Raw genomic sequence first — 65,643 nt, 5'->3', positions numbered from 1 at the left:
AAAAGGTGGATCTTTGAAAAACAAAAAGGTTCGTATTGAAAAAGGCATGATTTTTAACTCGAAAAGTCATTGCAAAGGAAATTTTCAGTAAGATTTATTGCATCCGGGGGATGAGGGAGTTCAAGTTGACGATTCCACTCGAAAACTTTTGGCGATTGGTGCCGCAGAGTGAAAAAATCAAGGTTGCCCGATGGATGCTCGTGGTAAGAGGCTATTTGAAAAAAGATGTAGACTATTTCAAAAAGTTCTACGATAGGAGCACGCTTGTGATATGGGTGACCTCCCAGATGATCGTTGCAATCTAGATACCAATATGATTGTTGTTGTGTTAGTTAGCAACATTGTAAAAAGCCCAGGGTATCCCTTTCGCTTAATTTTATTTTAATTTTGATGTTAACACGATGTTTCTCGTTGCTATATGCTGATATTTCAACTTATCCAGGTACCCTATTAAAGATTGTATTCTGAAAGTATATCACAAAACCGTTAGTAGGCGGAAGGCGTATCTTGGGCGTAGGCTTGCACATGAGATAGTCTACGACAATTGGGAGGGCTCTTTCAAGGAAGACATTCTTCGGAGATACATGACGGCTACACAACACTTCAATCCCGGGTACCGTTGTTGAATGGAAGCTCGAATCGAAGCACTCGGGAGTACCCCGATAATATTTTTGAGTTTGTGTTTTGGGCATTCAAACCATGTATTGATGGTTTTGCTCGTCGTCGGCCAAGAATATCAATAGATGGAACACATTTGTACGGGTATACGACATAAAGTTTGTTAATTGCGGTTGGAATGGATGCAAATGGAGCTATATTCCCCTCTAGTTTTTGCAGATTGCGGCCTAATGAGAGCACTAATACGTGGGAGTCATTTTTTGAACTACTTCGAGGCAACACGTTATTAAGGATCATATGGGCATATGTGTTATATCGTAGAGAAATCGGCATATTGAGCAATATGTTTAATTTTGCATGGTGGCGGTAGCCACTTTGCCTACCATTGTTATTGTTTAAGGTGTATTTGAAGGCAAACTTCCAAAAGGCATATTAAGCCTAGCACTTTGCAATTGGATGTGGGTGGTACACACGGAAGTACATCGAGAAAGAGAGAAGTTTCACTTGCACATGGAAATTATTAGGCGGGCGGATGAGGAAACCTTCCACTGGTTGAATATGTTCGTGGTTTTGTACATTGAGATTTGTCGAGATAATAGTCAAAATACCCCCCAACGTTTGACCAAAATGCCAACTACACACCTAGCTTTTGAGTTGGACCTATTACCCCCACGAAATTTTTTTTTCGGTATTAAAATGCCCCTTTTTTGCGATGTGGACAAGAGCGTGAATACACGCTCGGTGGCGCGTTATAGCCTTTTAAAGAAGCACGCGACGTGTTTTGGAGCGCAACTGGATCGCCACGTAGATGCCATGTAGATTAATTTGAACTCCTCCATTTTTACACCCAAAACGGCTCCTTCATCATCTTCTTAGCACCTATTTAATACCCATCTCCATTTTTTTGTCAAAAAAAAAGCAAACGACTCCATAACTTCAACCACTCCAATCGTTATACCTCTAAAAATCAACACCTTAATCGCTCCAATCGTTGGAAAGAGGTTCGTTAGCTAGGTTTATTTCTCATTTATTTCTCTTTAAATTTTCGTTCATGTGAAATTTATTGTTTTAAATTTCTTGAGTGATTCTTGCTCATATTTAGTCATTTTTCATTTCTTAGGGTTTGTTATGGAAAAAATTGACCTTGGTCGATTGTGTATGGATGAGAGTGATCATGCGTTTAGAACCGCGGTCCAATGTCAACACGGAATTTGTTGCAAATGCAAACTTCTTGGTCTAAAAACAACCCTGGAAGAATCTTGGTCTTGTCCCTATTATGGTGTATGGTCTTGCTCCCATTTTTTTTGATTTATTGAAAAATTAAATTTGTAAAATTATGCTCTCGTTTTGCTATTTTTCGGCTCAAAAATGCAAGTTTTTTTTTTATTTTGGAGGGACGGGGATGAAGTTGATCCAAGATCAAAATTTATCCTCCCAAAATTGGTTAACAAAATTAGAGATTTAGAGAAGGAATTGGTGCAATATCGGAGTTTGAAGATGGAATTGGATGAGATCACTACTAACGATAATAATTCGGTTAGTGTTGACATGGGTTTGGTCGAGGGTTGATGGACCAAAAAAAAAGAAGACACAAGGAAGACTAAAGGGGTAGGTTCCATAGGAATTTCATTTTTTGTTTTGTTGTTTGTGTTGTTGTTGTGTTCATAAGTTTTGTATTCCGTAGTGGCAATTCAAACAATGGAAAAATCAAATTGCCATAGATAGTGGTAGTGGTGGTAGTGTCTCGGCTATGTTATGTTTTGTTTGCCTTTTGTTATGGCAAATTTTCTAACATATACATCTATTTTATCATGTATGAATGAAGAAGTTTGATGTTAAGGTGTTTTGAAGTATTTATCCGAAATTAAAATTAAAATCAAAATCACATCCACATAACATTAATCATTGTCTTAATCAAAATAGTAGCATACATGGACATGTTAAACATAGACAATTGAATAATAGAGATCTACTAATCAATATTTATGATCTCTATCTCTTTTTTAAATACATGAAATCCTATGCCATCTCCACGCTCACATTTACACACCCGAATCTCTAGTGTGTCTCCCTCTTTCAAACCTTTTGAATCTATAAATGCCTTCCACCCCTTGGCATAAACGAGCATTTTTCCCAATTCGGAACGTCATGCTCTTTTTGTGAACTGTCATCTTGATACTTTAACACGGCATGCGTTGTTGTCGTTGGAAAAATGTCATGATGTTCGTATGGAAGTATCTTGATGAACAAAAAAGAAAGTTTACATCGTCGGTTTTCACGTAAATCAAATAATAATAACAAATATAAAAAAACTTACAAAATCATCGACTTGCGCGTAAGTTAACTCAAGTTAACTTTTTCACAAAGAAAGCTAGATCTTCTTTTGGTATGATGTAGATGTTATATGTTGTTGTGTTTGTTGTGCTTTCCTTTCTTGGTGCACTAGTTGTTGTTTGTTGTGTTATATAGATGGTTTCAACATTTTTTTGCACGGATTGCCCTTTCGTTTGGGGTGGTCTTTAAATTTTGCCACTCAAATTTGTGGTCTTTAAATTTTGCCCTTCATATTTGTGGTCTTTAAATTTTGCCCTTTGCTTGGAAAGATGAGCGAATACATGAAATTAAGGGTTCGAACCACCGGCTCGAAGCATAAAATAAAAAAATAATTTCGCAAGGCAGGGTAGGGGAGTGTATGCGGATCCAAGATACAATCTTTAAGAAAAAGTTAAAGTTATGCCGGATCCGGCATAACTAAAGTACGCCCTCAAGGCAAAGTCGCCTCCGGCGTACTTTTAGTTATGTTTAACTAAAAATCTCGTGAGGCGGCATATAAAATTTAAACTTTGCCTTATAAGGCAAACTTTTTTTCGTTGAAGTCTATCAACGGTTGCTAATCTGTATTGCCAGCCAAAGTGTGAATTTGTATCTGGGATGGACATTTGGTTGTAGCATAATACTTTTCCATGTAACTTCGCTATGCCCCCATCGGCATACAGTTGTGAAGGAATTAGCAAAGTTATGCCGGACCCGGCATACTTATGCCTTATGGGCAGACTTGACAGAAGTATGCCGGTTCCGGCATAACTTTGATAATTTCTTCATAAGTTTATGCCGGATCCGAGCATAAAAGTTTGCCATTAAAAAGTATGCCCCCATCGGCATAAACTTGTTAAGGATTTACCAAACTTATGCGATGGGGCATACTTATGCCTTATGGGCAAACTTTGCCTTTAAGCATATATATGTATTTTTTCAAGCATATATACCAAAGTTACATGGAAAAGTATTATGCTAAGCAACCAAATGTCCATCCCGTATACAAATTCACACTTTGGCCGGCAATACAAGGTAGATTAGCAAATCGTTGATGTACTTCAACCAAAAAAGTTTGCCTCATAAGGCAAAGTTTAAATTTTATAGCAAGCGCTCCCAAGCAGACTTTTAGTTATGTTTAACTAAAAGTCTCCGGGAGGGGGCAACACTTTGCCTTGAGGGGCAGATTTTTAGTTATGCCGATCCGCATAACTTTAACTTTTTCTTAAAGATCAGAGGCCGGATCCGCATACACTTAGTCCTCGCTTGCAAAATTTAAAGATCACAAATATGAAGTGGCAAAATTTAAAGACCACAAATTTGAGTGGCAAAATTTAAATACCACCCCAAACGAAGGGCAATCCGTGCAAAAAAATGCATTTAATGGTCCTTGACCATGTTGGATTTAGTGCCATTTAATGGTCCTTGACCATGTCGTATTTAGTGCCTTTAATCGTCTTTGTTGACCATATTAAATTCATGCCCGTTGCTGAATTTGTACCTTTTTAACTATGTCAGGTGAAATGGAATTGGAACACGTTAAAAAACTATGTACCGTAGTGTTGTTTGATTAAACGAACAAGACAAAATACTAAAATGTTGTTTTGATTAAACGAACAAGACAAAGTACTAATATGTTGTTTTGATTAAACGAACAAGACAAAATACTAAAATGTCAATCCATAAATGTGTACATCAAGAAGCTGGGGACATTTTCATCATAATTATATTTTCCATGTTTGCTTGGACCGTGAACATGTGCTTTCTTGGCTTGGGTTTCTTGATTTACCTCTACCTTTTGTCATTTTCTCCGTATCTCTTGTAGTTTTTCTCGGTTGTGATTGCTTAAATTTGCCTCTCCATTTCGGCCTACTATTTGCACTTCTGGCTTGTAGCCAATGTCACCGATGTGCTAACATCCGGTCACCTTTGCTTTACTAGTTGACACAATCCTGTGCTTGACATGCCGGTCGTTCCCACGCAAATAATAACAAGGAGTTAGTAATGGAAACAACACATAAAATAACACTTAGTAATGGAAACAACACATAAAAGAACACTTGTGCGTATTAAGGCACTCACATTAACAAGCTTTGAACCCATTTTCTGCCTGGAAAACACTCATTCCCATTACTCTAGGCCTTTATATGGCGCACCAGCGCCACTTCCTCTTCCTCTTTTAGCAAAGGTCGCGCATCAGCTTGTCACAGGACGAACATGAAGCATGAACTTCGGTACAACTGCAGATTATTTTCTCTTGCTTAGGCGATTTCCCAGGTCTTCCTCTTGGCCTCTTTTTCAACAAAGTACTAGTTTTGTTGGTGGTTTCTTTGGTCTCCCCATGACCTTGCTTGAAGATGGTGGTTGTGATGTGTCGGCCACTTCCACGCTGCTGCAGAGCTTCTTTGGATTCCGTCCATGCCGCCGAGTCTTTTTTTGGACACCTTCTCTTGTCGTGGCCTCTATTATGGCAACATAAGTCATGGCCATTCCGGTTCTTGGCATCTTCCCGTACTTTGGAATTTCACCCGCCTCCTTCCTTTCCGGTCTTTTGAGGCTTACTGTGCATGCTTTTTATGTCCGGTGGAGCCACGCTAGGCGGGCAGAGACGGAGCCACATTTCCGTGTTTGTGGATCGGTCGAAGAACATGCTCATATGTTCTTATGTAAGTCTCTTGCTATAGCAACGGTCATGTAGCCAAGTGGATCATACCTTTTGAACCGAATTGTGGCTAAAGCATGTGCACATGGGATGCCTTTTAGCCGCCACACCCTACCAGTAACCGGCCTTTTAGAAATATCCACGGTGTGTGATATAGTCCTTCCCTAATTTCAAAACCAAAGCAACTCCGTTAAACTCAATGTTACATTGCATTGAAAGTGTAGCATTTTCCTCTCTAACACCTTCGTACACGTTGAGAGTAGTTACATTTCCAAGTGTTTACAAACTCCGCTTAATGTTCCAATCCTTGCCATCATTTTCACCCTAATCTCCTCAAGCATTGTTATTATAGTTTTGTGCCTACCGCTTAGCCAATAAACAAACGAATCATATTGTTATCTACAAACGGTTTACCAAAACGGAGCAACGACAAAGGTAAATATGCATTACTCATACACAGCACCATGATCCAAGCATTAAAACACTCGGCATATTGTTATCTAATCTACTTTTACATTAGTGTTGAAGTAGACCTTACACCAATAATTTATGTTGTAATACATAGGTTTGTCCATCATTTTCGTTGGACCAAGCAACTTCATCTTTCAATATTTCTCCTTAGCCGAGACTCAAAGGTGCTTTTGGCAATTCTCCAAAACTAGTGCTTCTTTGTAGCCCTCTCCGCCTTTGCTAAAGTTAGCTAAGATGTGCCTAGCACACTTTCTCGTGTTCAACAAGAGTAAAAGATCTTGAATAGCAACAAATAGTCCCCGAAATAGTAAAGGTAGTATAGATGAAAACACATGACTTTTCATGAAAAAAAATTGCAACAAATCTCTAGTGTACATACCTTGCATATCCGTTATCAATGTTAAACGTGTCCCATCTCCAAGTGCCAAATCTTCCTTCAAAATTCGATAAACCAAGTCCAAGTGCTCTTGTTTTCATACTCCACCACGCCCCATGCCGGAGGGCAACATTTGGTTATTACCATCTCTACACACACGACTACCAACAATCTCCCTCTAAAACCCCTTTCGTAAAAACAACCATCTAAACCAATACATTTTCTACGGTCTTTGAAATGCTTTCTTCAAAGCATCAAAAACGGATATAAAAGCTCGAAAAACGTGCCTACTATCGCATTTGGTTCAAATAAGTTTAACTACACAAGTGGAACCAGGATTAGTCCTTAACAATTCATCCCCGTAGTCAAGGATTTTTCCAAACTCCCGAATATGATCTCCCATGATTTCTTTCGGTTTTTTGCTCTTGCTCTTCTAATCGTGGTCTTACCAACATGAAGATTAAACTTTGTCCTAATTAGCTCTTGCAACCGAACAACTTTAATGTTTGTCGCTTCGGTTATTCTCTTTCTATAAGTCTCGACAATAAACTTGGCATTACACAAGTAGTTTCTCTTTGGAGGCAAGTATGCTTTGGAATGTAAGTTTTAATTTGGAAATCATCTCGTGGTTTTATCAAGCCTAGCATACAATAACCATGGACAACCATCCTTGCACCTCACCCTAACCCTTGTAGGCTCATTCACCCACTTTTCTACTTTAACCCTTTTCTAACAAAGATATTTTGTTACTGCTCTCCTAAACTCATCAACATCTTTAAAGACCATACCCAATCGCCATACAACTTTCTTGGCAAAAACAAGTCATGAATGATTTTGTTCTTATCATTCTTCCTTCGTAAACCTTTGTCTTCTTGCGCATTTACCCCACGCATTCAATGTCCTCTTCATCATCCCAACCCTCATCCTCATCTATTTCAAAGCTATCATCACAGAACTATCAATGTAAGGTTCATCACCTCCTAACCTACCCTCAAGACTAACCTTACCTATTCTAGTTTCATCAAATCCTAGATCCACACCAGCTTGACCTGCTGGAACCTCTTCACTGTCAGGTTTTGCCCTCTCACTTCTTTTTCTCCTCTCGAAATTCAATCCTCCTTTCACCCCTCAACTCTCTTACCTCATCTGCCCTCATCACTTGCATATTCATCCTCACCTTCCCCTTCTATGTCATCTACAGATTGTTCACTATCATCAGTTGAGAAATCAGAACCCTCATCTAAGGAATCAGATCCAACTGGACCTACATCTTTAAGATCTTCATGAACAGCAGGTGTAGAAGAGGAAGGTCCTTTTCGTATTTTTAAGAAAGTATCGGACAAGGAAAAGAGGAATGGGTGTTGTTTCTTCGGGAGCAACAAGCGTGTGTAGGATAGGTAGGAGGTGTTTTTACCGGAACGAGAAAAATTTGAAGTAAAAGAGGAATGGGGTGGTGTGTTTTTCGATAAGCAGACGGGTGTATAGGAGGTAGGAGGAGGTGTTTTTTCACAAGTTTGAGTAGAAAAGGACAAAGGTGCATTAGGACAATTTAAGGGCTCCTCAACAACCCTTTCATTACTACATCTTTCATCGCCCCCTATGTCATCACGCTTTATTAAAAGGGAACAAGATTCCTCCCTATCCTCGTGACTAACATATTCTAATAAAGGTGGGTCAACAAGCTCGCCATCAACCATGTGCTTGACAAAAACCTCCACGGTGTCACCATCATTCAAACCGACAATATATTTAAAATAACCTCATCACTATCAACATCTACCAAAATGCCACAACGAGGTGGCTTAATGCGAATGTGCGAAGTAGTTGTGTATCCTAATTCTTTAATAAAGTCTCTCAACTCAAAAAAGACAACATATCAACATCGACATTGAATATATCGAGAACTTCCCACCTTCATATATTGGCTCCCCATTATTTAAGTGTAACACACCTCCATGGTACCATCTTAAGGTTACATACACAAAATCGGCCATGTACTACCTAAATACAAAATAAAAAAACAAAGAATACCAAGTAATTCAACTTAATGTCAAACGGAATCAAAAAATGATAATAATATGCACAAAAGAATCGAAAACCCTAGACTACATCGTTTTTTGAAAAAAAAATCAAACAATATGCACAATATGATAATAAATGTCGATTACGATTAGGAACTATGAAAATTTGTTTTTTATAGTCCGGATTTCAAACAATATCACAAAATCCTAGTATCATTTTTTGAAAGAAAAAAAAATGTAAGGAAACTAACCTTTCCTAGATGAACAAATGAATGAAGAATGAGAATGAAAGAACGAAAATATGTACGCGAGAAAATGAAAACAAAGATTGGGGTTGAAAATGGTGTTTATCGTGAAATTTGGGATGGTCGCTACAAGCTACGTTTTGTGAAGAAGAGAATTGGGATGGTGTTTAATTTAGGGCTACGGTCGGGTTGCGGGTCAAAAAAGGGGTAAATTAAATATGTGACACGTGGGCCGCGCGCGTGTAGACAAGCGCCATTTAATAATTGGGGGTTGGCATATTGACCGCCACATCGGCAAAAAAGGGCATTTTAATAATGCGAAAAAAAAATTTCAGGGGGGTAATAGGTCCAACGCAAAGGTTAGGTGTGTAGTTGGCATTTTGGTCAAACGTTGGGGGGTATTTTGACTATTATCTCGAGATTTGTCTTGTGTTAGTGGTTCTAGTCTTGGACACCGGGTTTATCAAGGTTAAATGAGATTAGACAAGTTTATCTTATAGTTATAAGGGGTTAAGTTCCTGTTTAGCAGGTATTGGAAGGATTAGAGGCTCAATGAATCGACGAGAATACGTTTCGGCAAAAGTTGAGATTTACGGACCGTATATGTTATACGGACCGTAAATTTTATGGACTCCACCGTAAAATTGAATCAGTGGATGGTGGTTTTCCAATATACGGACCGTAAATAACACAATGTTAAAGCTTATGATTCTTGAGGTCCATATGATATTGTTGATAATTGTCCCATAATTATTGATCTTCCCATATGATTATTGATCTTGCTCATTGTTGTTGATCTCATCTTATGATAATTATTCCTTCGAGGTGAGATATAGAGACGATGATGATTTCCATAATGATAATCAAAGGTTTACCGACCTTACGTCACTCCGATACAGTTGTAACATATTATTTAGGCTCTCATACATGCTTTATATATATGTAGCTATTTTTCTCCCACCGAGCTGCGCTATAGTCGGCCGGGTACGGCACGTAGATGTGCACACCACTGCAGTGGGCAGGTTATGATGTTACCCCAGACGCGGGATGATATGATATATGGATTGGGTTGCACGTTCCGCAACACTAACACTTTTTCAAAAATGTTTTTTTGAAAAAGGCTAAGCATGCATGATATCCGCCTTAAGAGGCAATCAGATGTACAGGTTATTTCTCCTATCTCAAGTTTCTTCCATATTTTCATTGTGTTGTTGTTCATGCCTTACATACTCAGTGTCCTTTTTGTTTGTGAACGTTGCGTTCATGCGCGCAGGTAGACACGGAGATGAACCAGACCCCTAGGTACTATTCTTTTGTGTATATATGGGCATGGCGGGTCCTGTCCGGTCTTTATGATGTTATGCACTCTATGTAGAGGCTCGTAGACATATGTATATAGTTAGATTTCCCATAACCTCATCGGTTCATATTTTTGTATATCATTTTTGGCAGCCTTGTCGGCTTGCGCATATGGGCATAGTTGATGATGATTATATAGATGTGCATTTATCTTTTGGACTCATGCCCTTACAGATTATGATAGTTATGAGTTATCTCTATGGTCCACCTAGATATGATTATGAGATATATATATAAGAGGTGCTCAGGAGGTCAGCTCCGAGTGCCCGTCACGGCTCTTCGGTTGGGTCATGACAGAATATAATTGATAAAGACAAATGGACATTACACCAGGATGAAGGTAGGCGATGGGGGATACTGACAACAAACAGCTCTGAGTCATTCAATGGCTCGTTGAAATACGCACGGGGACTACTCGTCACCGCAATGGTGAGAATGACTTTTAAGCAAGTTGTGGAGCGGTTCGTCACTAGATCAAAAGAGGCCAAAGGACTTGCGACAGACAGTCTAAAATGGATGCCAAAACCGTCACAATTGTTCGAGTATCACAAATTTAAGGTTCAGCAACACGACTGGATGGAGTACAGCTATGCAGAGCGCATATTTGAACTCACAACAAGTGTGCACCAAGGTAAAGGAGGTAACGTCCACACAATTTGTGAGATTCCAAGAACATGCACATGTGGCAAGTGGCAATCGGCAATCATATCACATGCCATGTTCTCATACCTTCAAGTGCTTTATCACAATGGGAAAGAACGCCTCTCCGTACGTGGCTAAGGAATATACAGTTCAATATTATGCAAAAACGTATGCTGGAAGGTTCTACCCACTTGGTAGTGAGAGTTATTGGCCGCCGGATCCATTTTCCATGGTTGCAAATAAAGCATTTATCCGTAAATTCAAATGGAAAGCATACTTCCGTATTCCTAATGAAATGGATGTTTCACCAGGGAGATACACTCGAAAATGCTCATTTTGCAATTATGTTGATCATGATAAGCGCAAGTGTCCCTTACGGCATGGTGGTCAAAATACATCTCGCGGTGGAAGTACCTCTCGTGGCAGAGGAAACTTCACGGTGGTGGCACATCTCGTCGTGGTGGCGGACGATCAACTCAAGGGCATGTGTAGGCTCATGTATTTAAAGTTTTTTCTTTCTTTGATGACTGTATTTTAACAAGTTTGGGTTTCAAATTAATGAACAAGTTTAAGTGTTTTCATATTGTTAAGAATGATGCAATTTAATTATTTTGAGATTGGTGTGAAGAAAGCAATTTTGACTAAAAAATAACACGCTTAAATCGAAACCCTACAACATAAATAACTTAAAGCTAAACAAAAATGGACTTCGAGCACTTTTCAACCACTAAAACAACAATCCGAAGTTTTGCTTATCCTTGATGTATTGAGCCTCCCTTATTAATCGCACAAAAATAAGTAGGGTTCTATATAAAATATTGAACTTTCGGAGTCCCGAAGCATGATTAATCTATGACTAAAGTACGTAAAAAAGTGTAAAGAAAGAGGCGTTTAACCAAAAAAAAATATAAAAAAAAATGGGGGACTCCTTTAACGCAGTAAAAGGACTTAACCGTGTCGTTATGGTTAAGTCCTTTAACGCAGTAAATTACTGCGTTAAAGGTACTTTAGTAACATTTTTTTTTTTTATTGGGTACTTTGGTTCAAAATGTTTTTTTTGGGGTCATTTTGGTTCCGGACTCTTATTGTTGTAACCCCACTCATTAGTACATTACAATTCCAATTAGTCTGGAAAATAATTTTTTTAACGATAAAGGTAAAATGTTGAAAAATGATTAATTCTCACTTGATTTGCTAAAAGTGACAAGTAAATTGGAATGAATTATTAACATGGAAACCAAAATTAACTAAATACGCTTAGAATATAAACTTCCTTGGGCGCATCTTTATGGCTACGACGTTTTCATTAATATGAATTAGTAAAAACTAAATGGATCTTTTTTCGTTCCCATCTATGGACAAGTTATTGAAAAAAAAAAATATTGGCGCTTTTAAACAAAAAAATTCATGAAAAAGGTTTAAAGAAATTAATTTTGATTTATTGACTCAATTCTTTGAAATGAACTGAACTTTCCTATCCAGCCAAAAATCATAATTTTGGAGCGTTTTATTGAGAAGATAGTTTTAGAGCATTCTGATACAAACAATATAGTGATATACAGCATAACAGTTTACATAAGTAACCACATGAAAACATATCCTATGCTGCTGATAATATTAATAATAATAATCATGGCTGAAGAATCAGAATCAACTCCAAGGCTCCATAGGCTCTAGAAATACCAGATATATTCTTACTAAAACAAAAAGAAAAAAAATTACCTGAAGTGCAGAGGAGAGTTTAAGGTACCTTGATATATGACTTAGTACACTCTGCCTGCATCCAAAATTGGACCATGTTGTCTAGATTTCCATTTCTTGAGTTCCTTCCAAATTCAGAGCGTGTTGTGTAGATTTCGATGTTTTGAGTTCCACTTCAATTAGGAAATAACATTTGTTTTCCTCTCTAATATAGCGGACGTGTCCGTTCATCATATTGACAAGTTTCCGGGAAGCATTTAACGCGATTCCTTCTTGTGCTGTCCATCTATTTCTTTCTCCAGACATGTCATCGATTAGAGCAGCAGGTAGTCCTTGGCCAGGGTGAGCCATTCTAGAAAATAAAGAGTGTTAACTTTACATGAGCATTTATCAACAGCAGTCATTACAATACAATACATATAGTTATTGTAAGGCTATGCAAGGTGGTTTCGGGGATTATGACAAAGATGTTTACAGTTACAAAGGAAGACAATGAGAAAGTTCTTCCTGATTTTCTACTCTTCTCATTTGAGAGATTCAAAGTGAGTATTTGATATCAAAAAACAAATTCAGATAAGTGAATAAAGCTCCATAAATATTTCCACTGATTACATTAAACCCAGCAAAGTACTTCTATGGGTTAGGCGTTATACGTTGCAGGAAAGGACAGACATACGTTGCAGGAAAGGACAGACACAAGATAAAATAAGTTCATGTTCTTATGTAACAAACCATCAATATTCAAAAGATAAATAGCTCTCAAGTTACCTGAACAGGAGATGGATAAAGTCATTTCCATCTTGTGCAAGTTTCAAACCAGGTAGCACCTTGATTTCAACCCAACCATCCGGAGAAGGTGCATGATGCACTACACTAAGCAAGAAATCTGACAGAACACGCTGAAGCTTAATTTGATCACCATATAGAGGGAGTGTTTTGATCTGGTCAGGGATATCGTGCAGCAGCTGTAAGTTCTTTTCTTTCAGCAAAATCATTACTTGACTCACAATAGCATCCACAACATTTCCTAGAACGAATTCCTCCATGTTTAGCTCCACTTTGCTGCTAGAACCAGGAGAAAGTAATGTGCATTAAGCAGACCTTTCAGCCTTAGGGAAACAACACAAAGAGAAACAAAGAAGCAAGTATCAACATACATATACTATGGTGGCTTATTGTTGCACTAGCAAAGGTTCGTTATAGTAGATTTTTGAATAAAAAATATAAACTTTTTACGTGTTTACAGTCTTTTGGGTACTTCTCTCTCTTTTCCTTTGGCGCTCCTGTAAACTGATTGCACTCCTTCGGAAAGCCATTTCTAGTGAATTTAACAGTTAATGAGTACCAGCTACTCAAGACAGGGACACTGTGCCCAAAAATAGCTTATCAAAGGAATAACTATCAGTAGAGGCCAAGCAAATAGGAAATAGAAGTTGCGTAGCCTAGTAAACTTGAAGCAAATTACTTTATAGTTGAAACTACACAAATTAATATAAGCCGTGATAAGGGAAGAGTTGCTGTAGAGGAAAGAAGAGTGGTAACCACTGGATGAAAAATCCATTCAGAAGGTCTTACAGATCATATATGGGATTTCCTCTATCATAAAGTGACAATCAGTTGAGGTGGAACATAAACAAACATAAGAAAGAGATAGAGTAATTTTAATCAGGGTCATATAGAAGAAGCATTACCCGTCCTTTATACCTCCAAAATCCATATTGTCAATAACAGACAGTATCTGTTTCTCACAGGCTTCACTAGTCTCCAGAAGCTGTTTCTGATTATCTGAAACACAGGTTGCATCAAGGAGTTTATGGGTAAACTGGATCCCATACAGTGGATTTCTCATCTGCTGTCGGACATAAGCAAATTCTTTAAGTTTTGAAAGGGATTCTTTATTGTCTTCTTGTCTCTCATCTGATGCCTCTAGCGTAGGCTGCAGGAAGCAGAAACACCCAATTACGTTCCCATGCTCATCAGTTCTCTTGCTTGCTGTTAGGAATACTTCCACCAACTCTCCTGTCCTATTAAAAAATCCAAATGGAAGCTTTTTGGTGCCATGGCCACTAAGTGCTTGGTAGAAAAGAATAATAAATTTGGTAAGGGCATCTTGTCCCCTAAGACGACAAAGACCACCAAAAACCTCACCAGGAAGTGTCCGCCCGATGATCTCATATCTTGTCCAACCAGTCAACCTTTCCATTGCTGCATTCCACTCCGAACAAGAAGCATTTTCATCAGAAGCAAATATTGGTGGAATCAATGGATTAAGACTTTGTACAATAGCCTCATAATCTCCTCGCAACTGAACAAATTTATCCATGACAGCTTTCTCAGGAGTAACATCTTGAGCCACAAAGCACACACCAACAACATCATTTTTGTGGTCCCTGCTTGTGCAGGTATTCGTCACAAGGTATATAACCGATTCTGGTGGATCCTTCCCAAACCTTCGCAATTTTATTTCCACATTTTTGTCCTCCTCACCTGAATCATAAGTTATCACAAGTTACAAAGAGAGGGGGAGGGGCAGAACAAGCTTAGAAATGTTAGCGGAAGCTTCTATGTTATGCTAGCTTCAGTCTTCAGTCAATTTTGACTTACCCAGAAGAGAAAAAGACAGTCCTTTTCATGTTACCTTCTCAAAAAAAAAAAAAAAAAAAAGACAGTCCTTTTCAACTAAAAGAGTGACTGAAAGAGTAAGCTAAGTTTCACTATGCAACGGAGATGACTGATTAGTCAATGCTGAAAGCATAATATTGCCCCAAATAATGCAGGTAACTAGGCATATATATTACAAAACACAAGAAAGCATGATGGCAGCTTAAGGTTTTGCATCGATTATAGAGCGCTGAACAAATGACAGGCCAATTCAGTTTGTACGTAGCCAATTCTCTTACAGTAGGCATGAATTTCAAATCTAAGAAGGCTATCAAGTGTGGACTACAATGCATAAAGAATGAAGATAAAAAAACAAAATGAACACATATGTAGAATTATAGCCATCTAATGTTAAGCATGTTTCCGAATTATAATGACTATTAAGGCTAAAAGAGAAATACCTGACAGAGCTCTATGTAGAACATTTTCTACAGTTCCATGTGAATCTTCATGAGCAATATCATTAAGGAGAGACTTTCCAATAGCTTCACTAGCATGCAACCCTGTCAAGTCAGCAATCTTCTCATTCCATCCATTTATTAAGCCAGATGGATCAACTCCAAAAATTGGAGCAGTGGCTGTCTCAATCAACCTAACCATTTCCATTGCCACAGAACTAAGTTCATCCATGCTTGGCCCATCAGCATCATTCTGTTGAGAAGAGGTCAGAGTTTTTAGATAACTGTTCTCATTCTCTTGAACTGATTCTCTCATTATGATTTGAAGAGAATGAATGGCATTAATCTCCGGAACCTCCCATGGCAAACTTCTGCTTTTAACCACTTCAAGAAAGGCATTAAATGAAGACCGCGGGTGCATTTTGCCTCCATCATCTTTATCATCTGGCTGATGCTTAGCACCTCCCCACTTGACTTCCTTTGCTGTGTGAGACCTGAACCAGAATAGAAAATCCTTGGAAGTAATTCTCGCAGTAGCCATACCACAAACTGCATCTCCCAGTAAAGTCGCACCAGGATAACCAGCATCTGCAAGACTGTCCGTACTTAAACCTGTGGAGTCCGTATGAGCTCTTAGTAACCACTCTGCAATATCTTTAACTTGTGCTTTAGTTGGTGTCACCCCAAGCAACCAACATTTTCCACCATAATAAAGTGCAGCTCCATCACACTTGACAAGATCCATAATACTAGGGGATTGTGTTACAATACCAAATGGAACGTCTCGAAGAAGCATGTCACATAGTAAGGTCTGCATTTGGAGAGTTTTCTTCTCTGCCAACTGTGATGCCAATTGGAGCTCCATATTAAGCTGCAGGCCAAATGCTTGTATGAAGAATTCACACGCATATCGAAGTGGGAAAGGCACATAGCGGGAAGAAGCGTGATGACAAACAACCAAACCCCAAAGCTTCATTGAATCACCGCTATTGATAACAACTGCCATCACCAACGACGAAATAGATCCCATGTTGGCCATATACTGGCTATGGCAGTCATGAGGTGATCTAAGAGTCGAATTTACCAAGCAGAGAGGCTTCTTTAGTTCTTCACTCTGAACAACCTTAACAGGATTTGCATTACAATCACATATCATTCTAACTCTGTTCTGTTTGAACAAGAACCGAGCAGCTTGTGGGATATCTGTTGCAGGATAATGCAAACCCAGATAGGGCTCCAAGTCTGATCTCCTAATCTCAGACACAACTTCACCATGATTATCATCATGGAACTTATACACCATTACCCTATCATATCCAGTAAGCTTTTGCACATCTTCCACAGCTGTATCACACAAAACCCCTATATCTCCACCAGGGAGTGATTGCAACCTAGATATCGACCGCACCGCCAGTTTCTGTGACTGCACTGCCCCAGCAAGAAGCAATGCAGGATCACTAGAATTAGCAGGCTCTAAATCAATCACAATGCCCACATCAATCCTATGAAGTATAGCATAAAAAGGCTTGTGGGTACTTCTAGAATGAACCCATATAGGGTTCAACAAAGAAATCTCCCTAGAAGCCATAGCTTTAGCTAATGAATCCCCTGAAGAAGGGGTAAAAAGGGTTCTAGCATCAACACCAATCAAACTAACAGAATTTCCAGGCTTCACAATCTTAAAATCCAACATATCAAAGCAATTCTCACTATAACCTATAATCTTGAAAGTTGGTTCTTCAATAGCAACCATACAACCAAATGGTTGAACAAGTCCACCCCTCTGAATTTTTGAAAGATAAGAACTTATTTCTTCTTCCTTAGCATCTTGTGGTGCAAAAGGAACTGATTTTGAATAATTAAAGGACTTACCAGACACACTAGACTGTTCAAACTCAGCCATTAGCTTTGCATCAGCATTATACTGAGCAAGTGTGACCTTGCTGGCATGATTCTTCATGTTACTAGCAGCTGAGGAAATGGAATCTTTGTTGGAATTCTTGTTGTCTTGTTGATTCTGGCTGGTGGGACTTTCTGTTTTCCTGGTTTTACTGCTCTGAAACTCCATTTGATGGGTTCTTGAAAATGGATTATTCTTGGGAAAAAATGAAGGTGGTTCAGTAGAAAGAGAAGCTGGAAATGTAACATGACTATACTTGACAGATTCTCCTTACTTGAGCCCTTCTTGTAAGCTCCACGCGTCTCCTTCCCCTCTCTCTCTTTTTTTCTCTAGTACGGACTGTGGTTATTTTTTTTCTTAATTATGTCATTAGAGCTTTCCAATCACTGTCCTAATTTCCTATTTGCACGGAAAGTGATCATGATTCATGAATAGCTTTATTTATAGCAGCTTTCTAATCACAATGGACTTATCTTCTTGTAATTATGTCATTATAGCTTCCATATTTAACTAAAGGTATCGGGTTACGTTTGATTGTAGGTTATGGAGTCGAACGGGAAAAAAGAACTCGCTTTTCTAATCGGACTGATAAGAGAAGAGGCTCTAACTATTTAAAGATAAAGGAAAGGACGACAGGTGAAATCACCGTCTTTGTTAGGGAAAAATTTAACCCTTTAATGTGAGACTTCATCGAGCCAATCTGAATTTAATCGAATTTCAATACGAATATCGAACTAGAACAAAAAAAGACACTTATGAACTATAGTAATGGATGATACAACCTCCAATCCCATATCTATTTCTCTTTTGGGAGGAAGAATGAGTAAATTAAAATGAGTAAATTAAAATTTGAATAGAGGAAAATAATTTTATCAAAATTTCATTTATTTTTTTGTCGATCTCTTGTGAAAATGATTTGTCGAAGGCGGTCATTGTAAGCCTTCTCATTCCCAGGGTGGCTGGTAAAATCTTATGCATACACTTTACCCTCCCCGATCCCACCCGTGAGATTATACTGAGTATATTGTTGTTGTTTCTCGTGAAAATGGTCATATTTAACTAAAAAGCATCCGGAATAGAACATTTATCCACTTTAGCTATAAGTGAGAATAACAAAGAGCTAAAATAATAAATATGAAATGCGAGCTCTTTTAGATGAATTTTTATGAACCACAAATTTAAGGCATTAAAGTTGAGAGAGAGTTGTCACGCATGTAACCCATAGAAGCAGGGAAAGAAGAATGACTTATGAGAAATTTGTAGGGCCGTTCAAAGGTTCCTTAAAAACGATGGTGGAGAAGGGGACATCAAATCGTTTGGAAGTGTGCAAAAAGACATTTTAAAATTAACGTCAAATTAAATATTATAGTAGTACGAGATTTATTACATTAAAACAGTGCCAAATCTTGCTGTACATACGTGATTTTCAAGATAGTTTACTCTGCATATTGGTCTAAATTCAAGCTCCATGGAAACTTAAAAAACAAGAGGCGCAGCAGTTGACCGGATATATATATTTAGAGGTATACCACTGTTTCGGTGTGGGCCGTAAGAGCGGCACCAAATTAAGGCAAACTCTGAATACTAGATATGATCTCAAAATAATAGGGTCAAGACTCAAGATCGGCTAGTAAAATGATGGAGATAAGCGAGCGAAACAATTCAGATTACCAGTTAAACCCTTAAACAAACTACTGAACACGTTTTGGTTTTCAACTACTTAATTTAAACAAATATTTGGAAGACGGAAAAGGAAAACTAGTTATGCAATTAATTATTGAAATTAGTAAAAGCCGGAAATTATTCTCCCTTCCTCAAAATGCTTGTCCTTAATTCTTAGTGAATCGTCCAGGAATATAATGCTATTCACTTTCCTTCAATAGGTCAGATGTTCATCATGTGTACTGCTTTATGCCTAGACTGTTTATTTTGTACGTCCACATGTATGTGCATGCTAATGCCTTTGTTAATTTGGTGATTTAGAGTATCACAATTAAAATAAGCATATTATTCTATAAGTTTTCATATTGTAATTATAATAGTATTGATGAAACTTACGTACACCTCTTGCATGCCTCTGGGCATACGTCCGAATGATAAGGCGACATTACGTCCATATATAGTATTGAGACTCTTCTGTGGATGTATATTAGTATATAGTCAACAATACGAGCTTCGACAGTGACGCAAACAAGCATATTCTTTTTCTTAAGACGGCATGCATGCACTTTGAATATCACAACGAATATCATATACGAGTTTCAAAGTGTCATCTAATTTAATTTTAACATATTGTTTGATATGGAAATGAAGAACGTGCATGTTTCTCCTAGAATGCTCATCTGTTAAATAATAAGTTGATGTTTGATCGAAGACGAGACTGATTCAAGATTTATATTTTATGAGTTTAAAGTTTAATATTGAACTTATTATATTCTCACTTTAAACCTCCGCGGATTGCACTTTAAACCTCCGCAAATTACCTATTTTGTAGTGACTATTTATTATAATTCTAGTAAATTTTTACACATAAATTTATAATACGTATCGAGAATATTGAATTCTGAAGAAACCCTAAGTCTTTAACAATGCATCCGTCTTTGTGTTTGATGCACTACTGAAAAATTACTATTTTCCCACTAAAATGTTCAATAGCTATTCCCATTGAATGTTGGTGAGAAAATCTTAAATAATCGCGTTTTGAACATTAAAAATTAGGAAGTTTAGAGGCGTTTGATTTAACTTGTTTCTCGCTTTTCACGTTTTTTTAATTGAGCATTTAATTGGGAATAAAAAATCATGTTTATAACAAAATTTCTCATTTGAATGTCATGAAAAACCTTTATTTGTAATAGTGATGGGAGTATTTGAAGAAAGAAGTTTGTCATGTATTAGTAAATTAGAAGAAGGTAAAGATATTTTTAAATACTTCTTTGTCTTATTGGGTTCAAAATAATTAAAAGAAGTTCGGGAGTAAAATCAAAGTTTGGCTATATTATTACATGGTCAAATATGTATATGGTCACTCGGGGTAGTAGCTCAAAATTAAAGTTAAAACATTTGGCCGCTCTCCAAGAATAACTATAAGCGCTAGCCATATAAACAAAAAAATATACACTAGTTATGTATATTATATATACATTTATATACAAAAATATTTGCTGGGTATTATCATGGTGAGTGGCTTGCTGTATGTACAGTGTAAAACTCCCATTATAAATACCCGTTGCTTCTCCAAAAAAATGAAACATCTCAAAATTCCATCTCTTTTTCTCCTATCGCTCACAGCCAAATTACGAATTTTGTTCTTGTGGGAGATTTCAGCTAATTATTAATTGAAACTCGAATTTTGTTGGTTTGATAAACGCCTGAAGTAATTCTGTCACCGTCCTTACAACAACATAAGTGGGAAGCTTAAATTTCTTAAGTACAATAATTACACTATCAAAATCGATTTATTTCTTCCCGTCTCTGAAATTTATTTTCTAACTTTATCCTTCTCCAGTAAGACAGAAGCCAATTCCTAAATTTGACATAATGATATAGAAACTTCTTTTTATTGTTTCGAAAGTATATTAATACAATTACCGGTCAAGCTATTGATTTGGCAACTAGCTCGCTGTTGGCTTAAAAATGAGAAAATAAATTAAAGAAGCAACGTTGATAGGAGGCAAAATCGTAATTGATGATGTTTTGAAATGATATTTATTAGGAGAAGAGATAAATTAGGTCAACTGGAAGTCTTAATTCTCTTCCCTTTGCATAAATAGAAAATTTAACTATGTATTGACCACTTAATAGAACAGAAGTACTTCACAATAGTTCTATATGCCATCGAAATCAAATCTTAAAGTAAAGGATCGAAATTAGAAACATGCGTTTAAATAATACTTGAATAATAAAAAACTTATCTATTCTTAAATACAATATTAACATGGTTTATCGAATCAGTCAGCAACCAAACAAATAACTTGACTTTATAGCTTGGTGTAGTACTATCTAACTAAAATATGACTGCAACGTGTAACATTTCCCACTTCTTAAAGACCACAAGAGATATCAACATCAACATAAAATGTAGAAGTCTTCATTAATGTGAATGTCCATTTCTTTGAAATTATTGGGTCACTATGAAGTAATGGGGCACACAAGAAAAATACATATCTGCATTATACATTCACGTCAAATTATTTTTATTTATTATACTAGCTAAATAAAAAGTCAAGATAAATATACATATTAATAAACTAGATTAACCCGGCAAATTATACTATATGAAAGAATCTACTTATTTATTAATTTGATGTAAACATCAAATATAAATAATCTTTTGTTACCAGAAAGCAAAAACTGCTCCATCACATGCGAGGAAATTTCATTTCAATTTGGAGCACATTTTAGGAGCGTGTTATACACGTGCTTAAAAGGCACGTAGGGCAGCCATTTCTTCTGTGACTGCTTTCTTTCTGAGAAAGCACACGTGTCAACATGTCATTGTGACTTGGTTAGCCATCGACGTGGCAAATATCTACCAGCCCAAGCTCATTCCAATGACTCAATCTCAGCCGTTCATTCTAGTAAAAGTATATATCGAATAGCCAATTTTCGGACCACTTATTTATTAATTAATGGGTAAAGGTGCGAATATACTCCTCAACTTTAGATTTAGAGCAGATATACCCCTCATTATAAAAGTGGTGTATATATATCCCTATCATTACAAAATGGTGCAAATATACCCCTATTGTTACAAAATAGTGGATATATACCCTTTTAGCTGACGAATTTTTTTTAAAAATTACTTAGGTTATTTTTTAATTAAGAAAAATGCCACGTGACTTTAACAAAAAAGCCTACCCCTTTCTTTGAGTAGACATATTTTTCTAAGGCCACATAATAATTTTTTTTGGTGATCGGGTCTGGTTCGTTTAAAAAAATATCTTCGTGACTTTAAAAAAATAAGTCTATCAATTTTTTTAAATGAACCAAACCCGATCGCTAGAAAAAAAAAAGTTACTATATGGCTTTAGAAAAGTATGTCTACTCAAAGAAATGGGTAGGCTTTTTTTAAAGTCATGTGGCATTTTTCTTATTAAAAAAATAACCTAAATGATTTTTTTTTTTTAAAAGTCAGCTAAAAGGGTATATATGCACCGTTTTGTGACGGTAGGGGTATATTTGCACCTTTTTGTAACGGCAAGGGTGTATATATACAACTTTTGTAATGAGGGGTATATCTGCCCTAAATTTCAAAGTTGAGGGGTATATTTGCACCTTTGCCCTTAATTAATTGATTTATTGCGAAATAGTAGTCATTTTTAAGTCAGAGAAAATATTTTGATAAAAATATTCTTTGGTAAGACACGGGACAACTCTAGCATGGGGTGACGGTCCGGGCGGAATAAATAGAATTTTAATTCAGTGTGCTAAAGTTTAAAAATTTGTTAAACACTTTAAATTTCATAGACGATTTGTTGAGTTCAAGATTTTTCTAACTTTTGATTTTATGAATGATATATGGGTTCAAATTTTCGCATCTTATTGCAATTTCGAGTTAGATGAATATTCACGAAGTTTAAAACTTAATTAGCTCAATCTCCATGAATTGAAGATTCGTGGAGTTCAGACTTCATACTTTGACAATTATAAGTTTGGAAAACTATTGTTTCAAACTACATGAAAGACCAAGGACGGTTCATGTAGGTTAAATTTTCACAATCCGAATGCAAAAGTCTGCCGGAGTTTCAAACTCCATCAGCAGTTCATAGAGTTCAAATCATTAAAAATTCAAACTCTACCAAATGGTTCATGGAGTTTAGACTTTTACAATATGAGTGTGACAAATTGATGGAGTGCAAACTTCATGAATGATTCATGTAGTTTAAACTTTTATCACTTCAAACTTCATGAACAATTAATGAAAATCAAACAGATAAATATTCAGACTCCAGTGAAAGTTTATTAAAGTTTTTCATATTTTAACTAAAGATATTTTTGTCAAAACGTTATTTTCGTATTAAAAATGACCAAACACTAATTGTTTTGAAATACTAACTAAACTTAATAAGCGGTCCAAAAAATATTTGTTTGTCAATTTTACCCCTTCATTCTATCTTAGAGAACCATCTTAATTATGGGCCCACGATAATTTTCACAATCGTTTTTATTTTTAGGAATAACTTTTTAGATAATGCTAAAATACGAATTCCTAATTATGTTAGCTAATAATAACATTCCATTTTCAAAACATAACAATAATTTCTTTATGAAATATATACAACCTCCAATAAATTTCACAACATTAGAAATTTAATTAGAGATTTTCCTTTCTTTTCTTTCTCCCTCCAATTCATGTCTCTCTTGCAAAACAATTCTAGACTCAAACTACTAGTAGAAAAATATTACACACAGAAGATTGTCCCTCTATTCTGAAAAATATAAAGAAGAAGAAAAGCTCATACGAAACTTTTTTTAATTAAAATTCACTTCAATCGCCTCTAAAACTAAAATTAACAAAAAAAAAAAAAAAACAGTTTTTTTTTAAAATAGAAAAAAGAGTTCAGGAATAACTAAATTTCTCTGGAAAAAAAAAAGGAAAAAGGGAAGAATCGATATTCCAAGAGAAAAAGGAAAAAAGAAAAAGCGAGATCTCAAGAAAGTCATTTGATATAGCATAATGGTGGTGATGTTGTCAACACGCCCTATTTGGATCGTTCACATTTTTGCCATTCTCAAACCCAACTTTTTTTTCTTTCTTTGCTTCGCGTTTCTCCTTTTCTCTACTTCACATTGAAAAATGAATTAACGATATTCCAAGAGAAATTCCTCCTGAGAGAAAAAGGAAAAAAGAAGAAACGAGATCTCAAGAAAGTCATATGATATAGCATAATGTCAACACGCCTTATTTGGATCGTTCACGTTTTTGCCATTCTCAAACCCAACTTTTTTTCTTCTCTTTTTCTCTACTTCACGTTGATCTTTCTAGAAACTTCTGCTCTATGAACATGAATGAAATTCACAATAACATATTGAACATACACATGACATACAAAATGTATACTTCCTTCCCTCCAAAATAATTGATGTTTTAGGCTTGAGCACATGTATTAAGCAATTCACTTACTTCTAAAAATTAAGAAAGATTTTGACTAAAATACGCTTAGTTATAATTAGTTTTCTTTTAAGGTTGACATAATTATCATGGGGATTAGAAATGTGTTAACAGCAATGTTGAAACAAAAAAGAAAATTAAATACCTTCTTGATTTTGTGTAACGTCAATTATTTTTAACCACCTTTTAAAGGCTAAACATCAATTCTTTTGATCTGAAGGAGGGATCATTGTATGTCGTATGTATGCTATGTATATAATATCTATATAAGTTACACTGGGCATAAACACAGAATACAGTCACTCCACCACTAAAAATCATCACTCATTTCACTACTGGACATACACTTGCATATCATTGTATGTCGTATCATGTATGTATGCAAATATTGATACATATGACATCTATACATTTAAAATACCCACACGATATATACATGAAGTATTTCACCGCCACTAAACCACCATAAAAAGCCACCACAACCACCACTCATCCGACCATTAGAATGCGAATCATTTTCATACAACAAAAAAAAAGAACAATATAAAAAGAAGAAGAACGTTTCAAAAAATTATTTATTGTTTGCCCACCATGGAAATCAAAATCATATGTGAAAATTATTGCTCTAAAGCATTTGGTATGCTGAAAAATAAAGAAACTATGCGCGAGAGAGAAGTTGAAATTGGGAGGAATTAATTTTTTCAAATTGGAGCCTAAAATCAAGATATATATATATTCACTTAAGTTGCTATGTTTCGAAAAGTCTTATTATATTCGGTAATTAGTTAAAAGTGTTTACATAAGTGCAATTAGGGGTTCTATTTAGTTATATGGCGTAAAATTCTCTATTTAAAAAAAAAGTATCATTTTTTTGTTTAATAAGTTATATATAATCATATACAGATTTTTTAAATCAGGTACTTAAAAAAATATTAAAAATAAATAAATAAAATTAAAATTTAGTAAGAATTGACCGGTTGAAATATAACTCATTCTAGTCCAATTCATATAAAATCCTTCCGTGTAGGGATACTAAACTTTCACTTTCATTTGCATGGCATATGAATTTCCTTCCCATACCCCTATGTAATTAAAATAAAAAATAAAAAAATTCTTCCATTTATTAATTCAATTCATTTTAACCCGTTCCTAATCCGCCCATTTGACACTCTAGTCTAAAAAACAGTAGTTCACATCCCTAAGGTACAAGTGGTTAGAGAATGTAAGTAGGAAAATACTTCACTAGTGTCAACCGCAGAGAATAAAAACCCCTTCCTTCATATCTACTCTTTCTACATATATATAAGCACGAGAAAGGTGCCAAAGAGAGAGAAAAACGCGCGTTTAGAGAGAGAGCGCTCGGTGTCTCTTAGCAGGTAATAATAATATAGACGGACCTATACATATACAAAATTTGTATCTATACATGTCATCTCTCTATGTTGACTCTCTCTTGTCTACTTATCTGAAAATTACCCTTTCACTGTTTCTATATATAGTACTACTATTCATGTTCTTGTTCAAGTTTTTTGTTTAAAGTTGGAAATTTTGAGCTTTGAATTTTGAGGTATGGTTGAACTTTTAGGGTTTGTGATCTGTTGATTGTTTGTGGTTTTGATTGTTGGATTGTGTGTGGTTACTTGATTGAATTGGTGAAAATTGATTGAAGTTGACTTTGTGATCTTTTGGGTTTACTTTGAATTATTTTGGGGTTTTGGGTTTTCTTTTGTTGTCAATTTTTTAGACTTTGTTTATGGATATATGGAGCTTCATTACTAGTAAAGTTTCATTTTTTTTAAAAAAAAAAAATTACGAATACAATTTTGAATTTTTGTGATGTTGTTAAAGTTGGTAATTTGAGCTGTTTTGGACTTTGAATTTTGAGGTATGGTTGAAATTCTAGGGGGTTTGTGATCTGTTGATTATTTGGGGTTTTGATTGTTGGATTATGTGTTATACAGTGTGTGCTAACTTGATTGAATTGATGAAAGTTGATTGTTCACTTTGTGATCTTTTGGGGTTTTGGGTTTTCTCTTGTTGTCAATTTTTTAGGTTTTGCTTATGGATATATAAGAACTTCATTACTGGTAATTTTTCATTTTTTTTTTTTTAATATACGAATATAATTTTGATTTGAAGTCACCTTATGGAAATATTGTGGACATATGGAATATTCCTGTGCGGTATAAAATTAGCTTACTGGTATATATATATATATATATATATATATATATATATATATATATATATTTAAAATTTGGGTAGAAGTTTAATTTTTACTTTTAAATTCTGAAAATGAGCTTGTGTTCATGTAGATCTTAACTAAAGATGGTTTTTTGGAGTATATGGGTGGTTTATGGGTTTCTTGATAGGTCAGAATTAGGTTAATTTGATGGAAAGTTTGGGTTTATATTAGCTGGGGAGGAAAGTCAAAGGAAAAAGAACTTTTTTCACTGTTGTAATCCGTCTTTACAGGGTTCTGATTAAAAAATGGGTCTTTACGGGAACTTCGAAGGTGGGCAGGTGTAGCATCTTATCTTTGTTTTTTTCATGGGAAAAAGCTTTCATTTTTCTTTCAATTTTTTTAATGTTCACTGAAATTTAGCTTTTATTGGCAGATATCAACCGATAATCAGGTTTGTGGAGTAAATAGTAATGTAGGAAGTAAAAAGGAAAAAAGATGACTAGAAGAATTATGTGAAACAAGTAGTTTATCCAGTCGAGGCATTGTTGATTGATTGGGACTAAAAGATTCCCTCAAAACAACTTAACTCCGTCAAGCCTGTGCAGAAGAAGGTTTATGTTTTATGTGAATTGGGTCTTTTCTGTTGGCAGGTCCAATCTTGATGATTATGTGGAAACCCCCAAATAAAAAGAGTAAACAAAAAAAGTGGTCTTATCATCCATTACAGAAAACTGATTAGAAGGCGTGATTTCACCACCTTTATAATTTTTGGTAAAACTTGGTGGTTCAACATTAGTAAATTGTGTTTAAAAAGGTTGTTATTCATGCTTGGGTAGGGGAGAGAGTTATTCAGTGCAGAAAAGTATCCGTAAAGATGTTATTGATTTTTTTTCCCAATAATCGAGTTTTAGGTGTGGTTTATGATAGCAGGAGTTTTCTCTTTTCCTTTATATCAAAGTGATTTTGGTTTTTGGTTTCTTAGAGTTCATTTTGAGTGTGATTTCTGTTGATTATTTCACTGCATTCAGTTGCTGACTACAAAATTTTTTCTATCTATTCTACTTATTCTATATGCTAACCTTTAGGCATAGCCATGAATTCTAAAGCCTTTTCAATTTTCTTTGACAACAGTCTCTTGTGGCTGATAATATTTGTCTGAAGTGGTTTTGAATCCCTACTGATGCTTTCAAATCAAGATTGTGCCAGATATCCCACGTACGAATCAAATGCCATCACTAAAAATGAAGACAAAGCTAGCCACATCCAGTTCGAAAGAAAAAAATGGTCTCCATGTCAGTCCAAATTCAAGTGTCATATCCAAGAGTTCTCTCTCTAGAACCAGAAGTGTGCAGAATGCAGAGGAAGTTGCAGATCTGATTCACAATACTCCTGATGGTAGGTTTGGTTCTGTCTTATGGTTCTTAAGAATAACAATTCTTTTGTTGTTATTGTGATGGTGTGAGAATTATTCTTTTCTCCTCACCCACAAGTTTCACAATGGAAGTCTCTGCACTACGCTGACATTGCCATTTCTTCGTACTGCACATGATTCATCAATTGCTTTAATTCTTGCAGTTCCTATCTATCACAAAGTATGTCCACACCAAGTCGGAAGAAATGGAGATCATGCTAATGATTTGGTTGATGAACTGCTTGAAAAGCAACAGCAACCTGTGACTGATTCTGCAAAGCTTGATACAATGGTAAACACGGTCTGGAGTGTTAACTATCAGTAGCTGACGTTTTAAGTTTCGTGTACAGTAGTCTTAATTTATTTATTCATCTCTTTCAACTATCTGGTGTCCAGTGGGTAAGGATTCTTCCACATATACACATATTGCGTGCGTCTTCTGGTTGCTGATAATAATCATATAATGTTCAAAAATATGTTTTGCATAGACATATGGAGACAGAAACTGAAGATAGAAATTCTAGGAGCAACCAAGGAACCAAAGTTAAGCTGTCTGCTCTCTCCATATCTCTTCTGTAGTGGCTGTGTGAAGTTGGCAGTATGTGAGAGGGCTGAGACACGAGCTCAGGAAAAATATGAATGTATTCCCTGTCCCGAAAATGACTTGCTTTGTTTTATGAGGGTCAAATCTAGTAATCTTCATGTTGATATTTGACATTAATCTGTTTTCTCAAACAACACATATATGTTAAGAAAAAATATTTCTTGAACAGGTAGTGTACGATACAGATATATAAGAACCTTTAAACATAGATTTCATAATTGGATAAACTTGATTTGGGAAATTATGGTAAAACAAATTTCATTCTGCAAAGAGTGAGTGGGTCGGAACAAGATCCCAGTGCAAAGGCCGCTGTAATGAGAGCCCAGATATATCCCAATAAATAGAAATCATACCCGTGGCGTGACAAGCATTACGGTCAAGTCTTCTGGCTAAAATATAATAATTTATCTCAGAAGTACATAATGCTTGTTAAATACCTAATACAAATAATTTAACCAGTTGCCAAAGTGTTGGACAAATTGGCAGCCTTCCTCACCCAGAAAATAAAGGTCATTGAAAGACTCCTCAATCTATAGACTACTGTGTTTCATGCTTTATCTTGTACATTTTCCTTTATTATCCATTTGTTTCTAGCTGCTTTTGCTGCACTCAACTGGTGCATTTTTTTTCCTCAAGAAAAAGAATAATGCACAAGTTGAGTACAATAAAAGCCGATCCTAACTAGCTTGAGATTGAGGCTTAGTAGTTGTTGAGTACTGTAAAAGCAGCTAGAATGAAATAGATAATTCACATAATATAACTCACACGTTATTACTTTATTAATTCATATAATATAGGGCTTGTAGACACTAGGATTGTGCTCCCATCTCCTGTCAATTTTACATTTTAGCTTTCTATGCCATACTTGTGCCTGCATGCCAAAAGTAGACAATTTGATTTTTGATGTTGGTACTGTCCTGTCATCTTTTGAAATCACTGCAGGAGTCTACAGTAGTAACCTGCAACTCAAGTTCAGTGACCATCTTTTCACCTAGTCTGAACCCTGCTGGTGCGCAGAGTGAGTCGGATATACCCAGTGATGGAGGTATGCCTCCATTTCTGTTGGATTCTTTTATCGATTGTGAAATTTATACTATATGTTTTTTCTTCTTCTCTTCGTCCTGAAAAAGATGTTAGGCAAACCAACAATCCACCCACCCTTAAATCTTATTTTGCTTTATTTTCCTGATCTTGCAAAGGATGTTATCGAACAACCAAAAGCCCCTCGGGCCATAGACGATAAGAGCTGAGAAGCATAACTCTCTCTCTCTCTCTCTCTCTCTTCTAATTCTTGCAAAAAAATGATCATTCTTACATAAACTTCTCGTATTTTTGGTTGCTTACAGCAAACAATGATTTTTATGTACCCCAATTGGAGACTGAAGATAGTGATAGCAGCAGAAGTTCGTGTGAACATCAGACATGCAATGTTTCAGATTTTTACATCTCTGATATGATTGTTTCTTGTTTGGCGGTCGAGGGAGATACCATCTATGATGACAGTTTGACTGACAGATTCTTGTCTGATTACAAGTGTGAAGAGCCAAATATCTTTACTAATGTTGATGAGGAATACTTGCTGTTGCCTTTTCTTGAAGACACTGCAGCAGCTAGCTATAGTCAAGATTGCAGAACATCTGGAGAAACTGCCGTTCAGTCAGATGATTCGAGCTTATACATGGCGATCCACCAGCTCAGATCATCTGAACAATCTGATGCTTTCACATATTTAGAATCTGATCAAGCAGAATGCTTTGACCCACATATTTTCATAAGAAATTGGCCAGACATATTAGAGAGGCCGAATTTTTTGCCAAAAGAATCACAAAGAAGCAAGTCGATCACCCTAGTACTTGACCTAGATGGTGAGATTCACTACTCGCATATTCCAATTTTATTTATCATTATAGTCGTGCTGCAATTTAATGATGCAATGTGTATCTTTGCTTAAAAAACAATCTTTGGTATACCTGAGGGTCAGTTACTAAGATTCTTTTTACGGCTGGGAGTACCCTGGTACATTTGTGTATAACACGTATATAGCTCTAGTTGCTGGATTGTGATGCAATTTTACTTTCAGTAAATATAATATTTTACAGAGTATGACATGATTTCCACAAGATGAGCTAATATCTTGTGTATTCATTCCATGTCTTCAGAGACACTTGTTCATTCTACACTGGAGCACTGTGATGATGCAGACTTCACATTTCCGGTTTTCTTCAACATGAAAGAACACGTTGTCTATGTGAAGCAAAGGCCTCACCTTCACACATTCTTGGAGAGAGTTGCAGAGATGTTTGAAATTGTAATTTTTACCGCTAGTCAGAGCATATATGCGAAGCAACTGCTGGATATTCTGGATCCAGATGGAAAGCTTATTTCAAGGCGCGCGTATCGTGAATCATGCATCTTCTCTGATGGAAGTTATACTAAGGATTTAACGGTATTAGGTGTTGATCTGGCAAAAGTTGTAATTGTAGATAATTCTCCACAGGTAATCTACTTGCATCTTGTATTTGATGATAAACCGATTATTATACGCTTATCGTGTTAGCTGGGAATATGCTTTAGTCATGTTAATACGTTTGCTTTAGGTCCTGTGCTTTCTAGGAGTCATTTAGCCCATTAGAGTTTCTTAAGCTAGTAAAAATATAGAAAACGTCTAGTACTTTTTATTTTTATTTTTTATAATGTTGGCCTGAGAAGATCATAAATGGCGAAACATGGTCAGTGAGGACTCATATAGCCATCCCAATCTCGGGAGTGAGGTGTAGTAGCAGTTGTTTTATATGTTTATCCTGTTGGGGAGACGGATGGACACAAATCTCGATGTGCTGCTGCTGCTGATGTAGTAGTAGATTCCTCCTTTTTTTTTTTTTTTTTTTTTTTTTTTTGGTTTCTTTTTTCATTTGGTTGTGGGTGGTAAGGGGGAGTGGAGCAGTGAGATTAAGTCACTAAAATTCTCGCGCAATTTGTAAAATAGATGTAGCACCTTTGTCAGGTATTTCACTGTGCTACTTTAGTTCTCTATATGAAGAAGATTCAAAATTGTCTGTTAAATAATAGAGAGTCTAGATGTTTGTGAGTCTTTTTTAAGTTTGATGTGCTTAGTTGGAAATTGGAGAAAAACTTTAAGAGACACGTACAACAAGATAGGAATAGCAGACTGCTTAATTGAGCATGAAGTAAGGCTATTGTTTTATGTAACTGAATATTAATTTCCCATCTTAATTTCAGGTTTTCAGATTGCAAGTGAATAATGGAATTCCTATTAAGAGTTGGTTTGATGACCCTTCAGACTCTGCACTAATTTCTTTACTTCCATTCCTAGAGACACTGGTTGATGCTGATGATGTCCGACCTGTCATTGCTAAGAAATTTGGTAACAAGGAATAAGAGGCCCTTGTTTCTTCCTAGTAGTTCCTCTAACAATCCCTCCTCTCTTCTCATTTAAACAGGATTATCCTTCATTTACACGCTCCTTGTTCTATCCTCATTGAGCCTTGATATAATTGGGTGTGCAATAAGATTTCTAGCCCTCTTCTGGTTGAGTCAGCTTTTTGTGCGCATTCCTTTCTTGTTTCCACCCTGTTCAGTCCATTGCTTATCTAATTTGTTGTTGCATATAGTTGCAAGAGGTTCTCCTTGTGTGAAATGTACAGTTATATTTGCCTAGTTTTATACGAGCTCGTGTATATGAATTGATCTATTGTGAAATAAATTTTGTGATTTCATGTTTCGTTATTATAGCATAAAGCTGTCTGTTTGATTAAATTACCTGTTCATTGTACAGCTAATGCACAGTTGTCAATTTTGCAAAAACATAAGCTTCCAATCAAGTGCTAATTGGCCAAAAACATTGAGGTCAAATGTAGAAATAGGTTCAGATGCTATTTGGATTATGATCAGATGATGCTTTAAAGACTACCAACTTTGAGAAGTAAAAAATAGAATAGCATGGACATGAAAAGCACTTGCTTGTTTCTTCATGTAGACTTGTACAGGTTGTTTCACGCTCTTTTTATTTCAGAACATTATTGATTATATGAGCTAAACATAGTCGAATCTGTCAAACTCATCTCAAAGCCTATGTATAGAGCCTTAGGTCTGGACGTTACTACCTAATCTCTCTTTTTTTTTTTTTTTTTTTTTGTGGTGGAGGGGGGGGGGGGGGGAGATAAAGGTAGGTTGCTACCTAATCATTTTGCATGAAAGATTCCACTTGTAAGATTAACTGCCTAAAATTTATTAGGAAAAGAGAACAGTTGTCTGAAGTTATAGTCATTAAGTTAAGAAATTGATCAGTTAAAATGTTCTTCTGGCTAACATTTCACCTAGAGAATTGATTGCTTTGGAGTTAAAAATAATAGTGGTATAGTTCCCAGTTATTTACCAAAGGGAGCCCAATTTTAGCAGTTCATACTACTAAGGGCTAATTAGAGCTGTATCACCAGAATGCTTTGAATACTGGTAGGTTGCCTTTCTTGGTTGCTGATACCTGCTGAAAAGCATTAGATTGACGGCCCTTTCTTGGTCGCTCATACCTGCTGAACAGCATTAGAGTGACGGCTAACTGTAAATTGTACCAAAGTAGAGACTGGATGTATGTTCAAGGGCCATGTAATTCCATCTTCGAACAGGTTAATTTCTTTCTGTAACTTCTTGCATGGTGTAATAACTGTCGGTCTTGACGGGAAAATCCTCTGCTTCTAAAGGATCCCAAACAAAAGAAAAAGGAAAAGAAAGCTCAAGATGATACCTTATCCAAAAAAGAATAACGGTAAAAGGATAAAAGTAAACATAACTCAGAGATATAATCTTCTTCTTGGTATATTGATATCGAAAGCTTAAAACTCTCTGTTCAAGTTAACTTTACCTGATCATTTTGTGAACTTTCTCATTTTACTTGCCTGGTTAATAGTTTCTTGTGATTCGAGTATCATGCTGTTACTTAGTATATTGGTTTTGATTCATGTGAGTGAATCTAGGTAAGCTATGCTTCTGCATTTATTTTGCTTAACATCTTAAAAAACTAGCGAATTATACTTCTCAAGGGTCTTCGGTTATTGATAGTTCAAAAGATAAGTTCATGCGACTGTTTTCATACCTGATATGATGAATACCTAGAATATACTAGGGAGGTTATTTTTTGGGGTGGATTTTTGGGTGAGATGTTGTCTTGGAGTTTATGACTTTATGCGTGACCGGATAGCATGATTAATCTATAGTCCTTCCCTGGGATATGAGTCATTGACAAGCTTATGGCATCATGTAATAACTGAACTCTTTAGGAGTGGAATATAACTTAGCCCGGTGAAAGCATGTCGGATGATGTCGTGCATCATTGTGTAGGTCAGAGTGTAGTTCTGTGAATTTGTTTGTCAGGTATATAATTGTAGGATGTTCCTTCGTATCCCTGTTTCCCATCCTTTCAATAATCTCGCCCATTCGATTCATTATATTGTCGACTTGCTTTTTGATCAAAATGATTTCATAACCACAAAGAAAGACCTCTTTCCAATATCAGTCTTGTCTCCCAGTATATTAGTCAATCTGGTGTAGGATGTCCTTTGTTTTCAACACATATGCTATTACAGCTGCATCGCATCATAAGAGACTTCTTGCAGTGCTTAATTCCAGCGTGGAACCATGGTAGGAAAAAAGACATTAATGGTTGGGAACCAAAACGAGATTAAGCCTTGAAACATGGTTGCCTCAGGATGTATGATCTATTGAATAATGTTAGTGGACTAGCCGTGACCTAAATCTTTGAGAATTTATGTTAGTGAGTCGTACGTCGAACTTTGGACATGAGTGGAATATCTTATATTATTACTGGTGTAGTGACTGAGCAATTGACTTTATATGTGAGGCAACTTCTCCCAAGATATGTTTGAAGGAACCAATTTAATCCGGTTGAAGAGGATATCAATTATGCCTTTAGACTAGTCATTGGCGGCTGTATATGTCATCTACCATCCCACTTTAGTCGGGCCTGCTTCAAAAGCCGAACACAGCGTTCAGAGTATTCCTTATAGGCACCGGGTTTATGACTGGCTATGTTTTGTGAAAGCCACAAGACAGGTTGAAAATGATAGTATGTAGTTTTCTCCTTGAGTTAGGCCACGTGTTATTTCCTTTGAACATGATGCTTAATATTGACACAACAGTTCTATTTCCATTTTCTGGTATTGAATAGCTTAGGCAAGTTCTTCTACAAGAATGGGTGTTTTCTAGGTGGTGACAAGGTGGTTGTGGCAGCTGCAAAAGCTCTAGATTTGATTTCTCTGGTGATCCAGAGGTTGGGATTAGACTTTTCAGTTGGATGTGTCCCAGTCGAACCCTCTGTGCAGATACTGAGAAGTTTGCATGATTTGGGTAGCTCATGGTCCAGCTTACCATAGTATTTTTTGTCATTGATATCTGTGCTTGTAAAAATTTCATTACCCTTTCCAATCTGAATCTGTTATCTGCAGGTCATATGGAGATAACTAATGTTTTGGCCACCAAGTGGACTAATCTTAGGTATGCAGTATCGATTTGTTTAATGTTTTCTCAGGGTCATTATGAGAAAAACTAACTACCTTTTTTTTTTGGTTTGTTTTGAGAAATACTAACTACTGCTGACAATGTCAGGATTTCTTTTCCAAAGTCAGGTTGTTTTCTCTTATTTTCTATTTTCCTTCTTCATTGAAGTGTCAGGATGAACTCAAAACTGTTTAAGATGTTTTCTTAGGGCAGGGTCTATAATTAGAAATGCTATATCTTGCCCCTTTTTGTATAGTGTGTCCAGTATATCTCACCTGTTATTGTCCCCTTGTTTTTATGTCTTTGGTGCACTTTTTAACTTCGTGGCATGAAGAGTATTTGTTCATCCAAGGAAACTGTAAAAGAATACCTTTTCTTTCACTCTTCTTCGTTTTTTTGTTTCTAAATGAGAGAAGTGTATGCATAAAATTACCCTTTTCATCCTTTTATATGTCGAGGATTATTGAGTTTTATCAGCTGTAATTGGACTGTTTGCTTGTTAACTGTGGACATGAGTTGGATGTAACAGTCACGTTGTATTACTTCCTCTGGTAACTTGTGATAATTGTCCATATTTTGTGTGCTCGATACATACCAAACAAGGTGCACTTGACTAATTATCACATAAACACCACCACCTTTCCCCTGGAAGTAACCACCATTTAACTTCTCGAACTCTATCCTTGTTATCTGGGTGGAACTTTGTTGGATTCTTGTTTCGTACTAGTTTGTTTCTACTTGTTAACAAGGGTCTAATAAAATGGAAATACTTGAGAGAATAACGGCCCAAGTCAATCGCGTTTGTGCTCTGTCATTTTGTTATGAGAATGCGAATGTTGATGCTATGGCTTTTGAATAGTTGATTTGTGTAAGCAAGCAACAGCGACAGGTTAATTTGGTATTTGGAATTGGAATGGAAGCAACAAGTCACAGGAAAAAGGATAATCTTTGATAGGAAATATGAACAAGGAAAAAACTACTAACTAGGCAAAGAAAAGCTATTTCCAGGTTGAGTTGTTTTCTGGTTTTGAAACTGCAGCCCCCTGTAAACGCAAAGCACTTTTGAAAATGGTCTTTTTAGGCGGGTCGCCAATGAGTAAGTGTCTAATAAAATGGAAAGTTATGATCTTCACATTTAAATGGGGAATGTTTTGAATTCAATTCTGGACTTTTATTTTTGCGCGGATTTTCACCATTCAGATTGCTGGTCTTTAAATTTTGTGTTTCGCCTAGTACCCGGAGTTTGGGGTTTGAACTTGGCTCAGTCTAAAAAAAAAAAAATTCGCAAGATAGAATTTCATTTAATATTAGGCTTATTCGGGTAAAAGTTTGTACCCGGAATTTTGGAGTTTTATGCGAAGGATAAAAATTACGGACCTGCAATTTGAGGGACAAAAATTAAAGACCGTCCCCCGAATAAGGCCAATCGTGCAAATTGCCCATTCTGAATGGCCGAGTGTCTCACCCTATGTGGGTGCATGCTAAGGCCTTGTATGTTTACACATAATGAGGGTCTGAATGTTAGCTATTCTTTAAAATCAATTATTGGGTTGAATCAAATATGTAACCAAGCGCTAAAATTTTAGTATGACACTCTTTCTTCCGTTAAAACGTACGTCAATTTATAGGAATGCCACAAAGGTAAATAAAGAAACGCCCTAGAACTTTTCCCTTAATAGTTTCAAGGGTTTTAATACACTACACATCATATATGCCTATAATCTCGACTGTGCAGTCAGTTGCCTGACTGGTGGATGTGGTAAATACTTACATATATCTAGTATTTCTCAAATCAACGTAACTTATTATGCTTAAGTGATCTAATGTAATAATGATATATTAAGTGATTATGGTTGAGTGATAGAAGTGTATGTACAAACACATGTATTTACCAGGTAAATCTACCGTCCCAGTGTCTTTCCTTTCTAGGGACTGCTAGCTCCTCAAGCCTTCGCGTGCCAATCTCATGTGGGTGAACTCCAAAGTTAGCTATACAGTATGCAAAAAAGAAACTAATAGATGGGAGTAATTTTAGGTACAAGACCGCTCGTCTCAAAATTGACTGTAGTTATGTTTCTTGATGAGAATAATATGTCCATGCAGTTCACTGATCTTAAGCCAAACGCGTCAATATGAGCTAATGCTGACTTTAAGTCCTTTGACTGAGCAACCCGCCTGAACTCAAGTTGGATAAATAAGGTGACTCTACCTCAACTAAATTTTGACTAGATTGAACCTGATTTAAACCACTTTTACCCTGCCTAGAACCTTTTTTTTTCTTTTTTCTTTTAAATATAAGCCGTCACCATTAAGTTGTGAGCCTAAGGTGTGAGGGGTTTAGCTTGACCCCTACCATGTTATATTATAAGTGAATAACTCGCAATGATTAGAGGGGAACATGAAACCTTACCTCTAATCTACAAAAGAGATTGACAAACAAAGCAACCTAAAGGAAGGATTAGCCAAAACAGTATCCTTCCATGCTATACAAAAAGATTAACTAACAAAGAAATTACATTTTTCAGATCTTCTTCTAAAGGTAGGAAGTTGCCACTTATCAAGTTGAATTAGCCCCTTAGCTTCTCTTGGCAGATCCCTTTGAGAAAGAAACAAGGTCCTCCTTTCGCTTGTTGACGCCAACTTAGCAAAGTAATCAGCTACTCTATTAGCTTCTGCTTAAGTTTCAGATTTTCAGTGTCTTTTTTGAGCAGCGTGTTTGTGATGATTTGAGAGTCCAATTCCAATAGAAGATTATTGAAACCATGTTGTATGCACCAACACACACCATATTCTGCAGCCATCGCCTCAGCATAGTTGTTACTATCACATTCTACAGGAACAGAAAATGCCATAATAATATCACCTTCACTGTCTCTGAGAATACCTCCAATGCCTGCTTTATTAGTCTGTTTAACAAAGCTTCCATCAGTGTTTAGTTTTACCTTGCCATTGGCAGGTTTTGCCCACCAACCTGCCTAGATCTCACCCAACCAATCTATTCGATACCTTGGGATGTCAATTTTAAGACATAATAAAAGTGTAACCAACAACTACTTAGTTTGACAAGTTGGATTATGACCTATTCAATCCATTGGCCACCAAACCCATCATGACTCAAACAAACTTTGATCATATTATCATTTTAATTAGCTGAACATGCTTTAACCTGTCGAAACATAATCCAGCCCTCTCATTTAACACGTATATTATTAGCCAAGTGAGGGAGGTAAGTTTAGACCATTGAGAAGATACAATTGAGGTCCTGGAACAAAACTTAAAAAATCATGATAGACGCAGAGAAGTAACAACCTCTTCTATTTTCAATGTCAACACCTTCTTTCTATGCAACTTCCATTTGTGACTCTACTTTGACATTCAAAGGATATAGAGAACTCAGTTTACTACTACAAACAATTCTTCAGCAAGAGTAACTGAGGCAGGGACATACTAAAACTTTACTGATCTCGGGAAGAATTTGTCCTCGAAAATGAAGAAGCCTCTGATGCCAACGTGGCTGTACTATGAGAAGGTGAGATTCCACGAGTAGGAGGCCGCCTATAAGGGGATACAGAACGTCTAAATTTTTCTGCCGAATGTGGTTCCTTGGCAATTTCTGGTGATTCTGATTCAGCAGCAGGAGTTCCTGAAGAATATTGCACCGCAACGTGTTCACCCTGTGCATTATAACAAGTCAATCTTTAGTGCCAGATGACGGTATCAAAATCACATGCACACAAGTTTATTATACCTATACCCACAGAGAGTACTGATAGCAACTATTATCTGTTTTGAGTCAATTAGAAGACTTGACGCAAAACCACCAGCTCTTCACTTGCTCCACAAGGCCCTTGGCAGTCACAAATTTTAAAACGACATACACTTTCTTCGCTTCGCTCCCCACAGTCTAGTGTTACAAGTATATGATCAAATAAGGCTCTCAACAATGTCTCAGTTTAATGTACTTGGACATACTTTGCGGAGATCAAGACCCTATCAACTATTGATGCTGAACTGCTGTTACCATCACTATATCATGTGAATTTACTGTCATGATGTGGGATATGAACTCCATCTCTTAAATAGATGAGAATACTTTCATTCTAAGAGCTAGCATGGAGCTCCTTTTTTCTTTCTTGAACTAATCCTGCCAAATTAGAATCAACCCTAATTGCCATGATTCACTTCATGGGCCTCTCACAGTAGATACTTCATACTGTAGTTCGCTTCCTTTCTAACTTGCAGTGCACACACTCTAGAGAACATGCAGTTAAATTTTGTGGAGGTATTTTTCAAACTTAAGTAATGGAATGAGTGTCAACCACATTTATGTAAAAATAGAAAACCTTCTCATTCACCTGATAAACAATGTACAAAGGTTATCCTTATATAGCAATCTTGAGCTATGCATAATATGGCAGGTAATAAATCCGTATGCTCATAAGGTGACTAAATATTCTATGATTAAATTCTAAATACCTTAAGGTATCCTATATAATATTCTATATGATTTTCCTCTTCCATTTGTTTAGACAAAAAAACCATCATTAGATAGCAATACAATAAGAGAAGCAACTATAAGGAAGGAACCTGATGAGTTTGATTGTATTCCTCGTCTGTTTGCTGCTCCAGATGATGATATTGCTGCTGTTGTAGGTGAGAGTATTGCTGCAATTGGAGATTTCCCTGTTGTTGCCATTGTTGTTGTTGTTGTCGCATGCTCTGACATCCTTGTTGACGTACTTGGTACTGGTGCATGAGTAGTTGATAACCATGCTGTTGCATCTGGTATGCAAGTTCTTGTGACTGACGATATTGCTCTAGCTGCTGCTGCATTTGCTGGCCTTCCTGTGGTTGCGTCTGTTGTGCTTGCTGTTGAAACTGCTGTTGCCATAGTTGCTGTGCCTGCTGTGAATATTGTAGCTGGTGAAGATATTGCTGCTGTTGATACGGTAAAGACTGAATTTGCTGGAAATACTGTTGCTGTTGCAATAGAAGTGTTTGCTGCTGACTCTGTTGCTGTTGTTGTTGCAGATTAAGCTGCTGCTGCTGATACAGCAGTTGACTTGGATGTGGATGCATCTGTTGCTGCTGTATACTAGTATAGGGCTGTTGCATTTGCAACTGATGCTGTTGATACTGTCCGTGCGAAAGATGCTGTTGCTGGTAATAGTTTTGTGATGTTTGATTCAATGCTTCCTGGTGGTGTGAAGGCCCAATTTGCTGGCTACTCTGCCCAGAATGTTGAGGTGTACTAGGTTCAGAAAAAGAAGCATGTGGGGAAGACATTTGAGGGTGGTTTTCTGATAGGGAGATGTGTTGTGATGTTTGATTCAAGGCTTCGTGATGGGGATTGGGCCCAATTTGCTGGCTATTGTGCACAGAATAATGAGCTGGACTTGGTTGAGAATAAGAAACAGGCGAGGAAGACGCCTGGAGATGGTTTCCAGACATGGAGATCTGCTGTGGCATATTATTTAATGTCCAGCATTCATTACTCGGGATATTCCCCTGAGAAGTACCTGATTGACTATGGACAGGAGCCTTATCCAGGACCTGTTGGAACTGCGAATCACCCTGAGAATCAAGCAAGCGCGGTTCTTGCGAATCAGCTCGTTGTGATTGCTGTTGCTGATCATATCCTGCCGGTTGATTGGACACCTTTGAACTACCGCTCTCAGGAACTGCTGCTGTATCATATATTTGCTGTGAACTTCCTGCAGTAACAGGACCTGGAGATGAACAGCTAGCTGGTCCATCTCCATCATTTACAGGATCTGGTGGTATGCCTGTGCTTGATGAGCGAATTTCTTCACCACCTTTAAGATCATCAGAATGCATGGCGACCAAATCCTGGGATTCCATTTCCTCAGAGATCAAGGAAAGATTCTCCAAAGAAACCGGCACCGGTGGCTGTTCAAGTTCAACATCCTGAACTTGATTGATAATTTCTGAACTTGGACGTTCTTGTGAGGTTTCTAAAACAGAAAGGGGCCTTGAGGGCTCTTTAAAGTCCAGAACTGGCCCAGGAGACTTGGATACATCTTCTCCAGGTTGCGGTATGGAATCATAAGAGAAGTCCATTGGTCCAGGCAAATCGTCTCTCCTCTGCTGTGATGGACCATGACTTAGTTCCATTGGCGTTGAGGAATCATCCTTTGATTGAACAAGAGGGTCAAAAGATAACTCATTTTTCCCAGAGCCATTTCCACTGGATAAATCTTCCACTTCGGGAGATATCTGTTCTTGTTTACCAGTTGCATCTTTTCCCTTGACCACAGCTACAGACGGCTCTGCAGAAAGCTGATCTGGTTGCTTCCCATCTTTAAGCGGCAGTAACTGCGCCTGCTCTCCTTTGGACAGCTGGATCATGTGGTCAGAGCTTGGTCCTTTTGATGGCTGATTAACTAAGACATAGGAAATGTTTCTCCTTTGTTCAGTAAAGCTGTTCAGTGAACTCTTCTCAGTACCTATATGATTCGATGAGGTATTGGTTCTTATGAACTGAGGAAACAATTTGATGTGACGACTCCATGCCTTTCTTATCTCAGAGATAGAACCACAAAGATCAACAAACTGTTGCAACCATAAATGATAATTATCAGGGACAGGTGAAAGTGAATTTTACACATCTAAGACACAAAATAATAAAACTTAGTAAATATAATAAAAAGGTAACTTCACTTTATAGAAACCTAATGCCAGATTCAGTAGGTACAAGACCATGCGGAATTGTAAAAGAAGAAAAACAAGTAAACGTCCGGTCAGTTTTTACAAGGGTTAGCCTATCTCCTAGCAAACTGAATCAGAAGTTTCAAGTAAACTAAGTTCTTGATTAAAAGTTGTTATTCCTGTAGGCAGGTGGTATTCACACTTTTGGCTAGTTAAAGGTCGAAGTGGATGGTATAGAAACATTAAATTATTGCATGACAATTGGCAATAAACTCATTGTTGAAACTAAGACCATCCCACATACATGTTGTACTTTCAGATGAGATCTAAAGTAAAAAATCACAATACATAAAAAGAGAAATCAACTTATCATGTATGCTTACTGAGTGTATCTTTTTAAAATCTCTCTGTTTCAAAGTTCTCATTCACTTTAGTACGACTAGGGCTTGGTTAGTGGTGACACAATCCCCTTATACCTCGGCTAGTTAGGAAGATTTGATTACATGTTGATAGATGTGAATTGTTGGATCAAGTTTACAATGTGCACAGCAGTGGTTAGCTCACTTCCAAACCGCAGTTAGTTGTCCCTACATGTTCTCACTAGTTAAATTCTTATGAAATAGATACTTGACTCATGAGTATGTCGTACTCAGTCATTTCTTTCATATTTCCATTCCATTAATTATTGATGGATCCAGCAGCATCAGCAAAAGATAATCACACATGAAGCCACAAAAATATTGAACAATTTTTCCACTAAAATAAGAGAATTCCCCTCCTTACTTTCCATCCACTAACAAAATGGAGAACAACAAAAGAAAACAATGTAGAACTGAAACATTTAGGCGGGGGGTCTAACCTCCAAAAATAATATAGAAATACTCTCTCGATCTTTTATATCCAAATCTTGGGATACATCTGACACAGGAGAGATTGCATTAGCTATGACAGAGTCTACTATGCTCAGTTGCTTAGTTCCTTCATGTGCCATCGCAAATCTTATCAATTCCTGCAGAGCAGAATATATTCATTATTTGGTATACGTCACGAATCTCATGTAGTGCCAAAATAGCTCACAACTTAGAAGCTATTCAGGATCTTTACAAATTTTAATCTTTTCAAGCAAAAGAGTAGTAACTATCAGATGATTGCCATTATTATATGGTGGTTCTAACTTCTTAATATAGATGCATAGATGCCCACAAGAGTTCTTTATTATTAACAATGGAATCATCACCACACAACATCCTCAGCCCACAAATAATGCTTCCAGAGGTGGCAAAGGAGTTACCACATTTGATGAAGTCTTGCGAGGCTTTTGGTGTTCAAATAAATACCACACATGGACTTTCGAGGTCCATCTAGAATCTTTAAAAGAAAAAAGGGAGGGGGGGTCCATCTAGAAATGGAAAGAGAGCGGATTGCAACTAGAGGGGTTGATTATTGTTTAATAATCTAATGTGCTAGAAAACTGAAATATCATATGGAATTATTTGGATGGGCTGTAAACAAAAAAGGCATTCTTACCACAACAGAGATAAGGAAAACATACCTCATAAAGAAGTCTGCAACCAGGGAAACGCTTTATTCCATCAATTATTACATCTCTTGCAACCTCCAGACTAGCAGTGATCTAGCACCAATGAAAGGCAGTATCAGATTCTGTCAAGAAAACAAGCAAGACCCATAGAAAGAGCTATTACAATCAGTGTTGTCAGAGGCGCGCTTCAGCCCTGAAGCGAGGCACAAAACATGCTGAGCGCTTCATCAAGGCTTTAAGGCATACTTTTTCTTGCCAACGAACGTAATGCAACACTAAACAATTGATATTTCACTTTATTGTATTTTTTTTCAATTTGTTGTTCATATATTGGTTCTTCATGCTTATGATTGTATTTTTCTTCATTTGAAACTTTTTTCATTAAAGCCCACACTTTATTTGCGCTTAAAGCCCCAGAGGACCTTAGAGCTTTTTTGCGCATTTCGCTTTTGATAACACTGATTACAATTAGGTTGTGTTAACCGCAGTATGAAATGGTTCACAAAGACAGGACCTTGTACCACACAACATGTCTCATTTTTTATGAAGTAGAATTTCATTGAACCAAACATGTCTAACTCATCCTTTACTTAGCTAGAATTAAGTGACAATACTTTCTCGTGATTACAGTTGAGCAACAATCTGCCATCTCCCAATAAAAGTAATAAACTTCTACATTTAATTATGTACATAGATATGGGTGTCTGACGGGCTGGGCCAGCCCGTGCTGCACGGGCAACACCCCCCCCCCCCCAAAAAAAAACCAAAGAGGGGTACAAGGGGGCAGTGCTGGGGTGGGCTTTGTAAAAGGAGGAGCTGTTCTCCTGGATACGGGGCAACCGGGACAGGTTAAGCCCGCTTTAGAAGATACCGAGTGTCACAGATTTTGGTGGCGTAGTGGGTATACTATCTAACGCTGCCTCCATTTTTAGTTTCTTGAAAATGAAGTCTACCCCCATTCTCTTAACTTGATGATGGCATTTTTGTTCGGGTCATTTATCCTCCTCACATCCAACTAATGACCTTAATATCCATTGAACACTTCTTTTTCTTACCCCCCCATTTTTCTCCTCCACCACCACCTTTAACCTTCCTATTCCCTATTCCTCCTCACGTATACCACTATGTATTGTCCCCTTTTTGTGTGACCGCCAAATACCTTCCGTCATACCAACATTTTTCTACACTTACATCTCCTTTTGACTCTTATGTCAAGTAAGAGTTCAATAACTTTATCCTTCTTTTCTGCGCCAAGCGAACTAAGTCCACCATATAAGTGGAGTAGAGTAGAGGGGATGGGCATCATCGCCGAGTTTCAAAGGTTGCGGTTGGCCCAAAGAGTTGGCTCTAGACGATTTCTCGGTCATAAGAAAAAAGTTAACCTTATCCTCCTTTCCTTTTTTGTTGAAGAACCTTATCCTCCTTTCCTTCAAATGAAACTCCAGGAACTTTCAAAAGTTAAGACATTTCCGCCACCCATTTTTGGTTAGCTTCTTCTCCCTTTCAATGAATGCTAAAGGTTAAGGATCACTAGAGTAGGATAGCAGCAACTCAACTTAAAGGATGGTAGGACGATAGCTGAAGGCATTAAAGTCAAAATGGGTGTTGGGAGGGGGGGTAATATTATTGAAGCTCCTTAAAACTGATTATCAAAAGAGATCTGTCAAGAAAAGCATCCATAATTCTCTCTCTGTCTCACCCTCCCCAACCAGTGAAACATCAAAAGAAACCAGTTAACCAACAATTGCAAAATAATGTGTTTAAGCTGCAGCGTAAATTGCATACCATGTGTGTTAGGCGATAATAACCAATGTATAGCATTGGAATGCATTGCAATTTCTGCTCCTTCACTGCCATATTAATTGCTCTTTTGTAGATATCAGAAGCAGCTGAGCAATTTCCCTGGCAATTTTCAGGAACCAATGTCTTATAGGAGTAATAATTATTGTTCCTCAATTTAGGACCACTCATGTAACTTAGCACGTACCAGACGTTTTTCCATATTTGCTCGATTGGTAACATATTGAATGAAACAGGAGTCCCAATCTGTATTAATAGGAGGAAAGGAAGCACGAGCACCATCTGGATCTCCAATTTGCTCCATATATCTAGCAGTAAAAAGATGGATTTCTGGAACATTCTGCAAGAAGAACTTAGAGATGAGAGTCCTCGCTTGACACTAAAACTATAGTATATAGTGTCCAGAGACTCAACTGTATGATTTAGTTTTGAAACACTAAGTCCTTTTAACTTATCACTCCTCTCTTGTAAATACAAGTGTTCTAGAAAGTAATTTCATTCACGAGCAAAATCTAGAAAATTCGGTGCAGAATCTAAGCCTGGCAACAATAATTTACAAACTCAACCATCAGAAACTCGGAAAGAAAATTTCCTGTAGGAAAATAATGTGCTTCATGGTATCAGAGACACGCACTGTAATACTCTGTCTTCCGAATGTTCAAACTTTTCGTTATTGATCCTTTTCTTTTTGTGAGAACTTTTTGTTATTGATAATTTATTGGTCTCCAGAATTCATAGGGGCCAGAAACCATTTCCTCAATAGGGATAACCAGCACTTGCTAGAAATTGCTCTTATGCAGTATAACAGTAACTACAACAACATACCCAGTGTAATCCCACAAGTGGGGTCTGAGGAGGGTAGAGTATACGCAGACCTTACCTCTGCCTTGGGAGGTAGAGAGGCTGTTTCCGGAAGACCCCCAGCTCAAGAAGCAGTGTAACAGTAACTAGTGAGCATATTTGCAGATAAATTCAGATCCAAAGGACAAATCTGAGGTTGGTTAATTGCTTAACTTAAAATTTAAGGAGAAGGGGTTTTCATCTATGTACTAGATGTGTTCTGTGTGATGCAGCCAGAGAAAGTAACTCCCATTTATTTATACATTGTCCTTTCACTATACAATTGTGGCAATTTTTCTTGAACACTAAGTTGACTATGCCGGCAAACAGCTGTGAGCTATTGAAGTGCTGGAACTATAATGGGGGAGCAGTAAGACAAAAGAGTTGGTGGAATTCAGCAGTTATTTGGTGGATAATTTGGAAGGAGAGGAACAATCTTTTTGAAGACAAATGCAGCAGAAAATCAAGATGAATTGTGTATTTTGTTTCACTTTTGGTGTAAAGAAAACTATGTAGAGGAGGCTGAATCACTAGTTGATATGATAGGTAAAGTAGTCCTAAGCATGGTGGGGTTTTTGTAGTCTGCACTCAAGATTAAAAAAAAGATTATAATCGATATAATCTCATACTCACTTAACCAGGTCCAGCTATAACAGTAAGATAGACCAATCAATAAAAGAAAAGTGATTCAAAGTTCAAGTGAAAATTGAAGTGATTGTCGATCGATGCCTGTCCAGGAAGTATTTTGAAGTTACCTTTGAGAAAACTTTTGTTGCTCGTTCTAAAGCAAACATCGATAGCTCTCGTCCTCCCTTAGTCTCCATGAAATCCACATAACGTATCCAGAACTCGGGGTAGTTGGCACAGGATATCAAGCACCTCTCATAAAGTTTTAGGGCCTGTAGCAGAATAGTTTACTATTTTGGAGCAAAATCAAGCAGGAATCCCCGATATCTTCAGAGAACACTAAAGCATACCCAATCAAAATCGTCTTGTTTTTCGATGAAGTCGAGATAATCATGCCAGTTCTTCAGCTCATCATTGTCAAGAGGAGTTGCCTGGAAATATCGCCTCTGGATGTTTGATTCAAAACTTTTAATTTTTTCCTCTAGTTGACAAGCTTTCTGGTACAGCTGATCTCCACAGTATCTGTACTTATATAGTGCTTTCAACCTGACTGAATCATCACTAGGATCCTGGAGGTCCTTAACAACTTGAACAATTTCTTTATTCGATAACACAGCTGTTGCACTGGATAGCTCTTTTAGTTGTACATCACGGCTGTCATCGCTGAGATGTAGAATCTCCTCTTCTAAATTGGTTACAAGCTTCTTAAAACTGGATAATTATAATAAGGCATATAAATTTTTTAGGATTCACGAATGATATGCTTTGAATCTGACAGACAAGATACAACAACTTTTTATCCATTTTTCAGAAAATAGATTTTATTCATAACAGGAGACCATGTATTACTGTCCTAAAGGGGTGTTGTGAAAAGAACGAATCAGGAAATAATGGAAAAATTCAAAATGCCTACTTAGACACTGGTTGATAAGAATTAGCAGGTATGGGCAATCCAGGTACAAAAATTGCCTCACCACATATCTAAATAACTTTCTTAGCACATACCCTTTATCAGCACAGAGCATATTGACCTTTTAGTCATACAGATACTCTTTTGGAGTAATCCAATCCATTTAGCACCTGAAATTCTACCATAGCCAGAAAGGGACAAGACTTTCATTGTTGGAAGCTTAATAAAATAAAGTAATATGACCTACTTAGTACTCTCTGACCATAGATAATGAAGAACCTTAGGCTCTCAGCAATAGAAAGTATCAAACATATAGTCTCACAATCAGCACATCAAGAGCAGTGTAGTATTTATATGAAATCAATTTTCAGCATTCAAACATGAGTTACCAGTAATTTTAGGTACTCTAGTGCCCCAAAAGTATGAGGTAATGAATTTGAGCACTTTATAATAAATATTTTTAATCAAACACTTTATCTTTTTTATCAAGTAAATAAACTTTCATTAATGATTAATCACACACTTTATATTAATTTTATTTCAGCATGATATGCATCCAATACTATCAAGAGCAAACATTCTTCTTTGAAATTTACTCATTGTTAGAGCAGCACTGCTGGGAGGCAATTACCAGGAACGAATAAAAGTTAATTCAAAATAGAAGCTGAAACTAAGACAAATACGCGATGTTCGAATGGAGAAAGTAAAGCAAGACGTACTTCTCGTAGTACTTATGCAACTTCTTTGTGGGAAAGCATAGAGCCTGTACATAAACTAGAGCAAGGGAACCCCACTTCTCCTGAGAGAACTCAAAGGACATGTACTTGTCCCATAAGACATGACAGAAGTAGTCCTTCCCAACAAGGGAGATTCCTTTGGTAAATAACCTGTCAAAAGTTTAAAAGAATATACAGATTATAGGGATTGCTATTTATGATCTCATTAAACAGGAGCATAACTTACATTTGAATTTTCAGAAGCTATAAATCAATTTCAAAAGTGTAAGCATATTGTTGCAACACAACAAGGTTTTCACTTTATATAAAATAAAAGGTGGAACATGAACAGGTAAAAAGAAAAAGAAACTAGGTCTACTTATGTTCTATAAATAGCTGAGTCAACCAATCTTCCATGATATTGCTATGGAGATTCTGCTTTGAAGATAGGGCCCTCCGGAAAAGATTCATTGCACAGAAATATGGTCTTCTAAATCAGTGGACCACTTTAGAAGTTGATGGAACCTTTGGGTGTAGTGTATGGAAGACAATTAGAAGGTTGTGGCCCTTGCTAAATAATAAAATGCACATAAAAGTGAGGAATGGACTAAAAACAGATTTTTGGAATGAAAAATGGATAGGAGATACTAGTCTAAAAGAGATGTTCCCAGACTTATAAATCATAAGCCTTCAGAAAATGCCACTGTCTTTCAATTGTGGAGCAATCAAGGGTGGAACTTGATTTTTAGAAGAGCCTTGAACGATTGGGAAATAGACAGAGTAACAAACTTGCTCCAGACTTTAGGTACCTTCCAGGGCACCTCAATTGGCCCTGATAGACCTGTCTGGGAGCTGCCTAACAAGGGAGATTTCACAGTAAAATCCTGTTATTGGAACATGACTAGCAATCAGTTAATGCTAGTAGACTGGCCTTGGGAACTAATCTGGAAGGTCAAAGTTCCTCATAAGGTTGCCTGCTGTACATGGTTGGTGATCAGAAGAGCATGCCTAACTCATGAAGTGTTACAGAGAAGAGGTACTCAGATTTGCTCAAGGTGTTTTATGTGTGGACAAGAAACAGAGATCAATGGTCACCTGTTCCTACATTGCAAAACAGCTGTAAATTTGTGGAGCATGTTCTTATGTTTACTTGGAGTGAGTTGGGTCATGCCAAAGACCACTTTTGAACTTTTGAACAGCTGGAAAGGAATTGGAAAAGAAGATCTAAGGAGAACTGGTCGGAGAATATACCAGCATGTATCTGGTGGACACTATGGAAAGAAAGGAATGCAAGATGTTTTCATGATAATGGCAGCAGCACTCAAAAGATCAAGATGAAGTGCCTTAGTTTACTTTATTTTTGGTGTCAACAGGATATGGTGGGGGAAGTAGAATCTTTAGTTGATTTTATAGGACATCTGTAAGCTCTAGTTTTTTTTTTGTTGTTTCAGGGTAGTTTCAGCCTACCAAGGGATGTAAGATTATACCTCATCACCATATGATGAGGTTTTTGTTTGAATACGAAGTTACCTTTTACTCAAAAAAAAAAAAAAATATTGCAGTTCAGTATAGGAAGACTTATGTGATGCAGGGATGCTACTTCTGTCTATGTTTTTTTGATACTAGGGATGCTACTTCTATCTATGTGCAAAGCATAGATGGTTACGGACTCATATAAAGGACTCCAGCTACGGCAGGTTATAGAAATAGTTAACTGGGATGAACCTTCTCAAATGGATACAGATTACTCATATAGCGGAACCGACTAGTTTGGGATTGAGACTTAGCTGATCTAATTGAATGTGATGCAACGATGTTCTCCTATAGCTACTTCAGTAGTGAATTCCACTGTTTCATTGTCTTTTTGCTTAAAAATATTTCTCAGATGTTAACATTTTCATCATTATAGTTGAAGACTAACGTGGCAGGTGGTACGTCTGGTCTCCTTTTCAAGAAACTTACAGAAGTATAATTTTCAAGGATTTACCTACGAATATCAAATGGATCCTCGAACGAACTCATAGCAAAGGTACAATAGTCAACCCACAGACCAACAGAAAATGGTGTTGATTCCACAGCTCGCTCAAAGATTTCAACAGCTTTTTCAGCATTACATAGCCGTGCCTCGTGATAAGCATATCTTTTCCAATTCCAGTGGCACAGTGGAAATTTAGACAAAAAGGAGTCAAAAGCCAAACAAATCGTATTTCTATCATCCTGCAGTAATTGGAACAGAAATTACTTGTATTGCCATTGAGAACACAGGCAAAAATAGAAGAATGAGAAGAATCATGTAAAATTGCATGTCGCGCGCTTGACTAATAAGATAGAAAGGGCTTCTGTAGCTTGTTTGTTCTTATATCATCAACAGATCTAGATGCATATCTTCCATGTCAGGTGGCTGCCCCTAAAAGATTTCATCTACCCAAACTTTTTGCCAATCTGGAACAGGAAAACAGTTACTATTGATTACACCTGCTCCTAATAGAAGTGGAAACAGTTACAACAGAGCAGTTCCTGCAAGATGCACAGCTCTCGATCTATGGGGAATTTGGACATGACTCGTGAAAGAAAACTGTATTCCCTTCTTTGATAAGGTAAAGTAATTTATAAAAGAAAAATGTAGCTCTTGACATATAGTTTCCAAGGATTCAAACATTATTCATTTGGACTCATATACAAAGTTCTGGCTATTTCAGGAAAACGTACAAAGCAAGTCTGGCGCATAACTGCATGACAAGAAGGCAGCAGCCAGCGTGACCATGCTGAAATCAGAGAAGTGCCATTTTGTAGCATGTCACATCGAGAAAGGCTTCCTGAAGAACTCTACTTTGCTACCTAAGATTGGATCCTTGTAGCATTCTTTCACCTTACTAGATTAGGTTCATAAAGAAGAAGTTTATACACCTTGCTTTGTGATCAATTTCTAAGTAATCGGGTTCAATTTCAAAAAAAAAAAAAAAATATCGGGTTCAATCTCCTTCTACTCCATCTTTACCTTTTGGGCTTTTGATTCAATTGAGAGTTGAAGTTTACTACAGTGATTTACCTTTCCATTTGAGCTTTAAATTTATTCTTTATAATTACACGCAATGATATTTTTATTAGAGAATACTACCAATAGAGTGCAATGGATGAATAGTACAACCCCAGCAAAATGTGTCTAAGTACACTAGCTGGACGCGAAAGAATTAAGGAAATTAATCAATTTTTATTGTAACTAAGGCAATTAATCATCCTATCTATTTTCGGTTTTATGCCAAAAAGTTAATAGAGCTAAACATCTATGCTTTAAGGTCCAAATATTTTCCTCTTTGTTTTGAAAATATCTTTTATTTATTTCCTTCCATACAGTCCACCATATAGCCATTGGTATAGTGTTCCACAACTTTCTGTCGCCTTTTGTAGTCATCTTCTATTCCAACAATGTAGCATGTCTACGAGATGTTGACATGCACAGTTTACTTTCTGGGCTTTTGATTCAATTGAAGGTTGAAGTTTAGTGTACTTCCATGTGCCTCCGATCATTGGGTTCAACATCTCTCAACATATTGTAGGTGTTGGGAAAATGCTCGTCATAATCACTAAGGCTTATTTTTCTTAACAGAGTCCATGCTAGTCCAGGCATTCTTGTACTTAATTTCTGTCGTAGAATCATCCCAAATTGATGACCACAGAAGAGCAAAACCCACTAAAACATTGACCATGGCAGCGAACAAATCGAAGAACAAGAATGTTGTTATGCTTTTTGGACTTGGATTACTGTCGTTTTTTTTTTTTTTTTTTTTTTTTTATGACAAGGGAACCCGATTACTATCGTTCTCATACAAACATGCAAATTGGTAAAGTTCAATACAACATGATAAACAAAAGGCCAATATAAAGCTATGCCCTATATCAAGCATGATATTAAATTTGACCCATATGAAGCCAAGTGAATTTGGACTTACAGGGTAGGTTTTCTCAATCTCTGATATCAGTGAGTTCCAGGAATCAAGGTCTTCTGAGCCTCCAGAAATCATATCCTTAAGTCTTTCATTATGAACTTCAATAAAGGAAACAGCGATTCTGTCTTCAGTATCAAGCAATACCAAAACATGAAATAGAAAAATAGCACATGTTGCATGACTAAATAACGTAGACCACCTACCCTGAGGCAAGCACTAGTGGCTGCTTATCAGAAGAAAGATTCAAATTGTATACACATATACTATGAAAAATTACACATAAATCATCTTATCATCAACTATATCACACATGTGTGCTAGTTATATCTATTTTAGTTAGCATGAACATTATTTAACTAGTTTAATTTTTTTTAGGAAAAAAAGAAGTTCCTTTATCATATATCTGTTCATATTCGAACGGAATTTCACTAGAAGCATGAGCAGGATTCTAGTAACACTAGTTCCTACAAAATTACAGGTTTTCAGCTAGGTAAAGTTATTTTCATTAAGATGATCATTCCTAAATCCCAAAAAAAAAAAAAAAAAAAATACTACCAACAAAAAGAAAATACTACTTCCTCCGTCCCAAAAAGATTGTCTTACTTTCCTTATTAGTTTGTTCCATAAAGACTGACACATTTTTATATTTAGAAATAATTTAACAGCCACACAAATATCTAAGGTTTATTTTGAACCACACATTTCAAAAGTTCTATTTTATTTCTTAAACTTCGTATCTAGTCAAACTAAGACAATCTTTTTGGACAGAAAGAGTACCCCTAAAGATGCAATAGGTATGTGGGTTAAGGTGTACTTCAGGAGTTCAACCTTGCCTGGTATTTAAGGGGAGCCCACATTTCAATCAGTTTGTGATCGTTGGTGTTGGACATACTAACACACACCATTTCTTGGTTATCAAATGAAAAAAATTTATTCTTTAGTGGAAATTTAAAGAAAGTTAAGAGGTATAAACCTTGAACAAGATGAGGTCCATCAGGAGCATTGTGATTGTGTAGCTCCATAGCTGGAGAAGTCTGTTGGAAGCCACCAATAAGTGCACTTTGGGTGTGTGACTGTGTGTAGCGTCTCCGGCAGGTGGAATGGAAACTGGAAAGGGTAAAAAATGTCCTGAAATAGTTATGTCCTTTCTTTGTTTTTTGGCCTAAAAATACTTTTGTCTTTGGTGATTTGCACAATTAACGTCTTTGAGTGCCATCTTTTCAATTTTTATTTGTTGTTAAAATTAAAAATAAATTATGCGATAGTAATTATAGAATTTGAAGCCAAAATTTTAGCGAGTTGTAGAATTTGAAGCAAAATTTTAATGAGTTGTTATGATTCTTTTCTTCGATATTGTGTGAGATTTGCTTTAAAAGCAAGTTATGATAATCATGATGATAAAATTCTGACAAATCGATACAAATCTTCGTAATCTTTTTAATATTTCTGGTTGATATTCTGGGAATTTGTCACATTTTTTATTTAAATTAATTTAAATCAACTCTAAATTTGATATTTTAGACTTATAACGTCAGTAATTTTTTTTTTTAAAAAAAAAGTCTTCTCAATTATCACGCAAATCAAAAGCAAGTATAGCGGAAATAAAAGATGGTGGGAACAATTTTCGATTGTTAGATTTAACTCAAACTTTCAAAAATAATTATTTAGTTTTTTTTTTTTTTTGGGTAACTAATAACTTTATTGATACCAAAATTGATAGTGCAAGCACCATAGCCTAGTTAACACAACTAGCTATTTACAATATCAGCCCAGATTACTAACTGCCAAGATGCAACTTGACCATAACTCAGAAAACTAACGGTTGTAACCCACAACTAATTCTAACAGGGGATCTAACATTACAAACAAAAGCAATTTCTTTGGCAATCTTCTCCATGTTGTTGGTTGAATGTTTAAATATTCTGAGGTTCTTTTCCATCCGTAATTTATGTTACACTCAGCATCTATCAATTTGAATACTTGAGCAGCTCTAGATTTCCCTTTGAGAACCCATTGGTAGTGTTGATCCCAAGTTTGCACTCTCAGTGCTCGACCCTGCAGCCAAGTGAGTGGCCTGTTCCATAGTCTCAAGGTGAATTCACAAGCAGCAAATAGATGGTTTCTATCCTTTTCAACTGCTGACAGAAGACACATTTGTTAACCAACATCCATCCCCCATGCAGCTAGCCTATGCAATTAGCAATTTACCCAGCAGCATAAACTATGTAGTAAACAATGCTTTTGGCTTAGCACTATTGTTAAACATCAAGTTAATCCAAGGAACTCGAGGCATTTCTCCCAGAAGCTTTAGATAGATAGTTCTAATGAGGCTCTGATTAGGCTTTGATATCAATGTTATTTGAGATAACAAAGGTCTAGCTTCTAAGATTTTTCTAACCATCCAACTTGCTTATTTTGGCACTAGTGCATCCAAAAACTGCCGACTTTTTATGCATCTTATCTTGTTTATGAGCAAGATCCCAACAGTTTTTAATTATACTAGCTTTATTCCACACCTTTATATTTATTATATTCAGATCTCCAGCAGACTTAGGATAGCTCACTCTTTCACAAGCAACTAGAGCTTTCTTTGTAATTGTATTTCCACCTCACCAAATGTAACTTCCAGAGTAAGCATCAATGAGTTTAATAACTTTGGCAGGGATCATGAAGAGCGAGGCCCAGTAAGCTTGCATCCCAAAGATTGCTGTATGAACAAGTTGGGTTCTTCCTGCATATGATAACTTCTTAGAAGTCCATGATGAAATCCTGGCAATGATTTTGTCAATCGGGTTTTGCCATTGGAGAATGGAAATCTTCTTAGTGGATAAGGGAACCTCAAGATATTTATAAGGCAATTCTCCGGGAGAATACTTCAAATAATCCAGAATTCTAGTTTTCTCTTCAATTGCAACACCCCCATAGTACACAAAACTTTTGTCTAAATTTGCTTGTAAACCAGAAGCTTCAGCGAACTAAGTGAAACAATAGTGCAATGCCATAACATACTCATAGTCTCCTCTAGCAAATAACAGTAAGTCATCCGCAAAGCTCAAGTGGGTAATACCTAGTTTGGTACATCTAGGATGGTACTTAAAACTTGGATGATGCTTGTTGACACCCAATTTTGTCCCTCCTTTATTCCCATTTGTTTCCTTGGGCTTTTAGATTAATTATATCTAAATATTTTATTTTCACAACTATTTTTATTTCTACTATTATTAATACTGTTACCTTCATTTTCACTATTTTTACTAGTACTACTTTATCACAAATTTTAAATGGTTCGTCATCGTTTCATTTTAGGATTCGTACTCGTTAAATTAATTTTTACTCTATGAACACTAATTAATATTTGTCTTCATATAACATATTTTATACTAGTTGCTAAGGCAAAAGCCCAAGAATAATTAAATAGGGGGGAGATGACGATAAAAAGATAGCATCACTCTAAAATACAAGGGACATATTACTTTACTTTCATTTTTACATTCGAAATTCGGGTTGTTTAATCGGGTCGGGTTCATCGTGTTCAGACGTAGATTCGACGACGTCGACGCCCCACTTCACTGTACGCAAAAACGTGTCGAAATTCTCCTTCTCACAGTGCTTTAAATTATGTTCTACGTAAATCGATGTAGTTAGATTTGCCTAATTTAATATGATTCCGATTCGACGTGATGACTAGTTATTTTGCGAAGTGGTTTCAGTAGTCGTATAAGTGTTTTGTGCTGTTTATGTACAGTTTGTTCTCGCCTTTTATGTTCAACAATTCTTTAGTTCATGTTTATTGAATATGCTAGCTGTGTTTGTGATTCATGTTTAGTTCGGATGTTGGGTTTACTGTTGTAATTTAGTTCAGTCATTATAGTTGCTATTTCGGATTAATATTCAATTAGATATCCATCCAGTTACTAATATGAGTATGGTCTGGCCATGACTCCATTACTGCTTAGTTATTTGGTTTGTAAAATGATCATGCTCATAAATCTATTTCCGACGTAGTCTTGGTCAATATTATTTAGCGACACATGTGGTTGGGTTTGATTCGAGTCTGTCTTCTTGTATCCATTGGTCTTGAAGTATGATTCGTATTGCATATTGCGAACCATAGATAACCTGTCTGGGCACCTATTAACTTCACTATAAGACTACTCTATTGAATCTTGACCGTCCAAACCTTACGCTATATGGATAAATATATGTATTTTGAGGAATCAGGAGGCTTACTAAATTTCGTTTCTGAATTGAATCTCAACCAAAGATGTTTAAGTCATGTCTGATTAGTGGAGTTAATTGACACACATAATTTGTGTAACTCGAGTGTTTGCTCGAACCCCAGCTGGGCTAATCTCAACTATGAACAAGTAATCTTGGTATGGGGAGCTTTTTCTGTCGCTTAACGTAGAATTGAGGCTGTTTGCAATATCAATGTGTCTCTATAGTCCTTTATTATAATTTAGAAGCTTTTGCATTTGGTCTAAAGGCATTTTTTTTTGTAAAAGTAGCAAAGATCTTTCACATTCTGTGTTCTGAAAGTTTCTGCTCTGGTCTGGTAAACTCTATCTAGATAAGATTTAAACAATAAACACACTTCAGTAAGTTCGGGTGAAAGACCCATACATATTGGCTTTTTTTTTTTTTTTTTTTTTTGTGTGTGTTTGAAGTATAAATGTTTCCTTTGAGTCAAGAGGGAATTCGCTTACCGAGTCCAAGCACATTTGCTTATGATCTGTTAAAGATCCTTTTGTTCAAGATATGGAGTTCCATTCAATCCCTTCTCCCATTCAATTACTCGTGTGCTATTAAAAGGAAAGCCGGGGAATGTAACATAACGTTTGGCAGAATAAAAGTAGAAATCACTATTGATTGCATGCTTATGTCTACCAGTAAAATGCAACTTGCGAATTTTGGAACTATGTCAGTGGTGGTTGTCTGTTGCCCATTTTATCTTTTGTTTTACCTATCATCAGTTTGGTTAGCTTCTGTTTTGGACCGAATACAATTTCATTCCCATTTTCATTACAAGTGTTTAAAATTCTACGTGTCTGCTTTATGCTACATCTGCCATACTTGCTTCACTTCTTTTCTTGTTGCTTGTTTCGAAGTCATTAATTTATTAACCATAGGCATTCCTCTGATTAGTTGAAAGCTATTGGCCTTGTTTTGATTTTGCATTATATACGTTTGGCTTTATTTATGGGTCGGATACTAATCCTTTTCTTTTCATTTTTATGCATGACCACCTCGCACACGAGTCCAAGCGACTCGTCGTCTTCTCCCGCATTCGGTGTTGGGCCAAGGCCCAACGAAACACCACTCCTCCCTCTGTCCAAATCTGTCCGCAGCAATACAAAGGGAATCTGGGCCGAAGCCCAACAAAGAGCGATCCGCAAAGTCAAGAAAGTGGGCTGAGCCCAACTTATCCACTTAGCTATTTTTTATATTTGTGTGCATTTAATGTGTATTATATGACTAACATTTTTTTTGTGTTTGTTTGTTAGTTTAGGTAGACCTTGATGACATAAAGGGTTTTAGTTAATAATAGGTAGTTAAACCATTAATTAACTCTACAAGGTACCTCAAAGTGATTTATAATACCTATAATACTTACTTCAAGAACAAATTGATTTTTTTTTAGCATGACTATATGTTTTTGAGATAAGAGAATCAAGATTTACTCTCACTATCTTAGAATACTTGAAATACATTTTGTTAAAACATTAATATTAATCTTGCAATAACTCTTTTAAACTTGCTAGTAGGCATAAGCCACTTTCCAAATAAATACAAACTTTACACATCCCGTTTCTTTTAATTTATGTATAACTAAACTTTTTTATACAATCACTATTTTTCTATAAGTTTTATTTTAAATAACATTCTACTTCTACCTATAACTTTAACGATATTTTCAAGATTATTTTCTTAAATATTTAAAATATTATATCTACACACTTAGCCTAATTAACTATTAAGTCCGGTCGGATTAACCATTATTAATGGAACCTTGAGGATGCTTAATACCTTCCCTCTAGGTTAGTTGAACCCTTACTCAGAATTTTGGTTTCGTAGACTTTAAAAACAAAAATCAACTCTAGATAATTACTTTAATTAACCTTAGGTGCCCTAATTCACCGTAAATAATTAGGTGGCGACTCCTTAACTTTAATTAACCCCGGAATTACCCGGATGTTATAAACTATTTTGACCCCGGTTAAAATAGGGTATGACAATGCTTCAGTTCATTAAGTTATCTGCTTAGGTATTCCATTGATATGACAAATAGGAAGGGGGAAATTGGATCCCCTTGCCTGAGCCCCTTAGTAGCAGGAAATAGTTATGAACTTTCCTATTGATCAAAACATTATAGCCAACAGTTTTAATACATTCCATTACCCAGTGCTTGTACCTCTCAGGAAATCCTAATTCAGTCATCACTTGTTCCACATATATCCATTCTACAGAATCATATGCTTTTTGTAAATCAATCTTGAGCATGCATCTGGGTGACACATGTTTTCTAGAGTATGCTTTCACCAATTCATGTACCAAAATGATATTATTTGCTTTCAGGGCCCCATAGTAACAACAACGAATGTGCTAAACTATTAGCAGGAATAGAAATCGCGACAGTTTTTTCCTCCAGGAATGAAACCAGCTTGAGCTTCACTAATAACACTAGCTATCACTTTTTGCATTTTAGTAGCTAGTATTTTGGAGATAATCTTGTATATAACTGTTCAGCAAGCAATAGGTCTAAAATCCTTGGCAGTCCTAGGATTTGGCACTTTAGGAACCAGAGTGATAGTGGCACAATTAACAACTTTATACATTCTGCAGGTTACAAAAAATTCTTTCACAGCCTAGATGACATCTAACTTGATAATAGGCCAAGTTTTCTTGAAGAATCCTGCATTATATCCATCAAATCCAGAAGCCTTCTCATTACCAATAGCACGAAGTCCATCAATGATCTCCTATTTTGTGATATCAGCACCTAATTCCACCCTCTGTTGTTGATTGAGCATTGGCCCCTTTCTCATGACAAGTATATTTACTGCTGGTAGAGCTTGACAAGAGTTCCTATTAATCCTTTATAAAATTTAATGATTTCCAGTTTAATATCAGCAGGCTGGTTCAGTCTAATCCCATCAGTAGAGAACAACCCCATGATTTGTTTTCTATGACATCTTTCCCTCATTACAACAGAAAAATATTTTGTGTTTGAGTCCCCTAGTTGTATCCACCTTGCCCTTGACTTTTGTCTCATAGTATTCTCTTTAACAAGAGACCACTTTTCTAATTGAATAAGAACATTCTTTTCTTGCTCAATTAGTTCATCACCGCATTGTCTTGCAAGTCTCTATTGTGTGTGAGTCAGTTTAATTCTAGCTTGTTCAATTCTTTATGACACCCCTCTGTAGTGCTCATTATTCAATTGCCTAAGCTTTGGTTGCAGAGCCTTAAGCTTGAGCTCAATAACATCCAATTAAATGTTTTTTCAACCCAAACCAATTCAAAATATTTATAAACAAGCAATTAGTCTTTAATATTCTATTGCATGTAAGAAGGTGGAGGACAAGAAAAAGGAAAAAAATAAAATAAAATATATATATATATATATATATATATATATATATATATATATATATATGCACAAACTTTTTAAAGTGGGTCAAAACTCAAACACCAGCCTACTCCATGAAAAGTTATGTTAAATGTAAACTAAGTGGAACAGATATACTCTTAACTTATTAAAATAAAAAGATTATGTCATTTGCTTTTTAGTACAAGAATATTCTTACCATTAGCTAGGTGGTATAGATATGCCCCTCTCCATTAACATAAAATAATATTTTTTTGTTAGTTCAAAATTCACTGTAGTATAATAACAATATAACATAATTAGTGAAATAAATTAAAATGATAATATCACTAACATATCGTAACATATTTACTGAACTAAATCAAAACCACCAAATTCCATTCTTTGTATATTAGTAATAGTTATCATGTGTCCTTATGTTATTGGGGAAAATGTCACATAAAATAAAGACACATGATAACTCTTACGGAGAATAGAATTGGGTGTAACTACAAATAATTGCATCATTTAGCTTGGTCCTTTAAGTAATTATCTGATTAACAATCAATTTGTTATAATTGAAGGGTGCAATTATGTGCTCTAATTCCTTTTGATAACCAAGTACATGCTCTAATTGTTTCAGTTTTTTTTTTATCTATATTTCTAATTCGATCTTTTGTTAATATAGTTATATATGAATCTTTTTTATGGGGATGATCTGTTCAAAAAGAATTTCGTATTTGAATAATTTTTTCCTAATTCATTAATAACATATGTATGGAAAATACTTGTGCTTCTCATATCTATGTTTTTTATTTTTATTTTATTCTTTACTTCTAATGAACAAATCTTGATCCACAGTGGCTAAAACCTATAAATTTATAATGTTTCGTATTATTATTATTATTATTATTATTATTATTAAAATCAAAATATTAATGTTCGTATTTACAATAAGTTACCCAATTATAGGTATTTAAAAAAGATTAAAAGAAGAAGGTGTATTTTAAAAAGCCTAGCCAGTAGCAAATTAAATTTAATATTTCTCAAATATTATTTATAGTTACAATAACATTCATTTTAAGGCTTGCCTTCGAAAAGTATACGTGTTTTCCCACATATATGGAATTTGGTTTGTCCGTTGAAATGTTAAAATATTTTCCCAAACAATTTTACTTTTCAATGACCAACCATTAAAAAATGAAAAGGACTGTTTCAGTATTTGTACAGATAATTCATAGAAAATCAGTCGATAAACATTATTGGCGGAAGGTCATAAAATTATCAGTCACTCACAAACTCATTCAAACACCAAAAGAAGTAAATAAAAAAAAAGGTCAAAACTTTTTAACAATGTCCAATTGGCGTGAAATTTCTTATTTCCTACGATCTTTCGGCAATTAGGACTAACAACGATTCTGAAAATTCTAGTTGAGTATGTTTAATTATGATTATTCATAAAGAGCGTACACTATAAGAAAATAAAAAAAATAAAAACGATATTATTTATATGTTGTATATGTACATATATGTAATAAAGACAAAGGAAGTTTGATTTAGGTTAGTTCAGCAACCTAAGCAAGCGTCATCTACCTCCATGCTTTGAAGATTATGCATAAGTAATCGACCACTAAAAAACAAAAATAGTACCATGTATAAGGAATTCATGGTGGACGATAATGTTGAATGGAGCAATCAGTCATCAAGATTGACAACTAATTATAAGAGTCGAAGATTGTCGAAATAATGATCTATAAAAAAGAAACATCTAGTGGCTCTACACACGTTTCTTAATATCGAAAATTCACGATGTTAGCAAAAATTACAATTAAACTGGCACAGAAGGTGAATGCAGTCTTAGGAAATGGGTTCATCTTAACCCTTTATTTTCGATACAAAACTTGAAAATCATAACATTTAGCAAGTATTAAGTTTAAACACACAATTTTAAAGTATAAAGAGTTCATGCAAGTGTTGGAAGAATGTATAATCTCAAAAGGCAATATGATCTCTAACTGAGTAGAGCTTTTTTTATTTTTTTTTATTTTTGACTTTCCTAACAGTTACCTATCTAATGGACTAGTAAAGACTAAAGAGTGAAAAAAGGAATTGGCTCACACTCACGTGAAAATTGAAGACAAAATGAATCGACATTGACCGAAGACTTGCTGAGCTATTTTTCTTTCTTTCAATATATTAGGAATATGTTAGTGTGTACTTTCTTTGTAAAAAAGATTTATTTGTATGACTTTGTTGCAATAGATTGAATTATTAACATCATCATAAATAAATTGAATGATCAAGATGAAATTAGCATATGTGTATAACTGTGGGCTAGACCTGTTTGCTGCATGTGCCACGATATTGCGTGCAGTATCAGTGATGGGAGACAAAACAATCAGACAGTTCTAGTATTTCTCTTCTTTCTATTTCTGGTGGGTCATCAGTATCGTGTGATTCTATAGGATGTGATTTTCATGTTTATTTTCTTATATTCGATTGATTTATTTTGTGAAACTTATTTATTCACCAGTTCCGTAATAATTTCATGGTTTTAATCAAAATTTACATTGAGCTCTTGGCTTGAGTAACTTTCTTATGTCTTCAATTTTTACTTTCTTCCTTGGGGCTATAGGTGGCAAATTGACTGGTTTGGCTGAATCTGAGCGATCAAAATGGTTGAGTTAATAAAAGATTGAATTATTGACCCGCTCAAAAGTTAATTAGGCTGAAATGGTCTAAAATGCGGGTCATAACTCAACCTGCACAATTTTTACTAAGTTTTAATTGCTTTATTTGTTCTTTTATAGTAATTTTTTAGTACCTTATAAAATTATTATTTTTCTTTATCATGACTATACATAACATATCAAATTAGAAAAAACAGATTTTTTTTTTTTGAGAAAATATTTGATAAGATTTCTCACTAGTCAATTTGGACTAAATATCAACCCAATTTTTGATGGACTGAAATGGATTAGACTGAAATGAAGTGAGTTAATAAATGAATGAGTCAATAACCTTCCCAAACATGAACAGATTGGACAAGTTATATTTTCATGGTTTAGATTTGCCACCTCTATTTGGGGCTATTGGGAAGAGCCAAAGAGCAGTCGGATGATGAATTGGTTAACACTTAACAGTAACATAAGCATGTGGGAGGATTTATTACTTCCTAAAATTTTATTTTCTTACTTTTTAATAATAATTTAAAAAGATAGTACTACAAAAGAGAAAACTGATTTTGCTTGGCCTAACAGGCCCTATCTTGCTTTATTGCAATTCTCCCACCTAATATTTGTTAGTGGTATATTGTTGCCGACCACTTATATTGTTCGTACGTATAAACAAACAGGAATACTAGAAAATTCACGACTTGACTAAAGGCCAAACAGAAGATTTAGAATAAAAGATACTCCGTAACAATTTTTCAAGATTGACTTGCTACTATTAGATCACACGGATCGACTTGATAGGACCCTCCTTTGCTCTATCCGACGTAAAACGTGTGGACATGTGGTCCAACAAATGTGAAATGGTAATCTCTTCCATAGAAACTTCATCGCAAAATTAAAAAGAAAAGTATAGTCAATATTGTCAAACAATAAAATAAAAATAGAGAAGAAAGAAAAAAGGAAAAGAAATATATACATATCATGCGTATGGAACCTCTTATGATTTGTTATATCATTATTTTGTAGTTGCTATTCTTTTTAAGAATATTTTATCATGCTATCTTTAGTATTTTATCGTAATTTTTTTTTTTTTTTTACTTTCGTTATTTCTTTTTGATAATACTTTGATATGTTTTTCCTTTGACCATACGATCTATTGGAAACAACGATATCTACATACCCACTACCCTCCCAGACCTCATTTATGTTAGTACACTGAATATGTTATTATTATAATATTAAAAATATTAAAATAGAAAAGAGAGAAAAAATAAGAAATATATATACATATCATGTGCATGGGACCTCTTATACTTGATTTTTAAAAACACAAAATCCAATGGTAGGACCTCACTATCCTCTGAATCCAGCCTTTGCCTTCTCAAAGGGTCACTTTCATTTAACAAAGTCCCAAAGATACGTAAAATCAAAGAAAAAGTCAAGAAAATCAACATAGGAAATCCTTGAGATTGTGATTTGATATCTCCATTCGTATCTCTCTTTCCTTTCTGTCAAATATTTTGCGTATCTTCTTGAAATCAACACCCTATCCATCATGCCATATATTAACAACCTCACAACACCAGACATCATAGCCAAATTAACATTCCTCAACAAACAAAAATTCACATATTCAAGAATCATATTTTGGAAATATGGCTCAAGTTGCCCCAATAATGGATACACAATTTCATGTTCTAGCTGTTGATGATAGTATTATTGATAGAAAACTTATTGAAAGGCTCCTCAAGACTTCTTCTTATCAAGGTACTTTGATTTTTCCTCCTTAATCTCTGTTCCAATTTATGTGATGTTGTTAGGTAGTACTTAATTATGTGGACTGTTGGTTCTTGATTTCTAATATTATTTTTTTTTTGGATTTTTTTACAGTTACTGTTGTGGATTCTGGAAGCAAGGCCTTAGAGTTTCTTGGATTGTTAAGTGATGAGAATGAAGGGGTTGAAATAAGAGAAGTGGGAATCAATTTGATTATTACAGATTATAGCATGCCTGGAATGACTGGTTATGAACTCTTGAGAAAGATTAAGGGATCATCATATTTGAAGGACATCCCAGTAATAATTATGTCATCAGAAAATGTTCCATCAAGAATCAATAGATGTTTGGAAGAAGGAGCTGAAGAGTTCTTTCTAAAGCCAGTTCAACAAGCAGATGTGAATAGAATTAAGCCTCATTTGATGAGGGAGAAAAGGCAGAAAGTGACACCAAATAGTCTTAAGAGAAAGGCTATGGTTGAATGCCTTTCCCCTGAGAAACCAAGAAAGTACAACAACTTGTGTGGCATCTTTTGGCAAAACATTTGTGAGTGAAGGGATGTTGAATTCTTTGAAATATTTTGAAGTAACAAAGGAGTTTCTTCTTCAACGGAGAAGGGAATGTTTCAAGTGGAAGGAAAATCTAAGAGGAAAAAGGACATGGTTTCCGAGAAAACTGTATCCTGATGTTTGCGCCAAACAAATGGATGCAAGACATGTGTCTCGGAATATGTTTGCACCAAACAAATGGATGCAAGACATGTGTCCCGGGACAGATCTGTTGCACCAAACGAATGAATTCAAAACATTAGTTTCGAAAAAGATTTGTCACAACAGATGTTGAAAGTTACCCTGGAAAATAGGTGGAACCATAGATGCCAATGTTCAATCCAATTTGAAACAAATGTTTTTTTACCACTTAGCAACAACATACTGTTAAACATTCAAGATGATGAAAACCTCACTATGCAATTATGGGTTGTGGATAGCAAGTGGCTGGATTAGCACTTTGTGTTGGGAGCCATGATCCAACTAGATTTACAATGATGCTACTGTAATCTAGCAGATCTGATTTAAGTCTAATTTTTAGGTCATATACAGAATAATACATATTTCCTTTTTGCTATTGTAAATCAATTTGAGAAATTAAATGTGATACTTTTCTCTTTCTTGGAAAAAGATATAGCAGTAGAATTCAATAGCTGTGCACAATCAAATAGCCAACTTAAAAATAGCCTGATTCTTTTGTCGTGTTTTCAAATCATATTTTATGTTTACCTTTTGTAGATCCAATTTTGAGCAATTAGAATGACTCATTTCATTTTTATTCTCTGATTTTCAAGTTTC

The 65,643-nt window shown here is 35.9% G+C and overlaps 4 protein-coding genes across 10 annotated transcripts; 2 read left to right on the top strand and 2 right to left on the bottom strand.

Moving 5' to 3' along the window:
* Positions 1-12,192: 12,192 nt before the first annotated feature.
* LOC132043066 (phytochrome E) lies at positions 12,193-18,002 on the bottom strand. Of its 2 annotated transcripts, none has more exons than XM_059433550.1 (4): positions 15,471-18,002; positions 14,100-14,895; positions 13,177-13,473; positions 12,193-12,760 (listed from the first exon to the last, which is right to left on the bottom strand). In XM_059433550.1, the coding sequence occupies exons 1-4, from the start codon at positions 17,533-17,535 to the stop codon at positions 12,511-12,513; spliced, it is 3,408 nt and encodes a 1,135-aa protein (XP_059289533.1). In that variant the 5' UTR covers positions 17,536-18,002; the 3' UTR covers positions 12,193-12,510. The 2 variants fall into 2 exon arrangements, with proteins under 2 accessions (XP_059289533.1, XP_059289536.1); XM_059433553.1 differs by having other exon boundaries at positions 13,177-13,470; positions 15,471-18,001.
* Positions 18,003-25,742: 7,740 nt separating this feature from the next.
* LOC132043052 (uncharacterized) lies at positions 25,743-32,420 on the top strand. 2 transcript variants are annotated; one of them, XM_059433543.1, is made up of 7 exons: positions 25,743-25,854; positions 27,795-28,058; positions 28,239-28,366; positions 29,621-29,723; positions 30,025-30,543; positions 30,838-31,175; positions 31,919-32,420. In XM_059433543.1, exons 2-7 carry the CDS (start codon positions 27,890-27,892, stop codon positions 32,075-32,077), a joined length of 1,416 nt encoding a protein of 471 aa, XP_059289526.1. In that variant the 5' UTR covers positions 25,743-25,854; positions 27,795-27,889; the 3' UTR covers positions 32,078-32,420. The 2 variants fall into 2 exon arrangements, with proteins under 2 accessions (XP_059289526.1, XP_059289521.1); XM_059433538.1 differs by lacking the exon at positions 25,743-25,854 and adding an exon at positions 25,900-26,045.
* Positions 32,421-37,538: 5,118 nt separating this feature from the next.
* Positions 37,539-53,451, bottom strand: LOC132043033 (pre-mRNA-processing factor 39-2). 4 transcript variants are annotated; one of them, XR_009411649.1, is made up of 13 exons: positions 53,232-53,450; positions 52,262-52,356; positions 50,299-50,528; positions 48,315-48,482; positions 47,036-47,396; positions 46,814-46,957; positions 45,406-45,558; positions 45,204-45,320; positions 43,431-43,511; positions 42,738-42,887; positions 39,797-41,782; positions 38,519-38,883; positions 37,539-38,115 (listed from the first exon to the last, which is right to left on the bottom strand). XR_009411649.1 is itself a non-coding variant. In XM_059433528.1 (13 exons), exons 1-12 carry the CDS (start codon positions 53,278-53,280, stop codon positions 38,665-38,667), a joined length of 3,753 nt encoding a protein of 1,250 aa, XP_059289511.1. In that variant the 5' UTR covers positions 53,281-53,451; the 3' UTR covers positions 37,539-38,115; positions 38,658-38,664. The 4 variants fall into 4 exon arrangements, 3 of the variants coding, with proteins under 3 accessions (XP_059289511.1, XP_059289506.1, XP_059289516.1); XM_059433528.1 differs by having other exon boundaries at positions 38,658-38,883; positions 53,232-53,451; XM_059433523.1 differs by lacking the exon at positions 37,539-38,115 and having other exon boundaries at positions 38,370-38,883.
* A 10,414-nt stretch (positions 53,452-63,865) lies between these two features.
* LOC132043020 (two-component response regulator ORR10-like) lies at positions 63,866-65,475 on the top strand. 2 transcript variants are annotated; one of them, XR_009411642.1, is made up of 3 exons: positions 63,866-64,288; positions 64,412-65,028; positions 65,073-65,475. XR_009411642.1 is itself a non-coding variant. In XM_059433515.1 (2 exons), exons 1-2 carry the CDS (start codon positions 64,177-64,179, stop codon positions 64,849-64,851), a joined length of 552 nt encoding a protein of 183 aa, XP_059289498.1. In that variant the 5' UTR covers positions 63,866-64,176; the 3' UTR covers positions 64,852-65,475. The 2 variants fall into 2 exon arrangements, 1 of the variants encoding a protein (XP_059289498.1); XM_059433515.1 differs by having other exon boundaries at positions 64,412-65,475.
* Positions 65,476-65,643: the final 168 nt, after the last annotated feature.

Source organism: Lycium ferocissimum, chromosome 2, assembly GCF_029784015.1.
Source record: "Lycium ferocissimum isolate CSIRO_LF1 chromosome 2, AGI_CSIRO_Lferr_CH_V1, whole genome shotgun sequence".
Classification (NCBI taxonomy): Eukaryota; Viridiplantae; Streptophyta; class Magnoliopsida; order Solanales; family Solanaceae; genus Lycium; species Lycium ferocissimum.
The sequence above is the reverse complement of the archived record's forward strand: the minus strand, read 5'-3'. Positions and strand labels throughout refer to the sequence as shown.

Bases quoted from the DNA above. Each gene is read 5' to 3' on its own strand.
- LOC132043033 (XM_059433528.1), bottom strand. From the start codon at position 53,280: ATGGAGCTACACAATCACAATGCTCCTGATGGACCTCATCTTGTTCAA. The intron at 45,559-46,813 runs GTAACTTCAAAA...TTCTTCTTGCAG, and splicing joins CAACAAAAGTTTTCTCAAAG to AATGTTCCAGAAATCCATCT. The intron at 41,783-42,737 runs GTTAGACCCCCC...TGGTTGCAACAG, and splicing joins TTTCTATATTATTTTTGGAG to TTTGTTGATCTTTGTGGTTC.
- LOC132043066 (XM_059433550.1), bottom strand. From the start codon at position 17,535: ATGGAGTTTCAGAGCAGTAAAACCAGGAAAACAGAAAGTCCCACCAGC. The intron at 14,896-15,470 runs GTATTTCTCTTT...CTTATGATTCAG, and splicing joins TCTACATAGAGCTCTGTCAG to GTGAGGAGGACAAAAATGTG. The intron at 12,761-13,176 runs GTAACTTGAGAG...TTTATTTTCTAG, and splicing joins TTTATCCATCTCCTGTTCAG to AATGGCTCACCCTGGCCAAG.
- LOC132043052 (XM_059433543.1), top strand. From the start codon at position 27,890: ATGCCATCACTAAAAATGAAGACAAAGCTAGCCACATCCAGTTCGAAA. The intron at 28,367-29,620 runs GTAAACACGGTC...AAATCACTGCAG, and splicing joins CTGCAAAGCTTGATACAATG to GAGTCTACAGTAGTAACCTG. The intron at 29,724-30,024 runs GTATGCCTCCAT...GGTTGCTTACAG, and splicing joins GGATATACCCAGTGATGGAG to CAAACAATGATTTTTATGTA.
- LOC132043020 (XM_059433515.1), top strand. From the start codon at position 64,177: ATGGCTCAAGTTGCCCCAATAATGGATACACAATTTCATGTTCTAGCT. The intron at 64,289-64,411 runs GTACTTTGATTT...ATTTTTTTACAG, and splicing joins CAAGACTTCTTCTTATCAAG to TTACTGTTGTGGATTCTGGA.